General features: G+C 41.0%; 1 protein-coding gene across 3 annotated transcripts; it reads right to left on the bottom strand.

Annotated features, from left to right (window-relative positions):
• Positions 1–2,806: 2,806 nt before the first annotated feature.
• Positions 2,807–35,259, bottom strand: HMGN3 (high mobility group nucleosomal binding domain 3). Of its 3 annotated transcripts, none has more exons than XM_079939471.1 (6): positions 34,963–35,259; positions 15,198–15,248; positions 9,176–9,205; positions 6,008–6,058; positions 4,661–4,733; positions 2,807–4,078 (listed from the first exon to the last, which is right to left on the bottom strand). In XM_079939471.1, the coding sequence occupies exons 1-6, from the start codon at positions 35,188–35,190 to the stop codon at positions 4,065–4,067; spliced, it is 447 nt and encodes a 148-aa protein (XP_079795597.1). In that variant the 5' UTR covers positions 35,191–35,259; the 3' UTR covers positions 2,807–4,064. The 3 variants fall into 3 exon arrangements, with proteins under 3 accessions (XP_079795597.1, XP_079795596.1, XP_079795598.1); XM_079939470.1 differs by having other exon boundaries at positions 2,812–4,078; positions 4,620–4,733; XM_079939472.1 differs by lacking the exon at positions 2,807–4,078 and adding an exon at positions 4,089–4,499 and having other exon boundaries at positions 4,620–4,733.
• Between the last annotated feature and the right edge of the window lie 36,830 nt (positions 35,260–72,089).

Genomic DNA, 72,089 nt, shown 5'->3' on the forward strand with positions numbered 1-72,089 from the left:
GACTTTATTTCACGGTATCTTTTCACAGAACGTAAAAGTGAGAATTTCAGAATCACTTACTTCTCAAAGCCCACTCTTTTCTTTTTTTTAATCTTTATTTTATATTGGAGTAGAGTTGATTAACAATGATGTGTTAGTTACAGGTATACAGCAAAGTGATTCAGTATTGGATACCATACAAGTATCCATTCTTTTGCCAATTCTTTTCCCATTTAGGTTATTACAGAATATTGAGCCAAGCTCCCTGTGTTATACAGTAGGTCCTTGTTGGTCATCATTTTTTTTTTTTTATTATTTATTTTTTTGTTGAGATTTTTTTTTTTTAATTTATTTACTTTATATTTGGCTGCATTGGGTCTTCGTTGCTGCGTGCAGGCTTTCTTTACTTGTGGCGAGCGGGGGCTAACTCTTTGTTGAGGTGCGTGGGCTTCTCATTGCGGTGGCTTCTCTTATTGAGGAGCACAGGCTCTAGGCGTGTGGGCCTCAGTAGTTGTGGCATGTGGGCTCAGAAGTTGTGGCTCGCGGGCTCTAGAGCGCAGGCTCAGTAGTTGTAGTGCACGGGCTTAGTTGCTCCGCGGCATGTGGGATCTTCCTGGACTCGGGCTCGAACCGTGTCCCCTGCATTGGCAGGTGGATTCTTAACCATTGCACCACCAGGGAGCCCTGGTTATCTATTTTAAATAGTGTGTACATGTCAATCCCAAACTCCCAATCTATCCGTCCCCCACTCACCCCTTTCCCCCTGGTAACCCTAAGGTCGTCAAAGCCCACTCTTCTTCCACCACGATCCATGGGCCAGCCTCAGGGAGAATTTTAGGACTACCACTTATGACTGGACAAGCAGTGCATTGCTCAGCTACCGGGCATTTGACTCAAAGTCACTGTAGATTCATAGCAGGTTAGCAGACAGGTATTTTGGAGAACACATATTTTTCTAACTTGAATACATCCACCAAAGGGGTAGGCAGTGTGGCAGTGGATGGGATTCCCAGACCTTCTACGTATTTGCAGGCAGTGTATCTATACCCTTGGCAGTGTACCCTTCAGGTCTTCAAGTTCTCGGGAACCAATGTGGGCCTTCTGGCTATTTCGGTAGCTGTCTGCTCTATAGTATTCCCTTGCTCTGTCAATGTGGCAGTGATAATACCCATAAGCTTTAAGAGACATATACCAATGGCCTACTGATCTTTGTGTGTCTGAATTAAAAGTAATGGCATCAGCGGTCACTGTAAATAATAATGATTTAAAACACACTGATTCCCCAATAGAAAAATATCACAATTTACAGACGAAATTCAAATGACATTAAACTATGAAAAGCTCAATTTTACTAGTAATAAAATAAATTGAAAATTAAAACAGTAAGGCATTATTTTTCATTTATGAGACTGACCAAAATAAGGGTGCTGACAAAGGCAGGAAGAGTTGGCATCCATATGCTGTTGATGGAAGTGGAGGGGCATCACTTGTTTGGGCAATACTTAAAACATCAAATGTACGTTCCCTTTGATTCAGACATACCACTTTTAGGAAATTATTTAATTGAGTAGAAAGATGTAAGTAGACAAAGCTTTATGTATAAGAATGTTTACTGCAGTACCGTTGGCAGCATTGCAATATTAGAGATAATCTTTATTATCTCCAAATACAATTTATTGGTTGAATTAAATTCAAAATTGAATGTATAGTATTTAAAAATGATACGCGCATATATACACGTGTGCATACAAGTGCATGTGTATGCACATATACACGCATATATACATAGTAAAGTAGAGAAAATGGTGGGCAGTGATTACTTCTGGGAGATAGGAATGGGGGAAAGAAGGATTCTGACTTTCACTTTATATACCATTGTAATGTCTGATGTTTTAAAAAAAAAAATCACCTCGGGCTTCCCTGGTGGCGCAGTGGTTGAGAGTCCGCCTGCCGATGCAGGGGACACGGGTTCGTGCCCCTGTCCGGGAAGATCCCACATGCCGCGGAGCGGCTGGGCCCGTAAGCCATGGCCGCTGAGCCTGCGCGTCCGGAGCCTGTGCTCCGCAACGGGGGAGGCCACAGCAGTGAGAGGTCTGCGTACTGCAAAAAAAACAAACAAACAAAAAAAAACCAAGAATCACCTGTAGCACTTTTGTAACTTTTTAAAAAGTAAACCTATTAAGTTTATATTCCACTTCTGAACTGGAAGCTAGCCAGCAATGTACTTCAACTGTGTACTTACTGCACATTGAAAATATTTTTGTAAAGTGTTCACAGGATACCAGCTATTTTTCTTTGGGGCAAAAGTGGTTTTTGGCATATCTAACACCCGTGAGTTAAGGTACATTTCATAATCAGAAGCCAAAGAAACTATAAACGAGATTATTCTGTATATAACATGGTTGATATCTGCAGTAGATTAACGACAAACTTGGGACACTGACACAGGTTTCAGTTCTGAGCCCCAAAATATACACTGGAGGAGGGAACTTGTTTTTGTTGATAACAAGAGAAATGCATGGAAGCCCCGAGAAACAACAGCCTTTTTGCAAGAGTCCCTGAGCAGCACAGGCAGTTACTAGTCTCCATTTTAAAAGATTCAAATCTTCATCTAAGAGGAATCTGCAGATTTCAGCTTTTCTGGGGTGTTCATGCAGTTACCCAACTTCTTCAGGAATGCAAACAGACAAACAAAATTACATTTAAAAAACAGCTCCTATGCTCCACTGTCCTTCCAGAAACAGAAGGACACTGTGATGATGGTAGTAGGAGGTGAGGCCTCTGGGAAGAGCTTAAGTCATGAGGCTGGAACCTCATGAATGGCATTAGTGCTCTTATAAAAGACAGAGATCCCCAGCCCCTTCCCCGATATGAGGACACAGGGAGAAGTCTGAGACCTGAAGAGGGTCCTCACCTGACTATGTTGACGCCTGATCTCAAGACTCCCAGCCTCCAGAACCGTGAGCAAGAAATTTCTGCTGTTTATAAGATGCCCAGCCTGGTGTTATAGCAGCCCAAACAGACTTAAGGAACACTATTCACGAGACCAGGTTCAAGTCCCCATTTTTCTCTTTCCTGTGGGCCTGAAGTAAGTCACATACTCTCCTATTTCTTTCTGACAATACCTAGGCCAAGTCCTTTCCTATGTTGACACAAGGCTGAAATGTGGTCACATGGGTATAAAGTGCTTTCAAAACTGTGAAGTCCTCAACCAATGGGAAAATATTTTAATACGAATGTGTAACTTCGTATTATTTTGAAGGTGGGAACATCTTCAAGGATGAGTCCAAGTTTATGGTTTTTCACTGTTCCGGTTTAGCAGAATGCTATCCTATTGATAAGGACTTCAATAAAATAGTGTTGTATTAAGTTTTATTATATGGTGACCACTGCAGGTCCCTTCTGGTATAAAGGATATTAGACGTAATTCTTCTACGCTGGCACTCATAGATGATTTTATTAAAATAACATTTTTAAAGGGCAGAAAATTAAGAAACAGTCCTATTTGACTTATTCGAGAGACCATCACAGAACAGACTGTAGAAATTCTTTACATCTTCTGCAACAAAAAAATGAAACACTGCCTAAATTTAGCAAAGACACTACTAAGAGGCAGGTATTTTGCAGGCAGGAAAACCTTTTATTTTAAACCACAAATAGTCAGCAGGTGGCCACAACTATCCACGTTTCATTAAAATCACATAAAACCTAGGTACAAAAGCACCACTGATTATTGCTCTAGAAAAACTGCATGAAAAAATTCAAATACACACAGTAAAAACACCACAGTATGCACAGGACTAAATTTTTAAAGCAAGTGCATGGAATGCTGAATCAATTTTACAGACAGCTTCCAATATTCAACTGGTATTTATTTTACTCAAGGATGATGGAAATTTCCAAAAAGCATGACTACAAGAAGGTAAAATGTCCATCCTTATATATTTTTGTATGCCAACTAGTAGAGTCCTAAAAAATTAGCATTTACAAAATACTCGGTAAAAATAGCTTTTAAAAGTTGTCCCAAGAGGTACATAAAATCAACCCCAATTTTCATGACAATTCATTCTCCCTCGTTTACAGATTCAGTTTTCTGTGCCTGTGGAGAAAGAACGGAAGACAAAAAAGATAGAGTTACTATTAAAACAACTATAAGCCAAAGAAGATTCTACCCCACCGACACACACACTTCGGAACATCTGTTTTTTAGCAGCTCTACTGCAAAACCGACTTCAACTCTGGGTGTAATACAGACAAGGCAGGAAAATAAGGACACAAACGCTTGGCTGCCTTTATTGCTTTCTGCTTTGCAAACGACCACGGAAGCTTTACCTGTGAGCTCCCTCGGTTCACGATAAAAAGAACACCACACTACTATCTGATGCTAGTCACTGCAAACGTGCGGAATTTTCTACTGTACCCTTAACTCTCACTGTTTCAATCTGCCCCTTTACTGACAGTGTGCTGGGTGGGGTACCTCTGGAGGCTGAGACATTAACAGTTGAGCGAGAGATGTGGATCTGCAATAACATTACAGGCAATAAAGAGAGACGTTATGAACATGCGGTCGCCGGCTGAAGGATCGAGCAATTGCTTTCAAGACACTGATTCAATCAGCGGGAGGTATTTCGGGAAAGTACCTCTTCTGCTTTAGTGTCACCGTTTTCAGATGGTGCAGTACCTTCCTTTCCAGCTTCTTGCTTTTCCTCCTTCTCCCCTTTCGCACCTTTGTTAACCTTTGTTGCCAGTTCTTTCTAACAGGGGATCAAAGCACAGGGAAACAGAGTGTGTTAGACACGGTGTGAGCCTCCGTCCAAGCACAGGGGGAAACACGAGCAAGGCCAATGTGGCGGCTTTCAGGGGAAAATGGAAACCCGGTTCCCCTGAGCTTCGAGTGAGTTCCACTGAGGCTCCATGAACATGTAACAGGCAGCTTAGAAAATCCACTGGACTTTGATTTCCCCTCGTGTGTGTCTTTGGAGAGCACCGTCTCTTGCTAAAGTGAGAAGTGGCTCTGCCATGGGGAAGTAGCAGCAGGGGGACGTGGTGAAGCTGGGGCAGACCCAGCAAGAGGAACACTGCGCGTGGGGACCTGGGGCTTAAGTGACAAGAAAGCTGAGAAAGCGCTTAAAAGGAAGGCCCAGAGGAAGAAAAATTCCTGATTTTAAGACCAGGCTGGGACTTCCCTGGCGGTCCAGTGGTTAAGACTCTGCGCTTCCACTGCAGGGGGCACGGGTTCGATCCCTGGTCGGGGAACTAAGATCCCACAAGCTGTGCGGCGCGGCCAAAAAGTAAAAAAAATAAAAACAACCAAGCCACAGAAATGAGTTCCGCTTCCGAACTGCCTACTCATACCATGATACATACACATCGTTTCAAAAAATTCACAGCAAGGGACGACGCTCTGGAGGGCAGGGTACAGAAAAGCCATTTGGGGGTAAATTTCTTAACAGTCCTGTGCCGCAGTTTCCTCATCTGCCAAACGGGATACGTGTATCTACCTCAGTGGGGCTGATGGGAGGATCTATGCATAGGATAAGCACCACGTAACTGTTTGCCGGTATTAATTATCTGCTGGTATTGACTATTATAGGAATTATTATCAGTCCTCAGACTGACCTCCTCAGATCAGTTACGTGAAGTCAGAAGCCCCTCCCCACGCCTCCAGCTGTTGGCAGCAGTGTCGCCCGGGCCCGGGCTCACCCCTTCTGAGCCCCATCTGAACGGCGTGTTCTCGAGGCAGCTACCAAACCCCGCCTTGGACAACAACACGCTCTGACCTCCTTCACGCCAACACGCTCTGACCTCCTTCGCTTTACGGACCAAACGGAAAACACACTCCCAGTGAAACATAAAGTTGTGCTCTCTGCCTTCGGAGAAAGCCTGTCTGTAGCTGGCGGAAGTTTTCCAGTCTGTACGTTGAGCCTGGATCATAAAATGTCCTCGTGCCTCGGATGACTCTGGGATATGGGATTATAATTTATTCACTGCTGAAAAAGCCAAAGTGGGGCGGGGGACCACCTCTTACCTTAGCAGATGTTTTTCTTGGTTTAGGTTCAGGTTTTGGTGGAGCTGGTTTCTGCAAAGACAAATTAAGTTATACAAATACTGAAAAAAGACCACCCTCGGCACCAAAAGGAACAGCGACAAGACTGCTAAAGACAGTCCATCTTGACTATGATGTTCATTTCAAAAAAAATATGTCGTCCTATTTTCAGCATCAGGTAGCAGCAAAAAGACCTCTGCATTTCATAACTATTTTCATCCTGGGTTCTCAAGTGAATGGCAGGTGAGATCTGAAAGCCAACTCACTATTCCCCGGGCCAGAACAGCTCTCTGGGAACAGATTTAAGCTTCTGTGTCCCATGTCTCTGTACTTCCTTTTATCACAACACAGCAGCAAGAGGAACGACTCAGGCCCTTGGCCAAATGACTCGGTGAATTCAGGGACACCGGCCTCCCGAACAGTCTAGAAATCCTAGCACCATCACAGGCAAAAGCCCATTGGGAATAAGAGAGCTGCCCGTGAAGTGTTCCAAAGCCAGTTCCAAATCCTCCCACCTCCGATGCAGGTTTCAAGCGCTTGTTGAAGGTTGAGCTTCTTCCTACTTTCCTCTTCCAAGGCCAGCTCAAGGTGAGGAGACTCTCCTGCCCATCCAGACCCTGGGCTCATTTGTCCCTAGAGCTCGTTATTAAGAACACAATTACAACGATACAATGTCCACTGTTAGCTCCCGAAGTTCAAGATCTTTCACAGACCCTATTAGCCAACGAGCCCAGCGGGCAACTCTTTTTCTCTTGCCTCGTGTGGCTCTCCCCACTCCTGGGAGCAGTGCCCACCTGTCCCGTGGCCCCAGGCCCCTTCACGCAGGGCTTCAGCCCGGCTGCTTCCTAGGGGTCTGAGATGGGCACATGGGGATACCACGGAAGTGTAAACCTCTGGTTTTCTATAGCTACCTTAGGGCAAATATTTCTCTCGTTGAGTTAGGAAAAAATTACACTTCTTTCCTGGCACCAGGGAGAATGGTTTTTAAATAGAGAACACTGCCCAGAGTCCCTCTCTGCCCCCACGTGGAGAAAAAACACATGTTCCTCCCCAATACCTCCAGATGTTCAGGATCATACAGAACCTGGCCCTTTCCATCAAGGGCATAAACTGAAATTGTAGTCAGTTCAGTTCTGGAAGATTGACCATTGGACACGACCTCTCAAATAAAAAAAGAAAGTGGAGGGCTCCCCTGGTGGCGCAGTGGTTGAGAGTCCGCCTGCCGATGCAGAGGACACGGGTTCGTGTCCCGGTCCGGGAAGATCCCACATGCCGCAGAGCGGCTGGGCCCGTGAGCCATGGCCGCTGAGCCTGCGCATCTGCTCCGCAACGGGAGAGGCCACAACAGTGAGAGGCCCGCGTACCGCAAAAAAAAAAAAAGAAAGTGGAGCTTGAAAAGTAGGGACTATTTTCCTTAACATTCTGACCACTGTATATTTGTACCTTGCTCCCCACATCTATCAGCTTGCATGGCTCCTAAATTTTCAGGATTAAAAAAATTTTATTTTGGGCTTTGATATAGTGTATTAACATGCCCTTGTTTTCTCAATTTACAGCAAATGATGTCCTTTCATATTATTTTCTGTTAAGACAGACCTTTCCCCCAAACTCAGCATTCGTGTTTTGATGGGACAGGAAATGATGAGGTTTTGTAGTCTGTAATCCCACTGGCTTCCAAGGAGGCTCTGCGTCAGCACCATGGGCAACGATGTCAGTGGAAGGTATTATATTGCTGGTCCCTGGTGTTCAGGAAACGCCTTATTTTAAAATTTGGCTTTTGACTTCCATGATCTACCCCCTTGAAAGGCTAGATATCCATGGAATACAATGGCTTTCAGTATAATCTACAGTGAAATCTACGAAAGAGTTAAAACTTAACTTCTCAACCACAGTGAAAATTATACCACTGGACAAGCACACCACCTTTGAGGGGTTCTGGCAGAATCTGGATTAACTGGGTACACACACGACCACACCTCCCAGGTCTTAACCTTCCCGGTAACTCTGACATTGCTTCCTACGTTGGGACTCATGTGAAACACTGGCTCAGCCAACCCAAACCTGGCTATACTTCTGAACTTGTGAATGGTCCCAGTACCTGCTTCTTTTTTTTTTTTTATTTCAATGTGTGAAACAAGTTTAGCAAAAATATATTGAGAAGAAAAGCCAGTAACTGCTATATATACTTTTTAATTTGTGAAACAAGTTTAGCAAAAATATATTGAGAAGAAAAGCCAGAAACTAGTATTTTTTTTTAAATTCAGAAACAAGTTTCCAATATCCATTTCAGCTTGGATTCCCTACACTGTGCCAGGCACAGGTGTGGGCTGAGGAGGGAATCCATGCTTCCCGGAAGGTCACAGTAGCTTGCAGCTCCCGGGCTATCTAGTATCGGGATACGTGCCGTCAGCCAAGAGGTCAATGCCTTTCCCTCTGCGTGTCAGTGGGCAGTGCACATAAAGTAACCCAAGTCCTCCACCAGAGAGGCAGGCTGCCCTGTCTTGGCAGAAGGAGTACTGGTGCATGAGCAGGGCGGCAGGGATGAGTACGGGAGCCAGCCGGGAGCACAGCGTGGTGACAAGGGCTGAGGCACACTCCTGGCCAAGGCTCGCTCACACCAGCCGGTCCCAGCTTTAACGATCTTAACCCTTGTCCTTTCCCTGGGCCTGGCCCACAGAGGGAGACCCCAGGTGGCAGAGTGGAAATCGTTACTGTTTCAGATTCTCTAGTTCTGAAGTGAGGCTAGAGCCTATGGATTCAGACAACCTTCAGAACGTCCTGACTCAGGTATGAGTCACGGAGGGAGAACTGGAATTCTTGACTCCTTTAGCAGATCAGGTGTAGAATGGGAGGCTAGGACTTTGCTAACCTAATTCTCCATCTCAGGGATCCAGTGATATCAAACAGCTTCCTGGGCTTTGAATGCTTGCTAAACGGGCTGGCCACTGTTTTTCACCAACGTGTCTGATCAAGTGAGCTGCTGGCAACACCGGTCAAAGTTGCTAGAAATTCTGACCCAGGTTATTTCTAAAAAGGAAATAAAAAAAGCTCAAGGGAAACACCACCTTCATCTTCCTTTTGCTGCTTTGCTCTGGACCGAGGGAACGTGTATTCATAAGAGCTAACAACAACGGGGTCCAAAGTACTCACCGCTGACAACCTGGCAGACCGTCTGGTGGGCTACAAAGGAAATGGAAACAAAAAGAAACATATGTTTTGGTGATTATACACAACCAAGTTGAGTTTTAAAAATTCATTCTTACTGTCTTACTTTGTTGAAAGAATAGAATGCAGGAGTCCCATTACCCTCCCCAGGTAAGCACAGTGAAACATACCCCCAAGTGCCCTGGGCACTGGAATATTCCAGAGGACGTGTTCCTAAAGAGGTGTAGGCTCACGGTTCAAAGAAATGGCCTTTTGCAGTAGAGGGTGGGGTGGACAAGGAAAAGGCAAAGAAGACACATTTAGGCTCCGACCCAAACTTTTGTGATAAAACTGGCAACAGGAGCACGGAGGTGCTATTTAAGAACCAGTCCAGTCTGACTCTTGCTCCTTACAAATGGAACTAAAGCTTATAAATTAATACTAAACGAGACTTATATAATTGTGCAGGAACCGAAATAGCAGGAGTCCCCTCCCTGGTTACTACATTAGAAAAGAGAATGACTCCAAATCTTAGGCAGTTAACAAGCAAGACTTCCTTTTACCTGTAACAAAATAAACACATTTATTTATCTACGAAACGCACACGTTGAAAGATGTAAATAATCATTTTAATAATCTCATCTTTTCATTTAGAAGTTTACAAATTTAGAGAAACTGGGTTGAGGTTGGTATTTTTCAAGGAAATCTTTTCTTCAAGGATGGTGCAAGTTAACAGCAAACGACATGGCAAAGAAAATTTCTAGGAGCAGAACCGTTCTAGGCATTTCAGAAACACGCGTATAGAATTGATATTCTACTTCCCACCAGCAAAAGATGGCTCCCCGAGGGATTTCACTTTCTAAAAGTACAACTGCCTTTCTTTAAAAGTGTTCCGGAAGCAAATACTCCACACTTTCTGCCTGTTTTGTTCACTGCTCTATCTCCAGTAGAATAGTGTACCACCTAACATACAGTGGATATGCAAGAATACTGGCTGAAAAAAATAAACTCAAGCTTTTCCCTAATTTGCTGCCTTAGGCAGACTTCGCCTCATTACAAGAGCTGAAATGTCTCAAATAATCTTTTAAGGGGGTCAGCAGGAGCCTGGCTCAGGATTGCAAGGAATCATGGAATTCTCTTGTCAGTCTAGGTCAGCTGGTCAAGGCCAAAGTCAAAGAAATGTTTCTTGCCATCTCCACATCGAAGACCTTTCTCGCTGAAAATAGCTAGAGGAAGCTAAAGTCATCTTTCTTTAAACTACAGAAGGAAATGAAGGGCCAGAGCCTTCTGGAATAATTTTAACCTTGGGGTCGTGTGCAAAGCTGAGCTGGACTTCAGGCTGGTAGGCAGAACGTGCCGACTCGGGGAGACTGTGCAGGCTACGTGTCGGCTGTGACGCGTCACTGCAGGGGTAAGGGGTGCACAGTATGGGAGGCGGGGCCTGGACCAGATGCTCCATGGGAATCACCACGGCGTCTACTGGAATATCATGGGATAATTGGAAGCAATAACCATGCTGGGAACCAGAACCCGAATCCTGTAGTGCCTTTCCCAGGCTGGTTCACTGCAGGTGCTGGGTATCCCCGAAGAAGAGGCAGCATTATCACTTAAACCGGGCAGCAAGTGGGTAACCTGTGCTTCTTCAGTATGCTTTCTGGGCATGCTGGAGAGCATCCTCCGATTACCAACCAGAGCTCAGCTTAACGCTTCTGTGTGGCTTCAAGAACCGCCCACACCGCCTCAAGAGGAAAGTGTAGCCGGCAGAGGAGTGCTCAGAAAGACGCCCTCTGAGAGGAAAATCGGCGGCCTCTCTGCTAAAGGGGGTTGAACAGGTCTTGTCTGAATCCCCCCGCCCCCACTTGGTGTCGCCCTGCGTGTGCCCGGTTGGCCTTCCCTCCCCTGTCTCCTATCCGTACCCCATCTGCACAGGACCCCCTTCTCTTGCACTTCTGTAGCGGGAGCCCTCAGTAAAACGTGGAGGTGAATGGAGTGGTCAGACACGCCAGACATGCAAGTGTGAGCCTGCAGGGTGCAATGCCAAGGCCACTCCTCACTAACCATCCAGTTTGGAGCCTGAAAAGCGGCCAACAGGTTAACCGTTACTTACAAGGGCTTCCCTGTCCACCAACGAGCTGTCCTGAATAAGATCTCATTGAAGCGAAGCCAAATCCTCTGAAAAATCCCCCGCCCCCAACCCCGGTCCCCATTCCCCATCCGCCCCCCCCCCACATCCGCGGGATTTCCAGAGAGACTTCCAACCAAGCCCCGCTCTGCAGGGCCTGCAAGCTGTTCCGATCCAAAAGACTCGCTACCTTTTCATAATTCAGGTCGAGTACAAGAGTTCCAAAATAAAAAGCCTAGGAAATTAATGCAAAAACAGAGTTTGCCTTTCTAGGCTGTCTAAACCAAGCCGTCTCTAAAAACCACGTTTTACTGTAAAATGATTTTATGACTTCCTGCTAATATTTACCAGCTCTTCTTTCTATGCTAAAAAAAAAGAGACTTCTCTTAAACGTTCCTTTTCGGTAACCATCCTAAGAGATTTTCTTTTTCACTGCAGACACAGGAGGCTGAAATGATCCTCCACTCACAGTCAACAGTACTGATTATGCACCCAGTGTATACACCTTCCTGGAACGTTTCATCAGCTTTCACAAGCCTTCCAATCTATAAATGATTGGACCATATATGCCAGATATAAAATAGACCAGACTGCTCTCTTTCCCTCTTTCAAACACTAGAATTCAAAGTATTCATTTAAGACTCAGGCTGTGGGGCAGAACTACTATGAAAAAAAAGATAAGAATTTCTCCTGAGAAACAACAAGGATTTACTGTAGCGCACAGGGAACTATATTCAATATCCTGTAATAAACTACAATGGAAATGAATTTAAAGAAAAGAATACAGATATATACATATATGTGTATAACCGAATCACTTTGTATGCACCTGAAACTAACACAATACTGTAAATCAACTATACTTCAATTTAAAAAAAAAAAAGAGAGAATTTCTCTCCATCTGTTGACTGTGAGTCCTCAGGAAAAGTGGCCAAAAGAGCAGTTCTAAGGGAAAAGAGGAAGGTTTTTAGAATGACAGATCGCTAGAAGTTACAGAAACAATGTGAGGGTTTGTTACTGTGGTACACAGGTGCTGGGCACTATGGTATTATTCAGTAAGCATTTATTGATTACCTGGTAATTCCCCGGGCTGGAGAAAATTACAGTGAAGGCTACTATGAAAGACGTGAAGTCTTTCACTTTAATGTCCTGGTTGCAAAAGCAACACAGAAGTCTAATCTCAATATGACAAAATTCCCTGGGGGGGGCTAGATGCAAGTAGAATCACTGGACTTTGCTGAATACTGCTTGAAACATATGGGCCATTCCATTGGAATTCAGAAGCATATTTATTTTTATGAGATTTCTTAATGCTTCTGATCTGCACCATGTACCAAGCAAAGCCCACAAGTCAAGTTGCTTTTAACTTTCAAAACCAAATGAAGAGCTAATTAGAATTTCCCTTCTTTGCAAAACTGGGAAGTGGGGCAAGATGTGTATCAGGGCTTTGGCTGGAGAATGAAGACAGAGAAAAGGCACTGGGTGATCAGATTTTTTTTTTTTTTTTTTTGGCTGTGTCCTGCGGCACGCGGGATCTTACTTCCCTGACCAGGCATCGAACCCATGCCCCCTGCATCGGGAGTGCGGAGTCTTAACTACTGGAACGCCAGGGAAGTCCCATGACCAGATTTTTATGATGACCCCCAAAGGGGCTTGAGGATAGGGGATTTTGAGTCAGAAGACGCAGACGTCTTTCCTGATTCTGCAATTTACAAGTTGTGACACCTGGGGAAAATCACGTATTTCTCTGCGTACCTTGTTTGCTCTCTTCAGATGGGGATAATAACTCCCACGTGTTGACCAAAACAGCGCTTCTCTGACATAAATTACTCTCTCTCATTGCTTTCTTTTTCTTCATAGCAAATTTTCAGTCACTTTTTATTTACTGTCTCTTTCCCCCTACTACAATGGAAGCTCCATGAAGGCAGAGACTTTTGCTCCTTTTGCTCACTGTGGAATCTGTGCAGCCAGGTGCGTTCAAGCGCTCCCTACATTTTTTGTTTGCTTTGGTTGGAACGTCTCTCTGAAAATGCTGAAAGGCTCTCTGCCCTCATTCCAGGGTGATTTTAAGGATCAGATCAAACAATGGAGGTGAAAGGGCTTTGAAAGCTGCCCAGTGTAATGACTGTAGCATATTGTTTCGGTCATTTATCGTCCGGATACTATACTCTGCACTATGCCCTTCAAATATCATGGCGTGGAAGATGGTTTTCAAAAGGGGATCCCCCTTTGTAACTGATATCTATTGGCTGTAGCCTAGGCTGTGCACACTCATGACTAGAAAATTCAGTCAATTCACTGGGGGAAAAAAAATCAATCAATATACGGTCAGACAGTTCTTACCCCAAAGCACCACCAACTAACTGACCTTGTCCCTTTTCAAACAACTATGTTGGTGTCCTGAAGGCAAATCACAAGTTTTAATCTGGTGTTGGCTTAACGGACAGGAAAAGAGTCTTTTCTAGGAATGACTTTTGTTAGCAATAAGGTAATACATGCAATCAGATAACATATTAGAAGTAATAATGTAAAAATATAAGTAATAAAAATTCTGGGGTATAAAAGAATATGCATAAGACAGGTGTGTAAGCAAAAATCTTTTACATATATTCCAGCCAGCTTGATGGTTTTCAGTGTGGAAGGGAGGGAAAGGCTGTTTTCACTACCCAAGACCTGCTGTGTGTAATGGTTTCTAGGTTTTCTGACTGTCAAATCAACTTAAATAGCAGTCCCTGAGGAGAAACCCAAAGGCATTTTGTGCCCAAATCTAAAAACATTAAGGGGGTATTACATTTAGCCAACTGTCCTACAAATTGTATTTTGCCATTTTCAAGAAAATTCAAGCACTTGAACTTTGGTATGATAACATTTTTCGGTTGGTTCTAAGCATTTGTTTAGTGACCTGACTCTGGATCACCAACTTCACCTCCCAAACTCTATGTTAGACACTGAATACTGGGTAAATGGATGGTGGGGACTTGGCTATCGGCAGTTCTGTTTGTTTTGCTTTTAAATGATTTCTTTACAGATTCCGTTAAAGATTTTCCATTCAGCAGAACGAACTTCCTTGTACAAATCGTGTGTAGGGGTTTTGCTATCATGACAACCTCTGAATTATTAACACAGTATGAGTCACCCAATCAAAGAATCCGTAACTAGATATTGTTTTTGTCTCTCCCATGACCCCTTTTAGGTTGTAAGTTCAAGGATTCCACACACTGTAAAGCTCTGTGCACAAGGGAATGGCTGTCATCACAATTACCATCTCACTGGCTGCTTTTTTAGCTCATCTCCTTTTAGAAGTTCATGATAGGACCACGGAAGGTCAAATGCAAGCATCTCTTCCTAGCTTTCTGGAGATTTCTGTATTTTATACAGAGCTTCTTTGACTTATTGTCTAACTATCCCAAACCCTAAGAATTTTCCTGATTAAAAAAAAACTTTAATATTTTGACATTTTATGTATCCTTCATAGTTTTTGACTTTAGAGATGACTCCTTTTAGGCAAATATTCGGAACCCAAAAAGTAATCTATAGTTCACTCACCGGAGCAGAGAATTTATTAAATCAAGTCTTTCATTTCCTTGCTGTGAAAGGCCGACTTTGTTCTCCTTGATGAATTTACCTATTATCTCGCTCCTTGCCCAGAAGGAATTCTCAGTATCCCTTTTAACAGACAGCAGCACCAACAGGTAGAAACATAAACAACATAGCAAGTGGAAAATGCCTCATGAGTGCCCCTAACTGAAATCTATCCAGGCTAAGGGAGGCTACGCAGCCACACTTTTATCTCTGGTTTATGTCGTCTCAACAATCTGGTTTCGAAGAGTATTCATTCAGATGTAGACCATCATAATGATATTAAAAATTCCAGTTAATAATACAGGATTTCAAAGGTACACTTACCTCCTGTTTAGTTACTTTGGAGCCATCCTTGCCCTCTGGGTTTTCTGGAGACTAGAAAGAAAGAATTTCGGTGAATTGTATTTAAATTGGAAAATGCATATTAAAAGACCACATAAGCCAATGATATTCTGCAGGGAAAAGTAAGTTTGTAAGAGGATATGTTTCTCACACACACACACACACACACACACACACACACACACACACACTGCATTTATCTGCATAACTGCTCTAAGATTATACCAGGAAGTACTGCAAGAACTGATCTGAGCCCCTGTTCCCAATGCACATTCACTCAAGGAATTTTCATTGACCTCTTGCTGCCGGGTAAAGAACAGCGACCCAGCAGTCAGCAGCAGGGGTGCCTGAGACCCAACACACGTTCCAGTCACTTTGTTTCCCTAAGGTGAGAGCAGGGAAAACCTAAGCCCAGCGCAAAAGCGTTCTTTCACCCCATACTCGCCTAGCTTTGATTTCTAGCCCATTTCTTGATACGACTTGATACATTTATCGGGAGTTCCTATTTTTCCATCGTCAGCTCCAGGTTCTCTCCCACACTCCCAGCCTCGGTAGGATGGCCCAGCGCCCGGCCACGCCAGCCGATTTCTTTCCTGATTTTGATCCATCCCCCGCCCCCCGGGGGGGAGGCACCCTCCCACTCTCACGACAGCTCAAACCTGACTCCCAACGGGGGAAATACACTTACATTTATGAGACACATCAATTATCCCAATATGTTTTTATTGGCTAAAGACAATAAATAAGATAAAAACTATTCAACTAATTAGAAAATTAAAACTATTTAACACAAGATAGGAACGGAGTTCCCAGGGTGAAAACATACAAAGAGCAAATGACATTTGGCACAAATGTTTGGCTTGGGAAAATAAAGCAGCTATGCGGTAACACCTCATCTGATAAAATGAGAAAAACATTCAAACCCCACTGTTTGCTGGGGTTGGTGACACTGTAAATTAATATAATATTTTCAGAGAACATCCTGGCAATATGAAAAAGACACTTAGGACAAATCATATAATGACCCAGTAATTCCAATTTTGGCACGAACACTCAAAGAAAGAGACTTTGTAAAAATACGTTTTGTTTGTACTGTTTCTAATATGAAATAACTAGAAACAACTCACATGATCAGTAAATAACAGAGAAATAGTTAAATAAACGATATAATTACTAACGCAATGCGATTAAAAATAGTTAGGCTATGTGAATACATGGAAAGTCCACATGAAGTTAAGGCTAAATTTAAACACTTAGATTATAGGGAAATCCCTGGTGGTCCAGTGGTTAGGACTCTGTGCTTTCACTGCCAAGGGCCCGGGTTCGATCCCCGGTCAGGGAACTAAGATCCCACAAGTCGCACAGCACAGCCAAAGAAAATAAACACTTAGATTATAAAGTAATATGTAAAACATAGGTCAGAAGTAGATAAAGACTTTGAGAAAGACAAAAGCTTTTCTTCAAGACACAGTAAACCTTCTCTTCTTCCCTGGGGCTGCCTGTTACCCACTGTTACCCACCGTCTACCGATTCACCTCTCTTCAGAACCTCCCAGATCCATGGAGCTCTCTCCTGTTTCCCAAATCAACCAATTATTTTTCCCTCATCCATGGAATCTTCTCTATCATCAAGGAAAACAAAGCTTCTCTTTTCTTTCTTTTTTTTTTTTTAAATTGTGTTAATTTCTTGGTGCAAATTTCTATTTATTTATTTATTATTTTTTGGCCATGCTGCATGGCATGCAGGATCCTAGTTCCCTAACCAGAGATCAAACCCGTGCCCCCTGCAGTGGAAGCTCAGAGTCTTAACCACTGGACTGGTGGCGGGGGACGGGGTGGAGTCCCAGAACTTCTCTTTTCTGTCCCCACTCTCTTGCAAAGAATGTCTGGCTCACAGATCTCATGCTATATCAGCCAGCTGAGTTAGAGACAGAAAAATCTTAGAAAATCGAATCCCTAGGTGAGCCATTTGGCTTTGCTCATTTCCACGGTTACAAACTTGACCCTTCTGGCCACAAACCAGATCCTCTGTTGTCTAAAGTGCTGGGCTCTCATTCTCACTTATCAGGCCACTCAGTAGATCCAATCTGGGGTACCCTCCAGCTGTAACTGATAGGCTTTGAAAGAAGCACCACACAGCTACTACTGATGTTACCTGACATTAAAAGATTTGCTTAAACTGATGCTAGTGACATTACGTTCAATATTCTTCTAGGCAGTGGATTTGTGACAGCACTATGACGGAAAGATCACTCTCTAAACACTGACCTAACAATGTTTGTATTGGATGCAAATTATTGAAAAAGAGAAACTTGGAAAGACCCCACCAAAAAAGCAGGTGTAACTGAAAATGTTAATACTTTCAGATGCATGAACGAATGAACCTAAGACTGGAGAGGGGGAGAGATACAACTCCAGCAAAGCTCAACCTCTCCATAAGAGCATTCTATGAACAAGCACATAGAAAACTGCAAGTCAGGAACGACCCAAGTGACCTTCACCCTGGGATCAGTGGGGTACGGTGGCACACATGCAGGTCAAGACACTGGCTTCAGTCGTGGCTCTCTACCTAGGAGACGTGTGATCTGGGGCAGTGAGTTCATCACTGTGGTCAGTCTCTTCATCTGATAGATGATAATGACATCTAACTCAGAGGGTCATGTTTGTGTTCAAGCCAGATGTTGGGGAGAGTATTTCAGACTGAATCGCTATACAGATGTTGTACAACAAAATATATAAGTCTCCTGAATTATCAAATATGATATATCATATTGAACAGGGCCTTGAGGTTGAGCACATTTCCTTATAACCAGAGTCCCTGCAACCTTGTCATCTGTTTTTGTTACACAGAGTAACAGGTACACGATTTCGGAAAGACCTACCGTTTCCGGCTGTCTTATCACACACTCTGTCCACCGTTAACACTTAGCCATGAGGCTGGAGAGAGCAGGAGATCATGGTATGAAGGGATTAAAAGAGAAGCCCGAAGATTTTGTCCCCAGGGATCTTGAGGAATAAAAACAAAGAAAAGGGAGAAATGAGGCTTGGGGGTGTACATAGATGATCTCAGATGTACTTCAACCACCTTGTGGGCTGACGGGAAGGTAAGTGAGTTAGACGGGATGTGGGGAATTCCAAGGCAGAGGGGTCTTGCCCCACTCCCCCAGACAGGGCAGGCTTATGCTAATCCAGTTGGAACCCACAATGGTCAAAAGGGCAGAGAACCATGGTCTAACCAAAAGATCTCATTCACATATCTGAGGCTCCTTCAGCACCCAAGTAGATGGGGACCGAGCTGAGAGCCAGCAAGGGGTGGGGGACACACGTGGTGGCCTGATGGAAGGCAGAGCAGGGATTCTGGGGGAGTCAGAAGCACCACTGAGAGATGATCTGAGGGCAAGTTGGCAGGCAGATGGATCACTGAACACCTGGTGACCCAATGGAGACCCAAAGTCAGCCAAGAGCATGAAATTTGGCAAAAATCAACAGGTAGTTGACCTTTTTGAAATTACAAGTTCTGAAAATTAAAGTAGGCTCATTGAAATAAAAAACCTCAAAACATAAACTCTAGACCAGGGACAGTAGAAGAAATAATGAATTGTCACGGACTGCTGAGGAATTAGCCCAGAATGTAGGAAAGAGCGATAAAGAGATAATATGAAAGAGAGGTTAGGAGACATGGTGGCTAACTGCGAGGTTCCACCTGTATCTCATAGACATTCAGAAGCAGAGAACAGAGATACTAACAAAGGCATAATGGGTGAGAACTTTCCTAAACTGAAGTCATGAATCTCCAGATGGAAAACTCACACCAAGGAACAAACTGGAAACAAAACAAAGCAAACAAATACAATGAGACATAATAAAACTCCAGAAGGTCAAGGAAAATGAGAAAAATCTTTAAAAGTTATGAGAATTAAAAGATGAATAATTTTCAAAGAATTACTTCTCAAGCATCTATAAATTATAAGAAACTACAAAGCAATGTTCAAGGAGTTGAGGAAAACTGTCAGCCTAGAATCCTGTACCCAGCTATCATTCTAGAGTGAAGGCAAAATCAAGACATGTCAGAATACAAATACTAAGAGAGTTTACTACCAACACAGCCTTTCTTTCAACAAGGATCCAGTACTAAATAATCAAATTCAGCGATAAGAAAAGTGAATTAAGATGGAAGGAAAATATGTAAGAAAGAATGTATAAACTATATTGGCAAATCTAATTATTACCTGTAGATACTAATATGTATTTTTTGTGTGTTTAAAAATATTTCAGTAGAAATCCTAGATTAGTGCTGCCCTATAGAATTATAACACGTAATTTTAGATTTTCTAACAGCCACATGAAGAAAGTGAAATTAATTGTAATAACAGATTTTATTTAACTGAACATATCTAAAGTTTTATCATTTCAACATGTTATCAATATCCAAATTATTAATGAGATATTTCACAAATTTTCTTGGTACTAAATCTTCAAAACCTGGCGTGTATTTTACACTTACAGCACACCTCCATTCAAATGTTAAGTTTTCACCAGGAGTACCTGACCCTCTAAATATGTTAGAGATCATAAAGTTTATAGTAGTTTCACATATCCAGGTTGTTGCAAACATATTTAAAATTTTCCATAATGGAATCTAATACCAGTTCTTAAATTGATTAAAACTAAAATTTTAAAAATTCAGCTCATTCTTTCTCGTTGGCTAATAGACTCATGCAGTTAATGGCTGCCATATTGGATGGCACAATTCTAGACAATAACAACCGCAAAAGATGAGAGGAGGGGGAACAGATCATCCTCACCCCCAGCATGGGAGGGTCCTGGTTTTGTTCTGGAGAATGATACTGACACAGAGTCATTTTAGACTCTGTTAAAACAAAATTTAAAGACAGGCATTAAAAATTTTAAGAAAATAAGTAAGATCTATAAACTTAAAAATCAGGAGAAATGGAATAAGGCAAATTTTACAATCAAAGGCAGGGGAGAAAAAAGCAAACCAAAGGGAAACACATAATAAATAGAAACCACAAAATAAGTCATTAAAAAAGTCCAAATATATTAGTTATCATAATATACCTAAAGAAATTATATTAATTCATTATAATGTCAAGTAACAGAAGACATAGAACAATACAGGTATATGATTCCACTTTTACGAATTTTAAAACAAATCAATATTATGGATTTATATGTGACATATACATCATAAACATATAAAATCACGGACTGGAAGGATACACACCAAATTCATGATCATGCTTCTCTCCAGGGAGGCTGACAAGGGAAGGGAACCAAGGGGGCGTTCCGAAGTTGAACTTTATCTGTAACATTTTATTTTTAGAAAGATCTGAAGCAAATAGGATAAAAAAAGTTCAAATGTGTGAATTCTGAGTGATGGGTGAATAGGTATGTTATATTATTTCCTGAATTTTTCTGTACTTGAAACCCCCTAAAAAGATTACCAATATTAAGGGGGTAGGGGAGTGGAAGCAAAGCCCATTTGGCAGTGCCACATCTACTCCCAACACAAATTCCATGACTATTAGTGCTTTCTGTACTCCTTTTTTTAAAAGAGTTATTTTCTTTATTTATTTTTATTTTTATTATTTTTTTTGGCTAAGCCATGCGGCGTGCAGGATCTTAGTTCCCCAACCAGGGATCAAATCCATGCCCTCTGCAATGGAAGTGTGGAGTCTTAACCACTGGACCGCCAGGGAAGTCCCAGTGTTTTCTGTATTTCTTAAATGGCTTATAAGTCTGGCCCACACACTGCCTCTTCCTTTTCTGTTCAAGACATACAATTCATAGTCATTTCATTGTGCTGATATGAAGGAATCTGGAGCTGGGTAAAACAGGAAGCCAAGAGCATTACAAACGTGAATTCAGAACTGTCCCTCTTGGGTGAGTGTAGGATGAGAGACGGGCAGAGGGAGCCCGGCTTCCTTCAGCAGCCGACCAACTGCACTGTCTCCATTCTCCCATCTCACAAAGATGCCTGGGTCCTGCCTCTGAAGACACGGAAATGCACTGAAGGGGACACAACAGTGTTTCCTTAAGATAACTGTAGCAGCAGCCCTTCTCAGGGAACCAAGAAAAGAAAATTGGAATTTTCATTCTGTAGACCATCCACAGGAATCAACAGGACAAATTACCAACTGTTGAGCTTCTCCTGCTTCTCCTTCCCCTGGTAACAGTGGTTACCACCTTACACAGGGGCTCTTGTGGGGGTCGTGAACCCAGTTTTCTCGCTCCAAACTCAGGAAGGTATCAGAGAAGATGAGAAAATCCTTATAGCCTTCAACAGTTGCTTGGGAACAGCAAGCACTACATGGCCTTAGCCTCCAAGTTTGTCACTACAGAGAAAAACATTGAGGGTGTGGCAGGAAGCTAGGAACAAAAGGCTAGTACCTCCTGGTGCCATATTTCTCAGCCACAGGAGAAAGAGCAGGGCTCAGGGTTCTCAGCAAAGAGTTCTGGACCTTGTATTAAAGTTCCAAATAGTCTTTACTGAAGTGTAGGCTCTCAGAGTTTTCCTTCTAAGATTTTAAGTGACAAGGGCTACTGCTTATAACTTAAGTGAATTTGTTGAGAGCCTAGAGTACCTATGAAATTCAAGTAACCATCTACCAGCAGCTATAGAACAAATCCAGTCTCAGCTCCTGGGTTATCCGTGCTGATGCACGAAAGCTGGGAGCAGACGTAACCCTGCAAACAAACCAACAACCACTTCTTTTCACCTGGGGAATGTATTACTTTGAGGGGACTTTTCTCTAACTTGCTGGTCAATATGTTTAAATTATGATTATTTTTCTTTACATTTTCTTTTAAAATCAATTTACATTTTCTGTTATAAACCTAAGGCTGGAGAAAAGAAGGCAGTCCACTAGTAAGCTGGTTAGAGGAGGAGAAACCATTCTAGGACAAAAATCCAAACAACCTACCCCGAGAAAGACTGAAATGTGTCCATAACTAACTGTTTACTTTTCTGCTAAAGTTAACACATAAACACAACTACTTGATTAATTCCCCTCCACAAATGGAGGCACTGTCCAGGAAATTCTTATGAAGTTTTCCAAATACCAGGTACTTCCCTTAAACTCAAATATTCACATATTTGAATTTGACATATGAAACAGACACTGAAAATTTTATTCAAAGCCACAAGGACCATTGTTTAACATCAGCATGGCTGCTTTTCATTCGTGCTGTAAGTATATGTTTGGGATCCTCCAATACTGCCTTGCTTTCTTTAAAATAACCCTTAAAAATCCAGCATTTAGGATTGAGAGATCACATGCAAAGGATTAATAATCAAACTGATATCAAATTTCATTCTTACCTCCTTCCTTGCTTGTGCCTATTAATTTCATCAACTTCTATAAACCTAAAGAGCTTATTAAGGCCATGAGGCTAGTATGTCTTCCCCACATAAAATTCTGTTGTTCAAGATAAAAGTAATTGAGTAAGAACTCTGCTTTAGAAGGCTTTGGCTGAAACGATGTAAACAGCAACTCTTCTTTTCTGAGAGATACTTTTAGGGAAACTATCTCACACTGTACTCCATTACAAAAGATAACTGGAGGCAAAGAAAAAGCCCTCTTCAAGTATGTTCAGTGAACTTTTCTTATATAAATACACATAATTTAATACACATAAATACACATAATTTAATACACATAATTTAATAATGGAAGTATATCATTAATAGGAAATAATTTAAAATATTTCACACATCTCTTTGGTCTGAGCTGCCTCTTTCATGACAGCTATCTCTTCCTCCCTGTTGTGTGAATGGGATCGTGGGCGAAGGTCCCAGCTGAGGTCCGAAGCCTGACCCCAGTCTGGCTTGTATCTTATGTCCCTGGGCCTGAGTTTCTTCATGAGGAAAACGAAGAGGATGGACCCGAAGCTCTCACTTGCCTGACTTTGTGAGATGCTCGTGTACATACTAACCACATTATGTAAGTGTCTAGGACAGAGATGCCAGGTATGGGAGTCCTAGAAAAGGACACGAGAACAGACCCAAAGGAACGACCATAATCTCAGTAAACATGGATTCTGTACTGCATTCATGTGCAAGACAATGATCTGAATGAGTTCATCTCCTCATTACAATCCTGTGAGGTTGGTAAACAGTATCATGTCTATTGTCTAAATGCGGAATTGAAGCCAGAGAGGTTAGGTAATCTTGCATCTTGCAAGATAACCTAGCATCTTGCCCAAGATGACCCAGCTGGTAATCTTGCTGGTCAGTGGAAGAGCTGTGATTCAGAGCCAGGGAGGCTGGCTCAGGTTCACGACTCATCCACTACACCACTCTAAGTCGTTTCTGCTGGCTTTCCCAATTTCAAAACTGTGTGCAGATCTGGGATGCTAGGAGAGCAAAGCGCTTCCAGGGTGGGAAACATCTTAACCTGTAGACCCAGGCAAGCAACACATAATATGTAATGGAGTGTTTCCTACTCCCCCTCATTTGTGAGCCTCTTGGAATAGCAAGACACAATTTCCCATTACAAATATTACATGTTGATTGCTTCCATGTCCTGGCTATTGTAAATAGCGCTGCAATGAACAGTGGGGTGCATGTATCTTTTCGAATTATGATTTTCTCTGGGTATATGCCCAGGAGTGGGACTGCTGGATCATATGGTAGGTCTACTTTTAGTTTTTTAAGGAACTAAATGTCCATCGACAGATGAATGGATAAAGAAGATGTGGTACATATGTACAATGGAATATTACTCAGCTATAAAAAAGAATGAAATAATGCTACTTGCAGCAACATGGATGGACCTAGAGATTATCATACTAAGTGAAGTAAGTCAGAGAAAGACAAATATCATGTGATATCACTTATAATGTGGAATCTAAAAAAATGATACAAATGAACTTATTTACAAAACAGAAACAGACTCATAAACTTAGAAAACAAACTTACGGTTACCAAAGGGGGAAGGTGAGGGGGTAGATAAATTAGGAGCTTGGGATTACCATACACACATTACTATGTATAAAATATATAATCCACAAGGACCTACTGTACAGCATAGGGAACTCTACTCAATATTCTGTAATAACCTATATGGGAAAAGAATCTGAAACAGAACAGATATATGTATAACTGAATCACCTTGCTGTACACACCTGAAACTAACACACATTGTAAATCAGCTATACTCCAATATAAAATAAAAATAAAAAAAGATTAAACTTACAAAAATAAATTTTTGTCAGATAATTCTAAAAAAAGTTAAAAATTAAAATTAAAATAAATAATATTGCATGTTGACAAAAAAGGAAAAAAATTACATGTTGAGATGCACATAAATGTACTATTCTGGGTTTTTAAATGGTCACACACACAGACACAAGTATTTTTATCTCACTATTAAAAGTAAAGGCAGGGGCTTCCCTGGTGGCGCAGTGGTGGAGAGTCCACCTGCTGATGCGGGGGACACGGGTTCGTGCCCCGGTCCGGGAAGATCCCACATGCCGCGGAGCGGCGCAATGGGAGAGGCTGCAACAGTGAGAGGCCCGCGTACCACAGAAAAAAAAAAAAGTAAAGGCAACACACCAAATCAGTTCTATCATTTTTAACAGTACTTTACATTTCTCTGTATACTTTCACCTTGTTGCTGTATTTGATCCTCTCAGTAGCACTGAGATACACAGGGACTGTCTTAATATTCCCATTTTACAGATGAAGAATAGAGACTCGAAGAGGTCAAGTGACTTTCCCCCAATAAAGAGTTGTGGAGACCACACTAGACCCCAGTCTTCCAACTTTTACACCAGGGATTTTAAAGGGACGTTATCAGATAGTGACTTTATTTTCCTATTTGCTCAGACATGAGTTTATTTCTACTAAATGATAAACACAGTTATGATGTTTCTTATATTTTTGCAAAATGATTCAGCTAGCTCTGATGTGATGGACATGTGACCACTCAAAGGGGGAACAGTAAAATTAAAAATTTTAATTAAGAGAAGCGATAAAGGAAAGCAATGAGAAGTGGATAGAAAAGATACAGTTAAAAACTGTATTATGTGGCATATATATGAAACTTCAGAAGAAGTCTTCAAAGCTTCACACGTTGATCACCTCAAGCCTTTGGTATGTTTACCTCCTACATACACCAGGCCCAAGACTCACAACTTCCTGCGAAGTAGGATTTAACAAATTCTGTCCAGTACTGTACTGTAAAAAGCCACAGCTTGTACCCAATAAAGAAAAAACAAAGAGAGAGAAAGAAAGAAAAAAAAAAAATCTCTTGGGGTAAACTTTGTATTTACCTTTGTATGGGGTCAGAATAATAAAGATATAATTTTAAAATAATATCCCTTTACATCTTTTAAAAATAACTTTTGTAATTAAACATGAATCATTTGGTAATCCAGGACTGTGAAATGAAACTCCATCCAGTTCTAGGTCCAACAGCTTTGCTAAACTATGAGGTTTTTAGCACCTGCTAAAACAAAACACCTGCTCATTTTTAAAATCCAATGTGTAAGCAATGGTGGCTTAACATTTACATTATAACCTCTCAATATATTGTATAATATGCAAGTGTGTTTACATGTTTCTGGTCACAGGGGAATATCCCTATTATTTGAAATATAACAAATTAACGAAGACAATACACCTTAGAAATAGTAAATCCAGCAGTTTCATGGTGGAATTTGAGAAAATATGAAGTTTTAGACCCTCAATACTCAGATACCAAGGCTTGGATGAGGAAACGTCATATATATACCTTGTATATGACCCTACAGTCCATTAGATCCTGAAACACCCAGAAGGCTTCATGAGAACGTACATCTTTCAGAAGCCAGAGGCCTGGACCCTGAGGGCAGCCTTAGGGCATGATCACAGATAATAATGACTTGTGGGGTACCTTCCTATGACTGGTACCTAGAAACAACGACATCAGCCTATATCTTAATAAAGACAACATTTTAAACAGATGGACACGCACACATTTACATAACTCCTGAATCTTCCCTGTTTCATTTGTTGGGCACCTCGATTTAAATAAAAATACACGAGGCCAATAGAAATAAATATTTACGGGAAGTACTGTGGTGTCATGGTTAGGAGAAAAAGCTTGAGTAAAAGAGGGCTGGGGTAGAATTCCTGGCTCTGTCCCTTCCCAGCTGTGTGACCCAGGGGAAATGCCTTCATTGCACTAAATCCCAGTCTTCTCACTGTGGATGTGGATGGGACCGGCCGCAGGGCGCGGTGGTTCAGAGCACAGGCTCTGAAGCCAGACAGCCAGGACTGCACTCCCGGCTCGGCCACACGCTACCTCTGAAGATGTCAGTGTGGAGAGCACACACCTGACCGGGTGGTTGGACGATTCAGCTCATTAACGCAAAGTGCTGGGAACAGTGACTGAGTCACAGAAAGCCACCTACATGTTATTTACTGTGAGATGAGGACAGCCTCGCAGGACGGCGGGGAGAATAAAATGAAATAATATGAAATTGCACCGTAATACTTGCCACACAGGTTTATTTCTAACAACTTCACATATTTTTATTTAATTTTTATTTTATTCTAACGACTATAAAGCACAAAGCTCAGGTCCGGTACAGCCAGGTATTCAATAAGTGGTAGCTATTTAAATTTTAATGGGAATAAATATGTGTATATATTGTTACAGATATAAGTTCTTCTTAAAATATTAAATTTTGGAACCAATTTTGAGATTTAAAACCTTTTTCTGTATCTCCCTACTTCTGATTATGCATATCATTTACTTTCTGGGACTGAACATGCATTTGCCTTGGGCGTATATAAATGGCCCTGTTTCTGGACATGCTCACAAGATGTAAAAAGACTGGACTCAATAAATACCTTGACCAGGAACCCACACATGATTCCGCTGAACTCTTCCAAGAACGCAGTTAAATGTACAATAAATAAGCAGCCAGTGGGAGAAAATATTCAACATTTTGATTCGGTTCGTTATCTTCAACACTGATTTTTAAATTACTCAGGAGACTAACATCGTATTTCAACATACCAGGTACTGTGAAAGCGGACAGATTAAACGGTGTTTACTTCAGTCGCCATTTCCAAATTGTACCCCGCAGGAAAGTGGAATCTATTTAACTTTGGTGTAAACAAAGGCAGTGCTTTAGGGGAAAAAATATAGGAAAAGAGGATCACTTGGTAACTGACTTGCCAAGGGAATTCTAATGTTATGTGGCAATATTTTTAAGCATAATTTTTTCTCTGAGAAAAATCAACCATGTAAAAATGCACCAGATGAAAGCTTATGTTCTTTCAAAAACACTACCTACTCCTATAACTGCAGTTAACTGGCCGTACAGGGTGAGATCTGTGCACCATTGGTCCTACAAAATGGAAGCTTGGCTTATCAGAAGCCTGTTATTTCACTGTAGTTCTCTTAATAATTAAAAATATCAGCACTACAATAATGAGTATCCATTGACCGTCTCACACACGCCAGGCCCTGTGCTAAGAACTGTGCGTTCACCATCTCATTTAATGCCTCCAACGACCCAACGAGGTAGAACATATTTTCAGCCCAGTTTTGCAGATGAGGAAACCGAGTCTCAGAGAATTAGGAACTCAGAAGCTTAGGGAGGAGTTAAGTAACCTGCCCTAAATTACACAGCTAGTAAACAGTAAAGCCAGGCTATATTGGACTATCTCCCCAACGAGGATATGAAATAATTAAAGTTACTACCTTCTTCCCTTGAAAACAATTCATTCATGCACTCGTTCAGCAAACAGTTACAGTACCTGTGCGAGGAGAGGTAGGGGGATTAAAAAAAGACCAGAGCCACCCAAGACTTCATGGTCAAGTGGAATTAGAAGGATTACAAAGTTAATTCAAAATTAGGTAATCAATCAAATAACATGTGTCAACTTAGAAACATGGTCCCAGACAACCACCTTTTAAACACAAGAGGGTGGTTACAGAAAAGCATAGGGGCCAAGAAATCACTGAATCTTTACTAATGAGTGAGGGTAGCTACCATACACAATCTAACCCCAAATGTTGGAACCGGCCTTGAATTTAACTTCCTTCTACTTCAAAGAAAGCAAGACTTCAGAGATCACCTTTATTAACAAACTAGCACTGATCCTCTTGTGATTTAAAAAAAAGAAACTATAATCCCCAACCCTTTTTTTTGCGGTACACGGGCCTCTCACTGTTGTGGCCTCTCCCGTTGCGGAGCACAGACTCCGGACGCGCAGGCTCAGCGGCCATGGCTCACGGGCCCAGCCGCTCTGCGGCATATGGAATCTTCCCGGACCGGGGCATGAACCCGTGTCCCCTGCATCGACAGGCGGACTCTCAACCACTGCGCCGCCAGGGAAGCCCTCCCCAACCCTTTTAACCAAACAACCTTCTGCCAGTGTTTTTTCTTTGGACACAGAGTCTGACCAAACTTGAATGCTCAGAGCTCATAGTTTTTCTTGTGGCTCATTATCACTTCTTGCCGTGAATTATGAACACTGACTGTATATTACGTACCCCGTCAGACTGAAAGATCCTTAAAAATAAGGGCCTTTACTCATTCACTTCAAAAAGGGTTGGAAAAAACAATAATGCGCTTACTTTCCCAAGGTGATGGTACTTTGCATAAAGGTGATGCTTGATAAATGTTTATTTAACATGAAGTGAGTGAAGGAATGAATAAAATGTATAACCCTGGCATTTTGGAGCCTTTACTCAAATACAGGTTTCATATCAATATTGGCGCAATTAAATTCAGCAAGTATTTATGGATGGCATACTACATAGCAGGCCCTTTCACATTCAGACTGGGTAACTCAATACGGCTAAGAAGGCAGTTCTCTCCAAACTGACTTACAGATTCAATTCGATCCCTATCAAAATCATGGCAGGCATATTGTAGAAATTTACAAGTTGATTTGAAAATTTATATGGAAGTGCAAAGGATGTAATAGCCAAAACAATTTTGAAAAGGAAGAACAAAGTGAGGAACTGACATTACCAGTACCAAATCTTACTATAAAACCACAGTAATCAAGATAATGTGGTATTGACGTATGGACAAACCTATAGATAATGCAACACAACTCAGAGGATAGAAATCGAACCTTTACATTATGATGAATGATTTTCAACGAAGGTCCCTAGGCAATTCAGTGGAAAAAAGATGGTCTTTTTAACAGGTGGTGCTGAGACAGGTAGGTATCCACATTGCGCACGTGCGCGCACACACACACACAAAAGAATTGAAACCCTTATCTCATACTATACACAAATGTAATTCAAAATGGATCATAAGCCTAAACATAAGAGCTAAAATTATAAAACTTCTAGAAGTAAATATCTGTGGCCTTAGATTAGGCAAAGATGTATTAGACAGGACACCAAATGGATTCCATCAAAATTAAAAGGCTTCTGTTCTTTGCAAGACATCAAGACAAAATTTCTTTAAAAGCCATAGACTGAAGGAAAAGATCTATAAATCGTATATCTGATAAAGGACTTGTGTCCAGAATATATAAAGAACACTTACAACTCAATAATAAGATGAACAATCCAATTTCAAAATGGGCAAAATATTTGAATAGATGTTTCACCTAGGATATCCATTATGCTAGTAAACACATGAAAAGGTGCTCATCATCATTAATTATTGTGGTAAATTAGACTAATTAGAAGGCTATAAGCAAAAAACCCTGACAATACCAGCTATGAGCACAGATGTGGAAAAACTGGAACCCTCATTCACTGATGATACAATTACTTTGGAAAACAGTTTGGAAGTTTCTTAAAGATAGACTTTCATACCACCCACCAGTTCCACCCTTAGGAAACTTCCCAAGAGGAATGAAAATATGTCCGTGCAAAGACTTACATACAAATATTCACAACAGCGTTATTTATAATAACCCCAAATTGAAACAATCCAAATGTCCACCAACTTGTGAAAGGATAAACAAAAAGTCGAATACCCACACAGTAGACTATTATTGGGCACTAAAAAGGAATGAGGTTACAGATACATGCTAACCCATGGGTGGACCTCAAAAACACTACGCTGAGTGAAAGAAACCAGACGTAACGGACTACATACTGTGTGATTCCTTTTATATAAAATTTCCAGAAAAAGCAAATCTATGGAGACAGTAGGTTAGTGGTTGTCTAGGACTGGGGTGGGAGTAGGGACTGTCTGCCAACAATGGGAGAGACCTTTCTGGAGTGATAGAAGTAGTTTAAAACTGGATTATAGTAATGATACACAACTCTATAAATTTATTAAAAATCACTGATTTGTATACTTTGAATAGATGAACAGATTTTATGGTAAGTACATCATACCTCAATAAAGCTTTTTTTTTTTTTAAACGAAATTATACCCCCATCCACATTGCTTGAGAGTTGCTGAAGTGTCAGTGTCACTAAGCACTGGGCAGTAACACTTCCAATCTTTTCTTTAAACCAGACGGGTTTTAAAAACTCACATCTCATTATTCTTAATAATATACTATTCTCTGACTTTTAGTAAAATTAAACATTTTCATCTATTGAGTCTGTTATTTTCTTACAAGGATGTACATCTTTTCCATAAGGACATGTGAGCCTCCTTATCTTTCTAAAATAGCACACTATTTTCAGTGATACGTGGTACAAATTACTTTTTCCCCAGTTGTTCATAAATTTTAAAATTTTGTTAACAGAGTTTTCTTTTCTTTGCCATACTGACATATTCATTTTTATGTAGTCAAAGTTATCTCTATTTTCATTTACAGAATCTGTCTCTGGTGTTATAATATGTGATACTCCTTTGAAAGATTGATCAGAAACCTTGAGTATTGTTAGTTAAGCATCCCACGTGCCAAGCCCAGGGCCTTTCTACTTTATGAAAAGAGATAAAACGTAATTTCAAATCTCAAAGCTAGAGGCAGACAGACTTTTCTTCCTTAAACCTTTAACTGTAAAAAGAGACTAGGGTTTACATCGCAAATTCCTGGAAAACTGCCTCATTAGAGAAAATTTCTGATGTGATCCACTAGACATTTCCAATAGTTCCAGTGATGAAGAACTGGAAAAATAAAAAGAAGGATGTGAAAATGTGTTTGCTACTCATGCCAGGACCATGGCTCTAGGACTTGCTGGCTGAGGTCTCTGTGTAGACCATCAGGTCATCACATAACAGCGTGATCTCTGTAAGCATTCGTGGATGTCTGACCAGAACAGTCTAGAACTCAGTCATTCACTGTCCCACCACCACCTGAGTCTAGGAATTAGTGGGTGGTGACCCACCACCCATTAGGTAATGAATAGAGGAAACTCAACTTTATTTAAATCTCACCAACTTGGGAAGGGATGGAACGCTAACTGAAGAACTCGTCACCACTGAGGGCTATACTGCTTCAAAAAATACTCCCGCAGTTATAAAAACCATTTGGTTTCGTGTAGTTATGACTATCACACACGAAGATATAGATAAAACTCACAAAGGTAAGACAGACTCAAGGATGTATTGTACAACACGGAGAATATAGCCAATTTTTTTGGTAATAACTGTAAACGGAAAGTAACCTTTAAAAATTGTATAGGGCTTCCCTGGTGGCGCAGCGGTTGAGAGTCTGCCTGCCTATGCAAGGGACACGGGTTCGTGCCCTGGTCCGGGAAGATTCCACGTGCCACGGAGCGGCTGGGTCCGTGAGCCATGGCCACTGAGACTGCGTGTCTGGAGCCTGTGCTCCGCAACGGGGGAGGCCACAACAGTGAGAGGTCTGCGTACCGCAAAAATAAATAAATAAATAAATAAATAAATATATTTAAAGAAAAGAAATGTCATAAGACTGTTTTCTATTAATGTGGATACTGTGGCCTTCGAGGTACAGTATATACCTGAGGCCTAGTCATGTTGAGATACAATCAGAAGAGGCAGCCAAATGCCTGAAAACAGAAAATGCCTGCTTTTCTCTTTGTATATTTGAAACCACCCCCCGCCAACACACACTTTCAAGACTGGCCCCAGTTCAACCTTCTTTCTTTATCTATCCTACAGCTTTTAGAATCTATACTATGTATTCTGGGACATATATACAGGCTTAATATCATTCAATTGTTTTGCGGCCACTACCCTTACCACCTCATTGAATTAAACAGAAGCTCCATGAGGGTAAACTTCATATCCCTATGGCATGCAAGCAGTGCTAGGATTCCAGATGTTTCTACTGACTTTATTAGTGCTGTTTCTTACTCTGCAGCCTCAACAGTGCTCATTAAATAACCTTTCTTGATTTCTGGGAGAAGTTGAAAAAAAAGGGGCCAAGATGGTTAAAAAAAGAAAAAAACATTGTGGGGACACTTTCAAAACTTATAATGTACAACAGGCAGTGCTACAGCCAAGAAAAAGATCGTGGAGCAATATGTACATGATACCCCAGCTTCACAGATCCTGCAGAGCAACAAACAGACTGGCTCCAGTTCTCTTCTTTGCGTCTAGGCAGCCTTTACCTAATGACTATTGGTTCCTATGTAAGTTTCCGTGACCTCCAGGGTTCCATGAGGCAGCTCCACGGTTTGCCTTGTACATGGGATGGCCATGGAAGCCATGTTTAATTTGTGGCTGCTCCTGGCCAGGTACCCGTCCAGGTCTTTTGGCCAGGTATAAATGAAGAGCATTTCTATTCATCAAGGAGAGCTTTCCCACCTCTGAAAACACTCTGATGTCCCTAGGATGCCACACAGGTGCCTGCATACAGGTCTTCCCCTAGTCCCAGGATGCCTGGCTAGCTTCTTTATGGCTAGCTTCTTCCCTGCCTTCTAGGGAAATAAAACAATAGTTAAACGCCAGTTCCTCTACTGCTCTTCTTTTCTTCCCTTCTATTTCCCTAAGAGAGGTGGGCAATGAGGAAGAGTAAGAGTAATGGTTTCACCAACTCTGACCCTTGGACAACAAGGATTCCGGCACATCAGGGTCCATTATAATAAAGAATTTGTGCACCTCTAACCTACTATTTGTCTAAATTTGTTATAATTCCCAAGAAAGGAGATGGCATCAACGCACTCAGCAACCCATTTCTTGGTGGCTCTACTAGAATTCCCAGCTTCGTCATTAAACCAAAGATAAAATGCTGAAAATTGTGGTCTCATTCTAATATCCTCGTTCTAGTAATGCAAAAACAATACTTTCATAAAAATTAAGTTTCAATAATGAACCTAAATTATTAGTACTCAATATGCCATCCATCTTCTTAGGCTGGGAGTCTCTTTGCATTTCAAACTCCTCTTGACACACCCACCACTAAATGAAGAGAATGAGTAAATAATGTCTGAAAATAAAGCCTCTAGACCTGCAGCATCTCATTAAATCTCTGGTACTAGCCATTGGTTGTTGAGACCCTTGGGTAATTCCTGTCTCTAAGCCCCAGTTCCATGGAATATCCCTGTCAAGGTTAAACGAGAGGATTAAACTAGATGTTAAATCAAACTCTGCCCACACTATGAGGCACATAGTATGCGCACAATAAACTCTAAGATTTTTTTTAAACTTTTAATAATAATGTTTTTTTAAAAATGGAGGCGACAAGTTTCCACCAAATTCTTAGTAAAGACAGATAAAATGGCAAAAGCTTCTGTATTTTTAAAGCTTCAATATTTAAAAAATAATTCAGTCATTTACACACACACAAATCATTCCACCATCTTTAACGGATAAAGCAGAATATTATTTGCCCTTTTGCTTCAGATTTAACACCCTCACTGGTTAACAGCGTTGGAAACACGAGGGCAAGGCATTTTCTTAGACACAGCCGCTACACAGCGGTTTTGCCTCGGGGTGGGAGGAAAGCCTTCCCTTCCTCCCTGGGACAATGACAAGTCGCAGCCGGACTCCGAGGGAAACGTGCGTCCCCATGCGAGTTACTTCGTGTCCGGGGCCTGTGCGGAAGGGGACATAATAGTCCGCCAGGAGTGACCCCAGTGCCCCCTACACACCCAGGGGCGCGGGAGCACGCAGACCCCGCCTTCCGGGACCGAGTGTGAGTTTGGGTCCCCGCATCGTACCCGGTGGCCCCTGCCCTTTGCAGCCACGGAGCGCGCGCCCCCGGCGGCGTCCCGTCCTGCGTGTGGCCAACTCCGCGGCTGCCGCCGCCAACTGCGGGCAAGTCCAGCCACCCCGGCCCCGCCTGCGCCGTCCCCAGCCCTGCCTGACACTGGAGTTGGTACATACGGGTCTGCAGCGCAGGCGAGCAGGGGAGTGAGCGCTATTTTAAACATGGCTTTCCCTCTCCTGTAGCCTCAGAGCCATCGCTGCGCACCGGCGTGGGCACGGCCCACATGGGAATAACCCCGACATCTGCCCGACTTATTGGATTCATTTTCGATCTCCCTATGCGTGGACTTGTTCCCCACCCCGCGCTGCTTTTCCTCCACACTAACCGCAACCTAGCAGTTTGTAAAGAGGAAACTCCCCTCCTGGAAGCGGGGGTGAAAAGCGCTTTTGCTTCTTGTTCGAGGTGGAAACCATTCCGGCTAGAATGAGTTCAAAAAGAAGGGAAGCCGGGTCGCCGGAAAGAAAGTAACATTCAGAGATCGATGGGGACAGAGGGAGGGCGCAATGTCTGCAACAGGCAACTGAAAACAAGCACTGAAGAAGCAAAGAGACTCGCAACCCCCGAGTTACTACCGAGTGCACTGCACGCCATCCATTGCAATGACAAGATTTGCTGTTAGCGCAATTTGAAGGCCTTTGAAATGTTTTTTGGTAAGACTTACCTTTCTCTTCGGCATAATGACGTTGGTGAAGCTAAAAAGTAAAGCAACGGGCTGGAACTGCTGCCACCGCCGCTGGAGGCTGCCCCCGCCGCAGTTGTTCACGCGCAAGGCTCGGCGTAGCCCGGCCTCCGGGACCTGAACCTCCGCGGCTCCCTCCAGGGGCCCTCTACTCGCTTGCCTCCCCGCTCCTCCAATGAGGAGCCCCGGCAGCCGGCCGCGAGGCCCCATTGGCTGCGGCAACGTTCTAAACTCCACGAGGGCACGCCCACCTCCGTGCGCACGGTACGCTCTGTTGTAGTTTCCACTTCACCGAAAAAAAAAAAAAAAAAAAATCTGCCTGGCGACTGAGCATGCCCAGTTCAACTAGTAACCCCCAAGCCACAGGATCCTGTAGTTTCGTTGTTTTGCCGCTCCCTTTTTGGATTGTGTCAGTTGGAAGTGTAGGCCTTCATAAGGAAGAAAAAGAGTAAGGATGGACACATTAATTTTATAAGGTAAATGTATACACAGCAGGCACTTTATATAGTTTCCTGTAAAAGCTTGTAATGAATGCTGTGTGATGGAGCGCTGTGAAAGTGGGAAGGTACTCTTATCTGGAAGAGTCTGGCAACCTTTAAGGGTCTCGGTTTCCCCTTCTAGGTTTCTAGTGACAATAATCCCTAAAATTGCTTAGGAATAGTTTCCTGAAATCTGATTACAAATCACTCACTAATTCAGCCACCTTCAAACCAGGCTTGAAGGTGAACAGAGTTCACCTTCCATATTTGTTATGGAAATTAGAGAAGACTGAAGAAGGTCAGAACAGATTATTTTATTTTTGAAACATATTTAAATGACAATTTAAATATGCATAATTTAATGTTTCTCAAAGTTCTGCAAGGCATTTAACAGGCATTGCAAACACTTCTGAATTTATGAAATCATGCTTACCCTGATGCCAAAACCAGTGAAAAACCACAAAAGTAAAGAGAGCTACAGACCAATATCCCTCATAAAATAGACACAAAAACCTTGAACAAAATTTTAGTAAATCAAGTAGCTATAAATGAAATATAACTTTTAAAAATTGTGAATCACCTCTATGTTGTATACCTGGAATCTATATAATATTGTACATCAGGTATACGTCAATTAAAAAAGTTCTTTTTAGTAAATCAAATCCAACAACATTTAAGAGAATGACCAGTTAAGTTTATCCTGGGAATGCAAAATTGGTTTAACCTGAAAATCTGTCAATGTAACTCACCGTATTGCTGGAATAAAGGGGAAAAAAACCCCATCAGTTCAATAGATACAGGAAAAGCACTAGTGAATGGTTAAGCAAATTATGGTAACTACATACAGTAGAATACTACTCAGCTTCATAAAGAGGAATAAAATATTCCTGAATGGATGAATGTCAAAAACAAAATGCTATGTGAAAGAAGGCAAATACCAAAGACCATACTGAATAATTCCACTCATATGAAATTATTTTTTTAAAAAAGCAAAATTAGGCATGGTTAGTTTTATAATCATATTAGAAGGCAAAAGTTCACATTATAGGAAAACACTAATGAAACCTTATGCTACAAATATGGCCAAATCCACTTTGGTCACGCAGAGGCTACAAATAGGTATTAAATAACATGATCAGGTAATTAATTTTAATGCTTGACATTTTTCTTTATTAATTTTCAAAGTAATGAATTAGTATCCTAGAAAACTCCAGAAGTGGTCAATGACTTTCTTTTTTGTAATATCTTTAGGAACTCACGGATTTTTATATATTTGGCATGCTTCAATCTATTGCCATTATTACTTTTTTTTGATACTCATATTGCCCCAAAAGACTTCTTTGTTTATCAGTAAATTCCGAGGAGTGTTTCTCTTGTTTTGATGTATCAACCTCTAAAACTGTAAAGTCTTCTCTGCAGGATGTGGATGCTGTCTTAGCCAATTTAGACAATGGATAAATGAAGAGAGTTACTTCCTGAAGAAGGAAGAAGGAAAAAGTGAGTAAACAAACCTCTTTTCCAATTCCAACTCCTCTCCCCTTCTTTCCTACTCAGAACAGTTGGAATCTTACACTGACCCCAGCACTTTTCAAACAGCAAGATGAAACCATTTTATGGTACCATGACTATCATTAAGGAAGATTGGGGAGGGAGAAGGGAAAAGAAAAAAGGGCAGAGCATAGAAAATATAAGTGCATTTCACACAGTAAAGGCAAGTCGTGTTTTATAAAGCGTTTCCATTTTCCATACGTTTCCACGTAAACACATACCACACATAGGTACATGTATGTGGAGTGTGTGTGTGTGTCGTAGGTTGTGTCTTGAAATGTATTTTTAGGATGGGTCTTGGTGAAAAAACCTTAAAGCTACTGCACAGTCCTAATGAATCTTGTGGATCTCTGGGGCTCCCAGCACTTTCTTCCTCTGGAAGAAAGGTGTTTAGTCTTCAGATCTCGAAAGGAAATCTTGAAAGGAAGGGATCACCTCCTTCTTGATCTGTCCCTCCTTCCCTCTTTCAGGCAGGCAAAGACAGGCTTTTGCTCTAAGTAATGGCAGTTGTGGAGAAATCGATACTAGAATTATATTTTGTTGCCTCTGATAGTTCTGTAATTCCTGGGTAAGTTACTATTCTTCAGTGAATAGGCCAAAGAACTCCAAAGGTGAATGAACGAGAAGTGGCAAAAGAATAGTCTTTTTTTTTGTATTTTTATCAGTCAAGTCTCTACTTGGATTGAGTGCTAACTTTTGAAGAGACCACATTTAGTTTTTGCAAAGTAACTGGGACAGAGAGCCACTGGTCCCAAATCATAGACACTGCCTGTGATTCCCAGACCCTAACCCCAACTTACTGAATCAGAATTTCTTATGGCTGGCCTTGGGAATCTGCGTTTCAAACAAGCTTCTCATGTGATTTTTATACTAGAATTTGCTTGGGCTCCTTCCTTCCCCAATTCCAGTTTTGCCAGGTACTACCCACCTTCTTCGCTAGTTGCAAGATTAAAAACGTCCCGCCCCAAGATCCTTAGAAGAGCACCTCCTCCCAGCTTCCCAGGCAGCGCTAGGCAGCTCCTCAGCCCTTGGCAAGATTAAATTCCCTGGCCCCCCCATCCTCAAAGGGAACCCAAGCTGAGCAAAACCCCACAAGCCACATCCTTTGAAGGCTCTATTATTTCAGTGATTGGACAAGCACACCTGGTAACTTCATTAGCAAGGAGGGCCAGGGCGTTCTGTGATCTTCCAACAGGAACCCCCTTTTTGTTTTTCCCAGCCTTCAATCACATTTAATCTGTGTGCAGATTCTTTACCCCAAGTGTGTTTTACACAGTTTTCCCACCCCTGGTCCTTTTCAGATCCAATCTCTGTGTTATTTACTTCACCTTCTTCTTGTTGCTGCCGCTTAAACTCACAGGAGTGTAATTAATTTGCTCTTTGTAGTTGCCAAATGACTATTTGGGCAGGAATTAGCCATGCTCAGTAGCTAGAACCAGGGATTGGGCTACATTTGTTCGGCCATCCTTTTTGGCCAGATTGTCCGCATGTCCAGCGCCAAGAGCCAACCAGGTTCAAGGTGGTGAAAGCTAAGGGAGGGGAATCCCCAAGGTTCAAGGCAAGGACACAGCAAAGTAAGGACACACCCCATCCCCTTAAGTGAAAAGCCACAGGCTGTCAGGTTCCCAAGACCAGTTGGGGTTGTACGTTCTTGCACACTACGGCCAGGGCGATGCACTGTCAAGCAGGCCCACCCCTCCCCTCTCAGCTGGGATCTCGGCACCCATTTCTGATGTCTTCTGCATTTCCTTCAAACCTCAGAATCCCTGGGAGCTGGTCGGAAATATCCAATAGCCCCATCCCTGTCACTATTCACAGGGGACCTGCCTTTCAGGGCAGATCAAACCATTTCCTTTTCTCAATGATAGCAAAAAAACACCAAACAACAACAACAGCAAAACTAGCCAGGTTTTGGGAAATGAGAATCAAATGAATCATTCTGGAAAACACCATAGAGCAATTGGAGATGATTTTCAGGTTAGGTTTGTTAAGAGCTGCTTTAATTCTCAAGCACTAGGTAAGAGTTAATAGAAGCAATAAAATGACTTTGCCAGGTCAGAATGAATTCTAACCACAAGGCGATGAATTTTTACCCAGCAGTGGGAAACTAGCCTGAAAATGTTCCATAATCTTTAAGGCTGCTTTCAAGCTTGGAGGGTTTTTGTTGTCATTGTTTAAGCATGAGATTGTGCTGTTCCCACAGAAAATCTCATCCTTTCCCCCCTTCTAATTCCTACTCCCACTTCTGCTGTCCAGAATCTTTAGCAAATGGCTTCTTTCTGTTTGTTTGTTTTTTGAATAAAGGTAAGAGGTCAAAATTTTTTGTTGTTTTAACTAGTTTAAAAATAAATTCTTTCACAGACACAGAAAACAAACTTATGGTTACAAAAGGGGAGATGGGGGAGGGGAGAGATAAGTCAGGAGTTTGGTATTAATAGATACATACTATTATATATAGAATAGAAAACCAACAAGGACCTACTGAATAGCACAGGGAACTATACTCAATATCTTGTAATAACCTATAATGGAAAAGAACCTGAAAAAGTGTGTGTGTACATATATATATATATATGTGTGTGTGTGTGTGTGTGTGTATAACTGAATCACTTTGCTGTACACTTGAAACTAACACAATATTGTAAATCAACTGTGCTCTCATAAAAAATTCCTGCCCCCAATAAATAAATTCTTATCAAAAAGCCCTGATTTTGCAATCATAAGGCCTGAATTCAAATCCCAAGCTATGATCACATTACTCAGCCTCTTTGAACCCTGGTTTCCTTGTTGTACAACGAAGAGAATAATGTTTATCTGAGGCAGACGCTGCTAGTTACCTGCCCTAATATTCACTCTGGTTTTCTTCCTTATTAACAGAATTCTGATTTTGGTAATAGTTCTGGCCAAAACAAAACAGAACCTTTCATCCTCCAGTTCCCTGGCAGAGGGAGAGGTAGCCACGTGACACTGTTTTGGAAACGAGATGTGTGCGGGAGTCATGAGGTTGTAGTGTAAACATCACCTATAACAGGGCGGACCCAGCCCCGCAGCTGCCTTCTGCCCTTGTTCCTCCCCTTTCCATTCTGGAAGTTGCTGGTAATGTCTGGAAGTAAGACAGCTGTCTTATGTCTGTGAGGTTGAAGGCCACAAGTTTAGGACAGAAGAGCAGAGAGACAGACATCCGGGTCCCTGTCCTGGCCCTGGATTGCTCCCTCCCAGACTGCCTATTACATATGGAAAATAAGCACCTTGCTTGTTCAAGCCACTGGAGCTGGGTGTCTGTGACATGAAGCTGAATACAGTCCCTCACCGGTACACGACCTGAAAGAATTGGTGTGAGAACTGGAGACGATAAACTATGGGGATGCACAAAATCCTGAAGCACAGTCCTTAACATATTTTGTTTGACGAAAGTATATATCTTCCCCCATGGATTGTAGGGGAGAGCACAGAAAAAAATTAACTTTTCCTGAATCCCTAGGGGCCTGACTTTGGATGTTTAGTGTAAACCTCTTAACATAACTTTAAAGTAGGCAGGGGTAAAAATTATAAACAAGTTTTATTGTTGGTGTGGCATGTGCCACCCTACACTGTGGCTTGCTGCCGTGTGTTAAGGGATGGATGTGTTGTCTTGTTGCTCAACTTCGTCTTTGCTGTGGTGTGCCTCCCTGGACGGAAGATGCTAGAGTCTAAAAACCATACCTAGAGCCCACTGCGGCCGGGGTTCCGGGTGGGACTTGGATTTGGCCAATCAGATGCACTAGCAAGAGATTTAGAAAGTGGAGACTAGGAGAAGGCCACACTTAGCTCTGTCTGTCATGTCTGCTGCTTTTCGTTTTCCTGTGACAATATCAGCAGAGATGCCAGGCACCAGCTTTGTGGGTTTTGAGGGGCAGGCTTCCCTGCATCCATCCTGTGGACACAGACTGTGGCAGGTGTAGCCTGGTCTGGAACTGGTGGCAATGGTGGCTTCCTGATTGAGAGACAGTTTTCATTCTCCAGGGGTCCTAACGCTAGTGGATTCCTGATTGCAGGAGAAGCACAGCTCCTTTGATGAGCCGGTTCTGGGGTGAGACTTTGGGAGGGTTTTCTGGAAGTTCAACCTACAGTCTAGTTCTTTAGTCCTCCCAACGATCCATGAGCCATTGAATCTTTGAATCTCTCTCTTTCTCCTTAAATTAGATACAGTGGGTTCTGTGCCTTGCATTTGAACTCAGAGCTATAGAGCTTCTATTCTTGCTTCTAGCCAAATATTTCCAGCTCTGAGAGGCGCCTTCTCTTCCCCCTGGATCTCTGCTTATGGCAACAGATGTTGAGACAGAGACTGGCCATGTGTGTCCCTGAGTTAGCACTGTGAACAAAGTCATCTGAAGACCCTTCCAATGGACACGGGGTACAAGAGAAAAGAAACCTCTTATTCAAGCTGTTGATATTTGGGGGAAATTTTGTCACCACAAGATTATCTATCTTATCCTGAAATGACACAGAACTTGGACCCTAAGCGTGAGCCGCTGCTTTAATAATAAAATAAACCCCAAAATATGTGGCACTGGCTTACAGCTGGTCAGAGGGAGTCAAGGAAACTATTCCTGAAATAGGAGGACTGGAAATCCATGTTTTCTAGTGGGGAAACATTTGAAAGTGTTGCCGACAGTAAGCGGGAAGGTAAGAGGCACACCTAACTTTAGGGAAGAGATTGAAAACAAATTATTATTGTTACTGTTTACTTGGGTGCTATTTGGCAAGATATTACAAGAAAGAGATATGTTGGGAGAAGATTGCTCAGTTGGTAAGGATGAGTAAAAGAGATGAGAAAGTTTACAAATTCAGGGACTTACAAGGTTGGAAAGGCAATTGCTTCTCAACCCAAACAATAAAAGATAAAACTGATACTTTGGGGACTTCCCTGGTGGCGCAGTGGTTAAGAATCCGCCTGCCAGTGCAGGGGACATGGGTTTGAGCCCTGGTCCAGGAAGATCCCACATGCCGTGGAGCAGCTAAGCACATGTGCCACAACTACTGAGCCTGGCAGCTCTAGAGTCCGTGAGCCACAACTACTGACGCCTGTGTGCCTAGAGCCTGTGCTCCACAATGAAGAGTAGCCCCCGCCCGCCACAACTAGAGAAAGCCTGCGCACAGCAACGAAGACCCAATGCAGCCAAAAATTTAAAAAATAAAAAAAAGATAAAATCGATACCTTGAGCAACGAAGCCTATTAAAACCCAGCTTTGCAGTGAAGATCAGATCACTGCACATGGATTAGGGTGTGGTGGCCTGAAATTCCCTTCAATTGGACCAAATGGCTCAAAATGACTTAAACACCGTTCAGGTGAAGAGACGTTGCTCTCACTGCTAGGACCAAGGAAACTACAATTAGGGAGGGGTGCAGGGAAAGAGAGAGAGAGAGAGACAGGCACTGGGGCAACAGAGCAGAGAAATATGGCAGAGAAATATGTCTAGAAAGGAAACATGGGTGTAGGTAAGAAGTCAAACAAGTTTAAGTTCAAAAACTGTTTTACGGTTCAAAGAGGCACCAACTTGGATTAAATGTGATCCTGGCTATTTGAGACTTAAAATGACCCTTGGATTCCCTACCAGAGATGAGCAAGAAATAAGCTGAGAAGGTGGCTCAACCTCTAAGGCAGGTAAGGTCTTTCCTGGGTATCCACTGGGTGATTGGTTCCAGGACGTCCACAGGTATCGAACTCCACTGCTCCACTCCACTGCTCAAGTCCCTTGTATTAAATGGTGTGGACCTATGGCTGTCCATATCCACGGATGTGGAACCCGCAGATACGGAGGGCTGACTCTGTATTTTTCAGTGCCTACTTCAGACAAGGCCAAGAAGGATAATAATGGAAAAGGAGGAGTCTCCTAAAGGGAAAATCCAAGGCCCATGGAGACCCCGCTCCTAGGAAACCCAGATGGAGCCTCTTCAGGGAAAATTCCTCACCCTTCGGGTCAGGGGACCTAAACCTTCAGCCTAGGCTAATAACAGAATTGTAATAGGCCAGTGACTACCTTGTGTTTCCCATTCTTCTTATTTTTAATGTGAGCATTTATTTAATTTATCCTGATGCTGTTCTACCACTGGAGAGTGTGCGTGCGTGCGTGCGTGCGTGTGTGTGTGTGTGTGTGTGTGTGTTGGAGGAGGGGTGGGTCTCTGGATCAAGAGGAAGTGCACTTGGACCTGTGGGAGAGGCCGCTTGCACGTTCCCTCCTGATAGAAAGACTACCGTGCAGCCCCCAGGGATCCTGGGCTTTGAGCTTGATGCTATCACTGGGACTTCTGAGTTGTCTTTCCTGGAACGGGAATGAATGAATGCATTTTATATGCAGGAAGGAGGGTGATAGAAATATTTCATGGCCAGGGGGAAGAGATTGTGATAATACTTAATACTGTTCACCAAACAGATTTGCTTTACTGCTAATGGGCCCATGCAAGGATTATACCTCCCCTCCCCACACTTTTAAAGTCAGGCTGAGCTACTGTAACTTACTTTGCTAATTAAATGTGAACAGAAGTGACATTTATCTTTCCTAAGCACCATTGTTTTAATTGTGGTAAAACCCACATAGCATACAATTTACCACTGTAGCCTTTTTTTTTTTTTTTTTTTTTTGCTGTACGCGGCCCTCTCACCGTTATGGCCTCTCCCGTTGCGGAGCACAGGCTCCGGACGCGCAGGCTCAGTGGCCATGGTTCATGGGCCCAGCCGCTCCGCGGCCTGTGGGATCTTCCTGGGCCGGGACACGAACCCGCGTCCCCTGCATCGGCAGGCGGACTCTCAACCACTGCGCCACCAGGGAAGCCCCATTGTAGCCATTTTTAAGTGTACAATTAATTCTGTAGCGTTAAGCATATTCACATGAATGTGTCTGTGAAACAGATCTCCAGAACTTTTTCATCTTGCAGAACTGAAACTCTACACATTAAACAGCAACCCCTCATCCTCCCCTCCCCCCAGCCCCTGGCAACCACCATTCTACTTTCTGTCTCTATAAATTTGACTTCTCTAGCTAACTCATGTAAGTGGAATCAACCCTACAGTATCTGTCTTTTGTGACTGCCTCTTTTACTTAGCATAATGTCCTCAAGGTTCATCCACGTTGTAGCATGTGATAGGATAGCCTTCCTTTAAAAGGCTGAAGAGTATTCCACCATCTGAGCATCCTACATTTTGTTTATTCATTCATCCATCAATGGACATTCAGGTTGCTTCCACCTCCTGGCTACTGTGAATAGTGCTGCTTTGCTGAGCACCATTTTTAAGAACCAGTATATGGTTCACCATACTCCCTTTTTCCTGCTGCCACAAGCAAAGAGGCACATGTTAAGATGAGTCTCTCTCAGCCTGAGTCCCTGAATTATTAAAATGAGTGGTGCTTCCTGCTGTCCCACACTGAACATGTACAGTGAGTGAGAAATAAGCCTTTGTTGTTTTAAACCATTGGGATTTGGGGGTCCTTTTATCCCCCAGTGAAAACTGGTAAGGTTTTAACTTTTAAAGCTAAAATTTAACTCTTTCAAAGTTTGCAGAGAAAGACACTGATCAGAGGCTCCCACAGTGTAGCTGCATTTGAGCCCTGTACTTCTGTTGTGTTCCTTTAGTTACACTTTTTTCTTGAGGTTTTGTTTTGCTTTGTTTTTGTCATACTCATGACTTCTTCTTTAGCTGGCCAGAACCTGGAGAACTTTCAAATCCCTTCTTCTCATTTCCTATCCGTTTATCTTGTTTTCTATACTTTGGATTGGCAATGTCTTTACACACTGTTTATTTGATAGGAGCAGGCTTGACCCAGCATCCAAACCCCCTGATAACAGAAGCTAAGAAGATAGAAGTTAATTTCCCCCTTGCATTAATAACACAGGGTTGATATGGTAGCTCATGACCCCTGGGGACCCAGTCTCCTACCCCATGACTCTGTCATCCTCATTATGCAGCTTCTCTGTCACATTTCAAGATACCTGATCCAGCTTCACTCCTCATGTGTGTATTTTGTCCAGCAAGAAGGAAAAAGAGAAAGGGAAATACATGCCCTCTTTCTTTAAGGCAACTTCAGGAAGCAGCATATACCACTTCTGCCTCCATCCCATGGTAGATTCAGTGACATCCAACATATCAGAGGAAACTGGGCAGCGTGGTCTTCATTCTGGGCAGTGATGTCCCCTGCTTTCAATAAATAACATGGAGGTCCTACTTCTGAAGAAGTGGAAAGCAGATATTGAGGGGTATGCCTATGGCAGGCAGAATAACTGTCCCCCAGACATATCCACATCCTAATTCTCAGAGTATTCCTGTGCATATGTTATTTTTCATGGAAAAAAGACTTTGCAGTAAGAACCTTGAGTTGGGGAGATTCTCCTGGAGTATCCAAGTGGGCCCAATCTAATCACATTGACTCTTAAAAGCAGAGGACTTTTCCTGGCTGTGGTCAGAAGGCAGGTCAGAGAGATTCCATATAAAAAAAGAGTCCACCCACCACTTCTGGCTTTGAAGAAGAAGGGTACCATGAACCAAGGAATGCAGTTGGCTTCTAGAAACTGGAAAAGGCGAGGGAACAGATTCTCCCCCAGAGCCTCCAGAAGGGAACACCTTAGCCCAGTAGCAAGACATGTTCAACTTCTGACCTGTAGAAATATAAGATCGTAATTTCCTGTTGTCTTAAGCCACTGAATTTATGGTAATTTGTTACAGCAGCCATAAAAAGGAACGAAATAGTACCATTTGTAGAGATGCAGATGGACCTAGAGATTGTCATACAGAGTGAAGTAAGTCAGAAAGAGAAAAACAAATATCATATAATACTGTTTATACATGGAATCTAGAAAAATGGTACAGATGAACTTATCTGCAAACTAGAAATTGAGTCACAGATGTAGAAAACAAACGTATGGTTACCAAGGGCAGAATGGGGGGGAGGGGGGCAGGGTGGGACAAATTGGTAGATTGGGATTGACATATATACACTACTATGTATAAAATAAATAATAAATAATAATAAATGATAAATAATGAGAAACTACTGTATAACACAGAGAACTCTACTCAATGATCTGTGGTGACCCAAATGGGAAGGAAATCTAAAAAGAGTAGATATATGTATACATGTAACTGATTCACTTTGCTGTACAGCAGAAACTAACACAATATTGTAAAGCAACTATATTCCAATAAAAATTAATAAAAAAAGGAAACGAATACACTGGCTTCTCAGCCACAGTGCCCTCCTTCGGCCACCCAAATATCCGTGCCCAATCTTTTTTTTCATACATAGAACAGATTCACCTTCTGGCCAAGGGAGAAACTTCTCAAATCCCATCCATCTCTTCCATTTACATTGTCCAGCTGAAAGTCCAGGACCTCCAGGAGCTATTCAGTCCTCTCCATCAGGTCCTGATGTAGCCAAGTTACCTGCTCCCCGAACACCTGATACACTGAGATTGTGTAGACAAGACTCATTCTCTAGCACTCAGTCCCTTGATGGGCTCATCTGGCAGCCTGGATGGCAGGGTCTCCTCCAGGACGATCTCCCATGCCCACTTTCCCGAGCTACTCCCCTACTCTGCCCTCTGGAAAGGTCTTCCTTGTGCTACGTCCTCCAGGGCCAGTATGAAGTGGCACTGAAGAGTTCATACTGTTTGGAAGCTGCTAAACTTTGGTATCCCGCTTCTTCCTGGTATGGGTTGGAGGGCCCAAGGCTTGCTTTGGGGATTAAACAGTTTGCAGTTTCTTTGACAACATACTTCTCCCAAATGCTTGGTAGGCTTCCCATTTATTTACTTTCAGTTAATTCCATTGGCAATTAACAATAGCCAGATGTTGTCTAGATATAATTATTAAGGCTTAAGATTATTCGTTAAGCCTTGAGATTATTAATTAATGGGGAAATTGAAACATAGAGGTGTTGGGCTATGCCTGGAAGCTTCCCAGAGACCCCAATGGGTTTTGCTTTAACTGTCTACCTCATGAAAACTGAATAGTGTGCATCCTAATTTACAAAGTTCTGCAAAACTGAGGTACCAGAGCCAGAGTGACCTTCACCATGGCCAGCTGTCACACACAATACATCACTCTGGCTGTCAGGGGGACAAGATGCCAGGACAGTTCCTTAATCTCAGGTCCAACCATATAATACTAGATACAGTAAAACAAGCTTTTAGGCTTCTCTTAATGATGGGGAAAGCCTTGAACATTTTGGTTAAGCTCAGAAACACTTTTTGTATTTCAGACCCTGAACAAATTGTGTTTCATTTGGCTTCTGTTTCCCAAAAGACAAGGGAAAGGAGCTTAGAGAGATTTACTTATGCTTTTGTACTTGAAGGGAAGCTTTGAGCAATGATCAGTGGTTTCCAAAGAAGTATTTTAAAGAGTTAGGATGAATGAGGTTATAAATAAATCAAATCTATTTATATGGCAAAATTATTATATATTTTTTTCTATTCAGATTTTTTTTAACTCAGTTTTTGGCTAACTTGTCACTTTCTTTACCTGTTGTACAAGAACTCCTCACTTCAGGTAAATGATCACATATCAGAACCCACAACTTCAGAAAGATACCTCCTCTAAGTCTGGGCCTTTATTACCTGTGCTCCACACGGGGCCTCCCTACAAGGACATTAGAAACCCCTTTCTAGATCTTTAATCTAGTGTGGCATTTTATACTATTTTGATTAACATCTCTTGCTAGACCAAAGAGAAAAGGCTCTAAAGAGGCTTCACATCTGCTTTTGACCCTTAAAGGAAACCATGAGAAATTTTAGTTAGAAGGTGAGGATCAAGTGACTTTACATAAGAAGGATTTGAAGAGCTTTTGGTCCACAGTCTGAGCACTAGCATTGTCCCCAGTGTTGTGACCCATTTCTAAGTATTTCTTTTGGCTACTTCCCTGTCCTGAGACCCCCTTCAGAGTAACCTGACTAGTGTGTCTCCATCTTTAGGCTGGAGAAGTCATCCTCATGTCAGATGCTGGCATGCCCCTCCTGCCTTAAATGTTTAAAGCGAACATAAAATCCCTGGATACTATTGGTTTTTTCCCTTTATCAAAATGGCAAAATTAAAATAAACGACATTCTGCTCCAGATAGGATGTAGAAAGTTGTGTCAATCACTTCCATCTTTAAATAGAAAAAAATTAGATAAGCCAAGAAAATCATTTTAAAAAGACAAATGGTTGCTGAGTGCAAAGAAGTCTAAAGGAACTAAATTCCAGAGAGGGGGCAAATCCTACATATATATATAAATAGATAAATAAATATAAAATATAAAAATTTTACTTAAGTATATAAATAAATATATATACATAATATATTATATATATAATAATAACAATGTAGCTGAATATTTTAAAAAATCACTCAAAAGTGTTATTTTCCAGCAGAAGTAAAACTATTGAAAAAATTAATTTCTTATCTAATAAACTTTATATTTTTTATATTTAAGATTTTTTTAATTGAAGTATAGTTAATTTACAATATTGTATTAATTTCAGGTGTACAACATAGTGATCCAACATTTTTATAGATTATACTCCATTCAAAGTTATTATAAAATAATGGCTATCTTTCTCTGTGCTGTGTAAAATTAACTTCAGACTCTTGATTGATAAGAGAATATAACTTTTAATTTTAGCTGTTAGATATTCATCCAATATTGTTCATATTTTTCTTTCTAGCACTTGACATAACTAAAAGTGTATCATATAATTTTTGTCAAGGTAAATAATAAAAGAGAGACTATTTTTATTTAATTCTCAAAGTCCAACTCGCATACAAAACCATGAGGAACAAACATAAATGACATTCACCATGCCATCAGCAGCCCATGGTCATGCAGAGACCACCTCTCATAATGTGAGACTGAACAGTGGAACAAGAGAATGTCCTCAGTTCACAGCCTTCCGTTAGCCATAGTTTTGTAGCACTGATCCATCATACATTTTGTATACCTTCCATGAGTTCAATGTCAATGCTGCTTATGTGATTCTCCTAAAAACCAAAAACGCAACAAGAGGAATTAAATACTAAGAATAAGGTTTTGTTAGGTAGGGCTGAGCTTTGGAGGGCCACATCCATTTTAATATTAAGATTTTTTTTTTTAATATTCCCCAAGGAACGAGTTTTGTCCTGTTTGGTGCAATAGTGCTCCCACTGAGAATGCATAATGTAATCGAATTTACACCACTGATAGAAAATATTTATAAAATGAATATTTGCAAGAAAGACATATTTCCCCTTGAACTGTATAATTTAAAATATTTTGACTTCTTACATGTAATAGTATATGTACAAGGGATAAATGTCCCCCTCTAAAAAAAATTTCCCTAAGTTGATTACAGAAGTCAGCAATCCCAAATCTCATTTAGTAAAAATTCATTTTGGAGCACACTTTTCCTAGGGACTTCAGAGATCACCCTGTGCAGTGAGGTCCAGCCTGGGATTTTTAAATAATTAGAAAAGTAGTTATGGGTGTCATGAGCTATTTTCAAGATTTCAAACTACCTGGACGAAATCATACTCTTGCTGGGCTTTTTTCCTGCTAATGTACACAGTATAGGTCTTTGTTCCATGAAAACAGGGCATCAAATTGTCGCTTAACTGCCTGATGAAATTGACGTGTCCTTCTAGCCCAATCACCTACCTTGCCCTCTGCCTTCCACTCCTTCACGCATTTGTGTTACCACAGTTTTTAATCCCCTTTAGAGGTTAGTCGGAATGTTTAAAAAAACAAAACAATGAAATGCTTAATTATTGCTCACTAAGTGATTTTTCTAGACAGAATATTTTGGAGCACAAGGTCCATGGTTAAAAATTATTAGCAGGAGAGCTTAGTAGTGAAAATTGTTCAACTACTTGTCTCGTTTAACATTCTACAGAGGTCTAAAGAGGTCAAATTCATTTTCCAAGGTCATGCAACTGGTTAATGACAGAGACACGATGAAGTCTCAAACTTCTGACTAAAACCTGTCATGCTTTTCATGACATTAGTGCTGACCTCAGAGTGGACAGCGTTAAACGCTTGTGGTGTAAGTGCCGCGAAGGCCGTTTTATGTGGGTGGAGGTTAGTGGCTGCCTTCACCCCCTAAGGCTTGTGAGAGCTACTTCTGCATGCCTGCTTGTACGACAGGGCTCTGTCGTCAGCCCAGACACAGCAGAAGGCTGGGAGGCAAAATACTGCTGCAACATTTTTCACAGATCCCTGAAAGCAAGCTCATGTTGTCCGTGACCGCTGAGTTGTGCTGTGATTTGTGGTTCGCAATGATGTCCCCAAGGCACTGCAGGTCCCTAGGATGCGATGCGTAGTACCGAAGAGTTATTATAGTTGGAACAGTTGTAGCACTTACTACACGTGATAGCACTCTAAAGCCACAATATGGCAACTCTGAAGCAAACACAGTTGTTTAATTGGACTTTATAATAAGATCACTGGAATACAATTTAATAGAAAACTCAAGTTCTTGAGTCATAATGCTTGTTTTTATAGTTTATACTTGTTATAGGAGTCTTCTAATTTTGCCTCATCAAGGCTTTGCCCACTATTATGGTATGGCTCTCACTGATTTTTTTTTTTTTTTACTTCTTTGAACTACTCTATCTTTTGAGTTCTTTAAAATAATTAATTCATCAATTATGCATTCATTTAATATGTTCATTGAGCACTTACTATGGGCCAGATTTACACTAGATACTTGGGAGACACTGGTGAAAAAAATAGACATAAAACTTAGAGACTATAGAACTTATAGCACAAATAAATATAAAATTACCACTGTGATGAGTGCCATTGAAGGGAGGGTATGGTGAGATCACAGTTTATGAAAGGCAGATGTGATGAAATTGGGGATAACAGAAAAGGATTCTTTGAGGAAGGAATGACTAAACAAAAGTCTGAAGAAATAGCATTTAAACAAGCAAAGAGGCAGAGAAGAGGCTTCCAGGCAGAACGGCATGTGCAAAGTCCCTGTGGTGAGAGGGTGGTTCAGTGACATGAAGGCCAGTATTGCTGAAGTGCAGACAGAGTTGAAAGTTGTTATGTGAGGTGATGGCAACTAGGACCAGGTCATGAATGATTTGTAGACAGTGTTAGGCATTTGGGCTTTATTCTGAGGGCTGTTGAAAGCATTGAACGAGGTGGGGTGATCAAGATTTATGTTTTAGAAAATCATTCTGACAGCATTGTGAGGAACAGATCAGAGAGGCAAGAAGGAGGTAGACACCCCCCCCTTATGAATGGGGACTACCTTCCAAGACCCCCAGTGGATGCCTGAAATCTCAGATAGTACTGAGCCCTATATATACTAAGTTTTTCCCTATACATACATACCTATGATAAAGTTTAATTTATAAATTAGGCACAGTAAGAGATGATCAATAACTAATATTAAAATAGAACAATTATAACAATATACTGTAATAAAAGTTATGTGAATGTGGTCTGTCTCTCTCAAAATGTCTTACTGTACAAATTTGATGCCTTTTCTATCTTAGCTAAGCACTTACCACACACTGTGGCTATAACTTTTGCAGTTGGAGGTACCACAGCAAAACTAGCACGAATTTCTTTTTCTTCACAATTGCATGGGTAGAAGATTCATTCTTATTATGGTAGATCTTAGCAACCTCAGCATACAATTTTTTTCTTAATACGTTGAGAACTTTCACCTTTTCACTTAGAGGAAGCAGTTTATTGCTTCTCTTTGGTGTATCTGAATTGTCAGCATCACTACTCTTGTGCTTTGGTATTAAGTAAAATAAGTTTGACTTGAACACAAGCACTGCCATACCAGGGACAGCCAATACCCGAGAGGATTACTAAGGGACTAATGGGAGAGATACGGTGGGATGATTCATGGCCTGGACTGGACAGAGCAGGATGGCGTGAGATTTCATCATGCTACTCAGAACGATGAGCAATTTAAAACTTACGAATTGTTTATTTCTGGAATTTTCCATTTAAAATTTTCAGACTGTGGGTAACTAAAAACACGGAAAGTGAAATCCCAGATAAGGGACTACTGAATTGAGGTCTACAGGAGATTATTTTAGGAATACAAATATTGTGTGATGATTGTTTAGACCAGGACAGGACAAAATTGGTACATTGGGAGCACAAATTCTTAGCTATTACAATGGTTTGTTACCTTCCAAAGCCCAAGCCTAGCAGATAAAATCTTATTCCTTAGTATTTAATTTCTCTTATTGAGTTTTGGTGTTAGGTTGAGGTATCGCATGAGCAGCACTGACGTTGAATTCATGGAAGATACACAAAATGTACACGAGATCAGTGCTCCACAACTATGAGAAATCTGTAGCTGTGACAAAGGACATTCTCTTGCATGATTATTCAATCTTCAATTCATATTGCAAGAGATGGCCTGAGCATGGATATGGGCTGCTATTGGCCACCTTGTAGATGTTGTCTATGTTTGATCTTCATGCTTTTGTGTGTGAGTTGAGCTTTGAGAATTAAATGAATATAGTTTATATTTACTGATATTTAATTTGACAAGTTAATGGACTGATCATTCATTTATCAAATGCTAAAGAGAAAAAATGGCAGCAATATCTGAATGGCTATCTAGCAGCTAATTAAGTTAAAATTTATTTTCTCGGGCTTCCCTGGTGGCACAGTGGTTGAGAGTCCACCTGCCGATGCAGGGGACACGGGTTCGTGCCCCGGTCCGGGAGGATCCCACATGCCGCAGAGCAGCTGGGCCCGTGAGCCGTGGCCGCTGGGCCTGCGTGTCTGGAGCCTGTGCTCCACAATGGGAGAGGCCATGACAGTGAGAGGCCCGCGTACTGCAAAAAAAAAAAAAATTATTTTCTCGTATCAAGCAAAAGTCAAAAGTTAAGTTCACTAAAAATAATTTTTAAGAAATTAATTCAATTTTTTAATAATTTTACTTTTGCTGGAAATTACAATTTAATGACTTTAAGAACTTGATTCCATGGCTATTATTATGTATTTATATAAATTGTTCATTTGCTTATATGCATATTTTTGATGCATTACAATTTATATAAGCCCATAAATTACATTAAAAGTTATTCAGCATACAGAGTTTGATAGCCTTCTAACTTAGCGTTTTAAAAATCTTTTTTGTTTTTTATTTTATTGAAGTATAGTTGATTTACAATGTTTCAAGTGTACAGCCAAGTGATTCTGTTTTATATATATATATATATATATATAGTTTATTACATTATAGGTTATTACAAGATATTGACTATAGTTCCCTGTGCTATGCAATAGGTCCTGTTGTTTACCTGTTTTATATATAGTAGTGTGTATCTGTTAATCCAAAATTCCCAATTTATCCCTTTCCCCTTTGGCAACCATAAGTTTGTTTTCTGTGTCTGTGAGTTTATTTCTGTTTTGTAAATAAGTTCATTTTGTCTCACTTTTTTAGATTCCACATATAAGTGATATCATAGGATATTTTGTCTTTCTCTGTCTGACTTCACGTAGTATGATAATCTCTAGGTCTGTCCATGTTGCTGCAAATGGCATTATTTCATTCTTTTTTATGGCTGAGTAATATTCCATTGTGTATATACATATACCACATCTTCTTTATCCATTCATCTGTTGATGGATGTTTAGGTTGCTTCCATGTCTTGGCTATTGTAAATAGTGCTGCTATGAACACTGGGGTGCATGTATCTTTTCAAATTAAAGTTTTCATCTTTTCCAGATATATGCCCAAGAGTGGGGTTGCAGGATCATATGGTAACCCTATTTTTAGTTTTTTAAGGAACCTTATACTTTTCTCCATAATAGCTGTACTAGTTTACATTCCCACCAGTAGCATAGGAGGGTTCCCTTTTCTTCACACTCTCTTCAGCATTTATTATTTGTAGATTTTTGATTTATTGACTTTTTGATGGTTGCCATTCTGACCTTTTAACTTGGAAATTTTACTTAGCCATTCTTTTTTTTTTTTTTTTTCAGCTGCTCTGCGGCATGTGGGATCTTCCCAGACCGGGGCACGAACCCGCGTCCCCTGCATCGGCAGGCGGACTCTCAACCACTGTGCCACCAGGGAAGCCCTACTTAGCCATTCTTAATCCTCTATTGAACAAAAAGAGTAAGCTTTAGAATTACTCTTTTTATATGTAAATCACAGCTCTCCAGTATATTTGTGGTATTTATATTTCATGGGGGGGGCAATTAGGAAAAAAATGTCTAAAAGGTCTTCCTGGGGCATAATAATGAAAAAAAAAGGTTAATAAAAGTGGTTTAGATTAGGGTGATGGAAGTAGAAATACAGAAATTTGGGGGGAGGTAAATCACTAGCATTTAATGATAAATGGGATTTGGAGAGAGAGAGGGGGAGAAGGTTTTAGAGATTACTCCTAGGTCTAGTATACACAACAGCATAGATGATTCAGCTAGCTGCTGAGACTGGGAAGCACTGGCAGAGCACCAGGAATTTGTCATCTGCTTGTTTATTTTGTGGAGTCTATTAATGTGTGTGTTTGTGGGCACACATTTAATGAAAAGGTCTTGGACATACTGACTTTTAGGTACTTGTGGTAGACAGAATAATGGTCCTCTCAAAATTTCCACATCCAAATCTCTGGAACCTGTGAGTAAATTATATTACATGGCAAAGAGGAATTAAGGTTACAGATAGAATTAAGGTTGTTAATTAGTTGACCTTGAGATATTAATGGTAATCCCCAGGGAAACCACTAAGCAAATAACTCAGAAATGTATAGTAAAAGATAAATACTACAAGGGAGTTGAAATGCTACACTAGGAAATATCTATTTAATACAAAAGAAGGCAGTAATGGAGGAACTGAGGAACACAAAAGACATAAGACATATAGAAAACAAATAGCAAAATAGCAGAAGAGAATAGATTTTACTATGTATAGAATAATAGATATCTACAGATAAATTCTATCTTATCAATAATTACATTAATATAAATGAATTAAATACTTTAGTTAAAAGACAGAGGTTGGCAGATAAATTTTTAAAAGACATGATGCAACAATGTTTAGATCCAAAGACTCAAATAGGTCGAAAGTAAAAGGGTAGACAAGAGATACCTGCAAACAGTAACCAACAGAGACTAATACTAGACAAAATAGACTCAAAGACAAAAATTGTTACTAGATACAAAGATGGATATCTTACAGTGATAAGAAGTCAATCAACCAGGAAGATACAGTAAATATAGACATATATGTACCTAACAGAAACCCAGTACCTATGAAGCAAAAGCTGACAAGATTTAACAGAGAAATAGTCAACACAGTAATACGTTCATAATTTAATATCACTTTAATAATAAGACTTTAGTGTCCTACTTGCTGTAATGAATAGGTAAGTAGGCAGAAGGTCAGCAAGGAAATAGATTTGAATGACACTATAAAACAATTAGACCTAAGAGACAATTGTGGAGCACTCCACCCAAAAACAGCAGAATACACATTCTTCTCAAGTACTCATGAAATGTTCACCAGGATAGACCATATGTTAAGCCATTAGACAAGTCTCAATAAATTTAAAAGGACTGAAGTCATATAAAATATGTCCTTTCCACCACAATGGAAGGAAATAAAAAACAAAAGGAAATTTTGAAAATTCACACATATCAGGGAATTAAACAACACACATCTGAAGAACCAATGATTCAAAGAAGAAAGCACAAAGGAAATTAGAAAATACTTTGAGATGAATGAAAGTGAAAACACAGCATACCAAAACTTACGGGATACAGAAAAACGTAGTGATCAGAGGGAAATTTATAGCTGTAAGTATCTACATTTACAAAAGAAGGAATATCTCAAATCAATAACCTAAACTTCTACTTTAAGATATAAAAGAAAATTTAAAAAAGAGCAAACTAAACCCAAAGCAATCAGAAGGGTGGAAGTAATAAAGCTTACAGCTGAAATAAACAAAATAGAGAATAGAAAAATAATACAGGAAATGAAACAGACCAAAAATTGGTTCTTTGAAGAGATCAACAAAATTGACAGAATTTTTGAGAGAGTGGCATGGACTTATAGATACTACCGAATGTAAAATAGATAGCTAGTGGGATGGCAAGCAGCGGCATATCACAGGGAGATTCAGCTCGGTGCTTTGTGACCACCTAGGGAGGATGGGAGGGAGACGCAAGAGGGAGGAGATATGGGGATATATGTATATGTATAGCTGACTCACTTTGTTATAAAGCAGAAACTAACACACCATTGTAAAGCAATTACACTCCAATAAAGACGTTAAAAAAAAATTGACAGACTTTTAAGTATAGATTGACCATGATAAAAAGAAAGAAGATTCAATTACTAACATCAGGAATGAAAAAGGGGACATTACTACCAACCTTATATTACTACCAACCTTATAGAGATAAAAAGACTTATGATGAAATACTATAAATAACAATATGCCACAAATTTGATTACCTAGATGAAATGGATACATTTCATTGTGTGAAATGAAGACACAAATGAAGACACAAATTACCAAAAATGACTCAATAAGAAATAGAAAATATGTATTGATTTATAACAAGTAAGGAGATTGAATCAGTAAAGCTTCCATCAAAGAAAAACCCAGGACCAGATGGCTTCACTAGTGAATTCTACCAAGTATTTAAGAATAATTAGCACCAATCCTTCACAAATCTTTCCCAAAAACAGAAGAGAGAGGAACACTTTCTAACTCATTCTATGAGACCAATATTACCTTGATACCAAAGCCAAATAAGAACATCATAAGAAAATTACAGACCAATATCCCTTATGAATCTTCAACAAAATACTAGTAAACCAAGCCAACAACATATACAAAGGAATATATACCATGACCAAGGGGGATTTATTCCAGGAAGCCAAGGTTGTTTCAATGTACAAAAATGAATCAATGAAATGTACATAGAAGAAAAGAACAAAACTTCCACATTATCATTTCAATAGAAGCCAAAAAGAACCCCATTTGACCAAAATACTTTTTCATGGAAAAAATACAAAACAAACTAGGGGCAGAAAGGAATTTCCTCAAACTAGTAAAAGGCATCTATGAAAAAGCCACAGCTAATATTATACTTAATCGTAAAAGACTTAAAGATTTTCCCCTAAGATCAAGAACAAGCAAATGATGTCAGTTTTTACCACTTCTATTCAACGGCGGGGGCGGGGGGGGGGGGGATCCAGATTGAAGAGGAAAAAGTAAAACTATCTCTATTTCCAGATGACATGATCTTATATAGAGAAACCCCTAAAAAGTCCATGAAAAAGCTATTATGATTAATTAGTTCAGCAAATTTGCAGGATACAAGATTAATATGCAAAATAGGAATAAATTTAACCAAGGAGGCATATAACTTATACACTGAAAAATACAAGACATTGCTGAAAGAAATTAAAGAATGCCTGCATAAATGGAGAGACATTCTGTGTTCTTGAATTGGAAGACTTACTAAGACTTACTATTAAGATGTCAATAACACCCAAATTAATCTACAGATACAATGTAATCCCTATCGAAATTCCAAATGCCTTTTTAACAGAAATGGACAAGCTGATCCTAAAATTCATTTAGAATTACAAGGAACCCCAAATAGTCAAAACAATCTGGAAAAAGAACAAAGTTAGAGGACTCACACTTTCTGTTCTTAAATTACCCTACTTCAAAGAAACAGTAATCAAAGATATGTGGCACTGGCATAAGCATAAATATATAAATTAGTGGAATCCAAATCGGAGTCCAGAAATTAACTCATATATTTATGGTCAGTCGATTTTTGAAAGCGTGCCAAGACCATTCAATGGGGGGGAAAATAGTCTTTTCAACATACAGTGCCAGGACAATTTGATATACACATGCAAAAGAAAGAATTTGGATCTTTTCCTCACACGATATACAAAAATTAACAAAATGGATCAAAGACCTAAATGTAAGAGCTAAAACTGTAAAACAGAAGAAAACATAGGTGTAAATCTTCATTACATTTGACTAGGCGATGGCTTCTTAGATATAATACCAAAAGCTCACGCAACCAAAGAAAAAATAAATATATTGGACTTCATCAAAATTAAAAACTTCCGTGCATCAGAGCACAGTATCAAAAAAGTGAGGAGACAACCCACAGCATGGGAGAAAGTTGTTTCATATCATATATCTGAGAAGAAGAGTCTGCTATCCAGATTATAGAAAGAACTTTTACAACTCAACGATAGAAAGATGAAAACTCAGTTAGAAAGAGGCAAAAGATTTCATTAGACATTTCTCCAAAGAAGATACCTAAATGGCCAATAAGCATATACAAAGATACTCAACATCATTAGTCATTAGGAAAATGCAAATCAAAACCACAATGAGATACCATTTCATAGTCAATAGGATGGCTATAGACATTTTTTTATAAAAAAAGAAAAGGAAAAAAAATAACAAGCGTTAGTGAGGATTTGGAGAAATCGGACTCCTTGTACACTGCTGATGGGAATGTGAAGTGGCTCGGCCACTTTGGAAAATGGTTTGGCAGTTCCCGTAAAGGTTAAATATAGTGTTACAATATGATTCTACTCCTAGATCTATACCCAAGACAATTGAAAACACATGTTCACACAAAAACTTGTACATGCGTGTTCATAACAGCATTATTCATGAAGCCAAAAGGTAGAAACGACCCAAATATCCATCAGCGAATGAATGGGTAAACAATATGTGGTATACCTCTACAATGGAGTATTTTCAGCCATAAAAAGATAAAGTACTGATAACGTGCCACCGCATGGATGAACTAAGACAAGGAAGCCAGAAACAAAAAGCCATGGATTGTATCGATACGTTTCCATGCATACAAAGCATTTATAATAGGCAACCCATAGAGACACAAAGTAGATTTGTGGTTGTCAGCGGTTGGGGAGGAGAGGAATGTGGAGTCACTGCTAAGAGGTGTAGGATGTCTTTTTGGGGTGATGGAGAAATTCTGGAATTAGTGGTGATACTTATACAACTTTGTAAATATACTAACAACCACTGAATTTTATACTTTAAAATAGTGAATTTTATGGTATGTGAGTAACATCTCAATTTTTTTTTAAAGTGAAGAGGGCGGCAGAAGAGAGTCAGAGAAAGAGATGCAATGTTGCTGGCTTTGCAGATGGAGAGGCGACCATGACCCGAGAAATGCAGGTGGCCTCTAGAAGCTGGAAAAGACAGGGAGACAGAATCCCCTCTTGAGCTTCCAGAAAGGAAGCCCTACCTTCACCTTGATTTTAGCCTATAGAGACCCATGTCAAACTTCTAACCTTCAGAATTATAGGATAATAAATTTGTTTTAAACCACTGTTTGTGGTACTTTATTACAGCAAAAATAGAAGACTGATGTAGTACCTTTGAGACATCCAAGTGGAAATGTCCAGGATGCAGTTCAATATGTGAGTCCAGGGTTCAGAAGAAAGATGATTGCTAGGCTCTAATCTGACTAGTTTATATATGTGTGTGAGAGAATGCATTTAATTCCTACGGGCCTTTGAGTTTAGTTATTACTTAGCTACATTTTTTATATGAGGAAATCATGGCATCAAGAGGTTCAGTAACTTCTCTGAGGTATAGAAGCATTAAAAGGCAGAGCTATGATTTGGCCTCAGGGTTGGGGTCACCTCTCACAGAGAGATCTATGAATTAGTATCGTGTAAGTGATCATTGAAGCTCTCTGAAAACACCCATCGAATTTATCAACACGGAGCACATTGGTCACATTAGCAAGAGCTCTTCTGGAGGAATGATGGAGCAGAAGCCAAATTGGGTTGATGAGTGAATGAGAGTCGAGGAGGTAGAGACTGCAGGTGTAGACTACTCTTTTACAAAACGTGCCGGTGAAGGGGGTGAGGACAGCACGGTCTCTGCGGGGGGGCAGTGGGAGTTGAGAGAAGTAGTTTTTCAAAAACATTTATTTTATTGAAGTATAGTTGATTTACAATGTTGTGTTAGTTTCTGCTATACAGTACAGTGATTCAGTTATACATATACATATGTTCTTTTTCATATTCTTTTCCATTATAGTTTATCAAGGGACATTGAATCCTCCCTGTGCTGTACAGTAGGACCTTGCTGTTTATCCATTCTGTACATAATAGTTTGCACCTGCTAACCCCAAACTTCCACTTCATCCCTCCCCCACCCCCCTCCCCCTTGGCAACCACAAGTCTGTTCTGTATGTCTGTGAGTCTGTTCCTGTTTTGTAGGTTCCACATATAAGTGATACCATATGGTATTCATCTTTCTCTTTCTGACTTACTTCACTTAGAATGATAATCTCTAGGTCCATCCATGTTTCTGCAGATGGCATTATTTCATTCTATTTTATGGCTGAATAATATTCCATTGAAATACATACCACATCTTCTCTATCCATTCATCTGTCGACGGACACGTAGGCTGCTTCCATGTCTTGCCTATTGTATATAGTGCTGCTAGGAACATAGGGGTACATGAATCTTTTTGAATTATAGTTTTGTCTGGATATATGCCCAGGAGTGGGATTGCAGGATCGTATGGCAAGTCTATTTTTAGTTTGTTAAGGAACCTCCATGCTGTTCTCCATAGTGGCTGCACCAGTTTGCATTCCCACCAGCAGTGCAGGAGGGTTCCCTTTTCTCCACACCCTTTCCAGCACTTGTAATTTGTAGACGTTCTATGATCATTCTGACTGGTGTGTGGTGATACCTCATTGTAGTTTTGATTTGCATTGAGAGAAGTTTTTAAATGTTTAAAACTTCTTTTTTTTTTCGGTACGCAGGCCTCTCACTGTTGTGGCCTCTCCCGTTGCGGAGCACAGGCTCCGGACGCGCAGGCTCAGCGGCCATGGCTCACGGGCTCAGCCGCTCCGCGGCATGTGGGATCTTCCCGGACTGGGGCACAAACCCACGTCCCCCGCATCGGCAGGCGGACTCCCAACCAATGCGCCACCAGGGAAGCCCGTTTAAAACTTTGAATTGTTTAAAAACATCTTCTCTTTTTATTCTGATGGGAGATTCTGAATGGGGAGTGATGAAAAGGTGAAAGAAGTGACAAAGAATAAGCATCTCTATTTAAGAATTCTGAGAAGGAAGGGTGTGGGAGGAGCCCATCACACCATGGAAGGATTGGTCTTACATAGGAGAAGGGGTAGATCTTTTATTATATCAGAGTGGAGTGAAAGGGATGGGGGTGGGTTAATACATTCGGCATCAGGAGGATGAGGAAGTTCCTGAGGGCTTCTATGTGTTCTTCTGTCTTATGAGGTAGGAGTCAAGGTCACACAGAGTGGGAGAGGTGCCAGGAGTATACCTGAAGTCAGTGGTTGTGGCCGTGGCAGCCACCATATTGAATCAGAAGCTTGAGGAGAGTGGAGAAGGCTTGACTACTCATTTTGGAGGATGGGAGAATAAATTGACCAGAGGGCTATAGGAGGATTTTTGTCAGTTTCAGGGGCCTATTTAAGGATTTATCCGGTTTGCTACTATGGTCTTAAGTTGTTCATACATTTTTGCATGTGTCTTAAACTTCTCCTTACCCTCAGTTGTACAGTAAAATTATTCTGATTTCTTCTCAATGTCAAGGACAGTGTTCAGAAAGCATTTAAGAAATATTTTTGGATTGATTAACTAGAATGTTCAATTAATCAGAATGTCTCAGTTCCCAACATTTCTAGGTAAAGGAAGTTTATTATAACGTGGTTGTAAAAGGCAAATAATTTGTATTTCTCTCCCAAATCCTGATTTTTAGTAGAAGTCTTCCATTAATAAAAAACAGTTATAGAGTATCTGGAATTTTTTTTAGTATTTATAATTTATTTTCTTATTTTATATTTTTACTTTTTAATTTTTATTTGGTCATTCTACATTTAGGCAGACACAGACATGGAATAAAGAAAAGAAAGGCCAAATTTTGACCTAATAACATAGCATGGGAATTGCAAATACATTATCATTCTCTTACTGCATTTAGAGTATCTGTTTTAAAGTTTGAAAGGAAAACAATAACAAAAAGACATCCCACAAGAGCTAAAAGAAAAAAAATCTTCAACCCTAACATTTTTATTTCAAGGGTAATAAACCCCCTCATTTTTAAGGTTTGTAGATCCATTACCAATAGAATAAACATTCAAACTGGAGTGTGGAATAGTGAGAAAGCGAGGTCCTTTTGGAGGAAGCAGACGATGAATAAGACACGAGGGATGACTCTGGGAAGAGATAAGGAGACTCCTGCCAAATTCCTTCCCTGCCTGCTACAGTCCACAAATATGAATGTGGTTGCAATTGAACTTCTCCGAGACCCTGTTCCATTCCAGAGGCTGATAAAAATGTGACCATTTAACTACAAATGGAAATCTCAGAGTCTTTGAAGCATAGCAAGCAGGAGAGAGTTGCAAGGGAATCACCCAGTAACAATCAGAAAGTTGAAAACAAAGCAACCCAGTAACCAAAACATAACCCAGACATAGTAAGGGAAGAAGGAAACCCTTAGGCAGAGCAGAGATGCTCTGTGTCATATTCAAGTCAGCAGCGTCACAAGACTTGTACTTACTTTCTCACGCATATTTAGTGGATGCCTACTGTGTGCCAGTGCTTTGCCAGAATTGTCCAATTCTAAGTTGAATAGGAAACAATCCCTGTCTTCAAAAAAAAAGATAATATATTTTTAAACCCCCAGCTGTATAGTGTGATAAATGCTAGTATAAATCATCAGCAAAAAAACATGAGAGATCAGAGGCTTGGGGAGTTTAGAGTTGTGTTTAATCTGAGATGTTCTGGGGACAGTCAAGTGGATCTATGCATTTGGTAGTTGGATTTACAGTCCAGAGACTGGAGCAGACAATGTGAATGGTGATACAGGTATAGGAGCCTATATAGGTGGTAGAGGAAGTCGTGGGTTTGGAGAAAGTCGTGGAGAAACACTTGAAAATGAGTGAAGAGCTGTATAGAGCACTGACACTTAAAAAGGGAACCAGAGAAGAATAGATGCAAGGAAGTAGAGGTAAACCAGGAAAGAGAAGCCATAGGCAGGGAGGGAAGAGAAAGCATCAATAAGTATCCAGTGCAGCACGGCACTCAGAGTCTGTGTTGAACTGGAACCAAGGGGGTCATTGTTGGCATTCATCAAATCAGCTTAGAGCAGTGCCCGAGGAAGCCAAGTTGCCATCGCTGAGAAGCCATTCAGGCTGAGGAAGGAGGGAGAGCAAACATAAGTGTTTTCCTGGTATTGTAAAGAAAAATGTAGCAACCTTTGCGTTGACATAGCGCCATCTGACACACACTCGCCAGCGGCTATTCGGGTAATCATTCTAGGCTCTATTTCAAGACTTGCTCCTCATTAGCAAGATCTGTGATCAAACCCTGAGAAGCCAGGAGAGAGGCCAAGTGAACTGACACTCTCCAGCAGTTTTCAGGTGCAAGTCCTTTATACACACGATTTCATTTAATTCCTACAAAAATCCTTTAATAAATTATTATTTGGGCTTAAGATTTGAAGTAATGACAAAAGGGAGGTGTAAGTTAAGTAGCAATTTTACTAATCTCAACTGTTATCACTTTGCTTTGATTTTGTAGCCTTAGGAAGACCTTTCATTTCTCTTGCTTATAATTTTGAAAAGCTTTTGACCATTGGCCGTCATGATTTACCTGAACACTGCTTTTAGGGTCTATCCCTCCTTCTCCTGAAAACTGTATCCTAGGATTACTGTCCACATCAGAGTGGCCAGCTGTCCCGGCTCAGCTCTCATCACTTAGCTGATCCTTCTTCTGCCCATCCCAGGGCATCCTCAAACCATCATTTCTTTCAAACTCTATTTTTTTTCCCTTTTGGTCATAAACTGAAAAACTCATGCATCTAGAAGCTGTGTTCAACCCTATGATGATTCTCTTCCAACTGGAAAAATGTACTCTGAGCAGCTCGTTGAAATCATTCACCTGCTGCTCATATTTCCATTTTGTATCAGGTTGGACCATGTGAAACTGCCATGTTTGGAGGTCGGAAAAATTAACTGTCAAAAATTCCACATAGGCTTTTGGTGATCCTTGTGCTTCATGGAGGAATTGATGGGAATATTGACTCTTGGTGCTTTAATTTAATGTTTGTACAGTTTTGTATATTTTAGTTCTATTTCAAATTTTATGTTATTTACATATTAGGAAGGTCAGTCTACTATTTTAATGTCTAGGAGACACACTAATTTTAATGGTATAGATTAACTGAGTAACCTGTTTAAAGCTTTTTTTTTTATCATTTAGAGGGGACATATCTAAGAAGCTGAGATTTTATAGCACAGTTTTTATTTTTATTTTATTTAATATTAATTTAATTTAATTTTATTTTTACAGCGCAGTTTTTTTTTTTTGCGGTACGCGGGCCTCTCACTGTTGTGGCCTCTCCCATTGCGGAGCACAGGCTCTGGACGCGCAGGCTCAGTGGCCATGGCTCACAGGCCCAGCCGCTCCGCGGCATGTGGGATCTTCCCGGACCGGGGCACGAACCCGTGTCCATTGCATCGGCAGGTGGACTCTCAACCACTGCGCCACCAGGGAAGCCCTACAGCGTAGTTTTTAAAATAAGAAACTATCATGAATTGTGAACTGCCCAAGGCACTTTAATCAGACCTCTGGTGATGAGCACTGTTAGTTAAAGTATGTCATGGAGATGACATACTTTGAGATGAAAAAGAAGAGATTCCAAAGTCATAAAAGGAAAAACAGGGAGGGCTAGCCCTGGCTTCCACACCTGTGATCTTGTCATAGCATGGTGTAGTCAGAGTGTTAGAGCTAGAAGTGGCCTTGAAAACCTCTGCTCTACTGCCTCGTTTTCAGATGACAAAACTGAGCCTCAGAGAAAAGCTATATGGTGGCAGAAGTGGGGTTTGAATTGGGAAATCTTGTTCCCAGTCTTGGGAAAAAACTTTATATTATTTAACATCACTTAGTATGTTCTCATTAGTTATTGCTAAGGTGCAATTATAATAAAAGGGATGCCATGGATGCAAATAAATGCATAAAAATGAGCAACAGCAACATTATTATTTTTACTGAGCATTTGGAAAGGAAACTCTGGTATCCACCGTAGATGAATGATGAAAGGACCAGATTCTAGATCAAACCTCTAAATTGACTTGAATCCTCATCAAGTTTCTGGCCTTTAGCTTTCTTGGTGGGAAGTTCCTGCTTACTCTCAGTCTCCAACTTGTTGCCTTCATATTTCTGAGAAGCCATTGAATTACTGCGAGAATGTGTGACTCAATATCTACATCAAGTATGTCTGTAAGCTGAATAAATAATATTAATTGTTATTGTGCTATATATCTTGCAGTGTGCCCATTGCATACAGTATCTCATTTAATTCTCACAAAAATGCTATGAGGTAGGTTTAATGATCACCCCCATGTTACAGGTGAGGAAACTCAGCCTCAGAGAGAGGAAAAAAATTGCTCAAGATCACAAAGCTAGCAAGTGGATAAATATACTCAAATCCAGGCCATTTAATCTCAAAGTTTATGTATGGTCTTAATCATGATGTAAGTATGTCTCTTACATATGTGTAATTACTTTTTTACAAATATCTATATGTGTTTTTATTGAAAAGTTAGACTTCAAAGTATTTTATAATTTATAGTAGATTTGTGTTATTTTTGTCTTTTCATTATTTTTCTACACTGAAACTGCCTCAAGTATCATGTGCTTGGTACATGATACAGTATTTTTTAAGAGCTTTTTTCAAGAATCTTGCTCAAAGCCTTTAAAAAATAAATAGAGAAAAATGCCTTTGTAAGTTGGTAGTGCATCACACTTCTACCTGCTCTTTTAACACATCCTGCTGTGCCTTGGGCAGGGAGCCCTAATTTATGTCCCCTTGACTCGAATGAGCACTGAGACACTTCTCAATGAAGACCGGAATTACATCAAAATTGTCAATCCTGACACAAATACATTGAAATAAACAAAATAAGGTGAAATGATTTTAATCAGTTGCCTATTTTCATTCCTTTATTCACATATTCGTTTATTCAACAAATTTTTATTGGCTCCCAGCAGACATTGAGTTAGGAACTAGAGACATAGCCTAGACACGGTCCTGGACAATTGCAAAAAAAAAAAAAAAAACAAAAAAATGACACCTGCCTAGTTATTTTACCTGTAAAACTCCGTCTTTGTTTTTTATATTTATATTTTATACATCCTCACTTAAAAGAAATTCAGTTAGCAAATGTAAAACTTAAGAAATATAAATAAGTTAGAATTTCACTCTCAAGAATCATCAAGTCCCACCTTGCCTGCTCCCCAAGTTTCTAAAATATCACTGGCTGTGGGTCACTCCACAGGGATAGATACCATAGCTGCTAGTTCCATCTCTGAATCCAGTTTGGCACCCTACATTATGGGTGCTCTCTTTGGGTGCCAGGGGGATTACAGGGCACATTCTCAAAGAGCCTTTACTTCTGCTTTTGATTCTAAAGAAAATATCTGACTAATAGATTTTTAGGAGATCCTATTTCAAATTTTTATGTTAGAATCAGGAGCTAGGTTAGACAGGGGGAATTTAAGGAGCCCTAACTGGAAATCAGCATCAAGACAGCTTTGCTGCTATTCCCAGTGATGTGGCTCATATATAAAACTTAAGTTTGCCACTGCCCATGGGCCTGAAGCCCATGGTGAATAAAATGCCGGGTGCAGTGTGCTTGTTAGACAAGAGCCCTCCCTTACTTTGTAGGATGTTTCTTTCCCAGTCTGCGTTTCTCTTCCTAATGCCTTGGCAGTGCTGAAGCTCTGCTACCGGCCAGCAGACTTGCCTGGTGCTTTTTGCTCAAGTCACCTGTCCTGGATCATCTGTGATCAGGGTCTGCCTACCGATTAGGATCCCTGGTTGTATGGTTCTGAATACTCTGCTTGGCCGATCTTTCACCTGAATGCTGCTCTGTCCATTGATAACCATGTTCATCCATTCAACAAATATTTATTGAGTGCCAGGCACTGTTCTAAGACCTGGAAATATAATAGTGAACAAAGTAGAAAACAAAACAAAACAACAAACCCTGTCTTCATGGAGTATTCTAATAGATATCAAAGCCTGCTCAACTGGGTTCCTGCCTCATCTGCCGCAGCTGAATACTTTCCCTATACCTGAACATCCTTTTCCAGCCCCCAGTTCTCTACAGTCTGCTGTCCCACTGCAGTGAACCCTCCTCTTATAAGATAAAACAGTGTTATACGAAGAAAGGGCACCTGTCCACGAGCAAGTACATAGAAGCAGCATAAATCCGGAGGTCAAAAGGAGTTAGGTTGGCCAATACACAGGGGACAATAAACACAACTTCTAAAGTGTGACTTAAAAAGAGGAACAAAGAAGCAGCAGGCCCATTGGGTAGAGTCGAGTTGGCTGTGATCTAGTTAGGAAAGAGGATGCGATTGAAGCTCAAGTTTACTTCTGTCTTATTCCGGAGGAGAGTAAGGAGGGGAGGGGAGGAGAGGCACGCCAGCAAGAGAAAGAGAAGCCCAAGGTGGGAGGACCCAGTTACTGTAAACAGTCTCCCAGCTCTAATAAATGGCATCCCAACGTGCTACGTAAAAGGTGCAACTCATATGGCGGATCCAGTTTATAAAGAAGTAGAATTATACAGAATGGCGGACGTGCCAGTTTGCCAGAGATGGGTAAGTACTGCCCCTAGTTTCACAAAGTGTAAGAAGGGAAATTTTACATAATAAAGACCAGTGGCTTGAGGTTAGATTCGTTTCAGGTGTATAAACTATTTAGATGTATAAACAGGCCTGTAGACCTGTTTCTTCTTGGTCACACCCACGGTGTAGCCACTGCCCCAGTGATTTTGGGGTGCTGGCCTTGGAATAAAGGCACCAGAAGTAGCCCCTGAATCCTTCTTGGGTTTTCCTCCTCTTTATGGAGCTTGTCGTCCAGATCACTGGCCAGAACCTGGATGTGATTCCCACCCTCACGTCCTTCTGTCTGTTCCAGAACCAGTCTGTGTTCTTGTGTTGGCTTGGATTTTGCGTGATGGTGATCACAAGTTCCACTTCATCCTCAGGGACCTCTCTTTGGGAGTCAATGTTTATTTTCCTCAGCACCAAGTGAGTATATTGTGGCCCCACCCCCTTCCCGGCAGTGATGGCAAAGGCTGTTTTCTGCAGCCTAAGAGTGTTGGTGTTGAGAACTCACAGAGCGAGCTGGAACTTCTCAGGGATCACTAGAGATATGGTGGTGGTATGTAGGCCTCCTCTGGAAGACAGATGTTGTATTTTTAAAGAGTTCGTTTGGAAGCCTCTAGGTCAGGAGCAGACAAGCTGTGATCCATGGGTCAAAGCTGGCCTGTTGCTTATTTTTGTAAATAAAGTTTTATTGCAATGAAGCCAGGCCCATTTGTTTATGACTGCTTTTGTGATATGGCAGCATTTTGGAGAAGTTGCAACAGAGACCATATGGCCTGCAAAAGCCTACTTTTACTAAGTGTAAAATTTACCGTATTTACTATGCTGACCCCTGTTCTAAGGAAGAAGCATTGGGAACTAGGACTTGAGTTTGCTAAGAACAGTTACGTCCAATGAAACAATACACACACACACACATACACACACACACACACACACACACATACACCTATGTATATAGATACATATATATATTATATAGATACATATATTTTATGTATGTATATGTCAGGTTTAATAGATACATAGGTCAGGGAAATGTTATTCACACTGAGCCCATGGTCTTCACTAAAAATTTGACCATCATTTCTAAAGTATTTACTATATGCCAACCAATCACTAGGAATGTGAAGATGAATAATTGTCTGGTAGAGGAGACACGTACAGAAAGGGACAATTTCAAATACAGTAGTACCTGCTATGAGAGGAATATGTCCAGAATGGTGAGAGAGCTCTGAGGGGGAGTTTACCCACCTGAAGAAGATAAGGTGAAAGTTGAGTATGGAAGAATGAGCTGGAATTGGGCCCTTGATGAAGCAGGGTATTCCAAACAGATATCTGCTTCAGCAGTTGTGCAGGGCATGGGGTAGCATGTTTAGTGGGAGAATAAAACTCGGTGTGATATTGTTAGAAAGTGCAAAGTGGCAAATGGCAGGAGATGCAGGATGAGGCCAGGTTCAGAGAAGAAATGTTTTGCCAAGTTGACGAACTTCAACTTTATTATAGCAGCAAACAAAACACGACTGAAGTGTTTTCATTGCTGGAGGAAAACTGTCGGATTTGCAAATTACATGAGCCCCTTTGGCAATGATGTGAGTCAAAGCAGGAATCCCGGAGCCTGGCTTAGGTGTTATTGGTAGAAACAAATCAAGAAGAGGTTAGTGACTGGACTAGGGTAGTGATGGTGTGGGTTGAAAGGAGGAACAGATCTGAGAAATATAGGATGTAAGGCAGGCATAATGTAGTGGCATTTGATTTGGTAAAGGAAGAGTATGATAAATCTATATCTATAAATCTATAACTATCTATAAATTTGGTAAAGGAAGAGTATGCTAAATCTATAACTATCTATAAATCTATAATTATCTATAAATTTGGTAAAGGAAGAGTATGATAAATCTATAACTATCTATAAATCTATAACAGATTTGAGAAATATAGGATGTAAGACAGGCATAATGTAGTGGCATTTGATTTGGTAAAGGAAGAGTGTGATAAATCAGGACTAACGCATAGATTTCCAGCATGGTGCCTAGATAAATGATGCTAGCTGATATGGGGAATCAGATGGAGAATCAGGTCTGGGCATGTGAGAGATGATGAGTTTGGCTCTGAACACATTGATATGATGAACTTGAAAGTTATCTATTTGGAGATTTGCAGCAAGCAGTTGTATATGTGATCCTAAAACTTAGAGGGAAGATGGGGCCAGCAGCCATCAGTGTTCACGTAGTGGCTTAAGATATAGTAGAAGAGCAGGTAGATTAGAAAAGCATGGATCCAAGTGGAATCATCAAGAAATCTGTTTCTGAGTGACGAGCAGAGCAGGAGTAACCTATACAAGAGACCAAGAAGGAACTGTTGAAAGTCAGGAAGGGGGCTCATTTTCCATGAATAACTTACGAAAAATGGATAAATATGCTCTGTATAACAGTAAAATCGGGCAAATTGAAACTATGTCTCAATGCACTGATTCATGCCCAATGTCAGCCTAGATAGAGGACCCTAGTACAGAGAAGCGAGACTACTATAGTCAGCATATCAATCAACGTCTTAGACAGAAGACACCTCCTTAAATGTCTAGACTATGGTAAGCCGAGAGGAATAAAAAATATATTCGATAAAAGCATTAGGATGTGAGAAAATCTTGACTGACTAGAGCCACAGGCCCCATCTAATAAAATAAAATTTAAGAAGGATTAAAGGTTCAGTAGCAAAGTACAGGATGGGAAAATGTGACTTACCAATTGATTGTAGAAAGAAAAAACTTACAGGAACTAGTTGATAATTAACTCAGTATGAATCAAGAGCATGAAGTAACTGTCAAGAAGAGGTAAGATGAGTCCGACCAATGGAACTGGAGCATAGCATCTAAAACAGTGGTTCTCAAACTTTAGTACCCATGAGAGTCAGCTGGGGAACCTTTACAAAGCCTTGAGCTCAAGCTACACTACGTACCAATTAAATCAGAATCTCTGGGAGGGGGCGGGGTGTAGGCGGCAGTATTTTTTTTTTAAACTCCCCAGGGGATTCCAAAGGCAAGCCAAATTTGAGAACAAGTGGATAGACTTGAGAACAGAAAATAGAATAATGGTTTTTACCTGGGAGCAGGAGACATTAGAATCACCTGGGGATGGTGTTTTTCAAAATACATGTAACAGACCCTCTTCTTCCTAAGGTTCTGATAAGCCTTTGGGGTTGGAGTTCTAATGTACCACCCAGCTCCACCTGGGTTGAGAACATGGGTCTAGACTAACTCTACTCTGTCCTGCTCGGACCACACCTAATGTCCTGAGTTTGTTCTGGCTGCCTCTCTTTAAAAACGCCATAGATTGGGCTTCCCTGGTGGCGCAGTGGTTGTGAGTCCACCTGCCGATACAGGGGACACGCGTTCGTGCCCCGATCTGGGAAGATCCCACATGCCGCGGAGCGGCTGGGCCCGTGAGCCGTGGCCGCTGAGCCTGCGCGTTCGGAGCCTGTGCTCCGCAGTGGGAGAGGCCACAACAGTGAGAGGCCCGCGTACCGCAAAAAAAAAAAAAAAAAAAAAACAACAAAAACTTATGCACGGAAATTTTTAGATCACTGCCTCCAACAAAAGCAGAATATATATTGTTTTTAAGTTACACACAGAACATTTACCATGGTAGACCATATTCTGGGTAATAAAAATGTCTCAAATTTTGAAGTATTCAGGTCACAGAAAGCAGCGGGGACCGGTTTCATGGAAGACAGTTTTTCCATGGACTGGGGAGTGGGGGGAGGGCAGATGGCTCAGGCGGTGACGCGAGCGATGGGCAGCGGCAGGTGAAGCTTCGCTCGCTCGCCCGCAGCTCACCGCCTGCTGTGCGGCCCGGTTCCTAACAGGCCGCGGTCCGGTACAGGCCGTTGGGAACCCCTGACATAAAGTATGCTGTCTGACCACAATGGAATTAAGTTAGAAATCAACAGGAAGATGTGTGAAATATCTGTAGACATTTGCCTGACGTCAATCATCCATCGGTTGAAGAAATCAAAAGGGACAGGAGAAACTATTTTGAACTGATTGAAAATGAAAACACAACACGTCAAAATCTGTGGGATGCCTTTAAAGCAATATGTAAGGGGGAAATTTATAGAACTAAACATCTATGTTAAAAAGAAGAAAGGTCTCGGGCTTCCCTGGTGGCGCAATGGTTGAGAGTCTGCCTGCCGATGTAGGGGACACGGGTTCGTGCCCCGGTCCGGGAAGATCCCACATACCGTGGAGCGGCTGTGCCCGTGAGCCATGGCCGCTGAGCCTGCGCGTCCGGAGCCTGTGCTCCGCAACGGGAAAGGCCACAACAGTGAGAGGCCCGAGTACAGCAAAAAAAAAAAAAGAAGAAAGGTCTCAAATCAATGTTAAGGATCTAGAATTGCCAAACCAGTTTTTTTTTTTAAAAAGAACAAA

Source organism: Stenella coeruleoalba (assembly GCF_951394435.1).
Source record: "Stenella coeruleoalba genome assembly, chromosome: 12".
Classification (NCBI taxonomy): Eukaryota; Metazoa; Chordata; class Mammalia; order Artiodactyla; family Delphinidae; genus Stenella; species Stenella coeruleoalba.

Excerpts from the sequence above, each read along its gene's own strand:
- HMGN3 (XM_079939472.1), bottom strand. The coding sequence starts at position 35,190 with ATGGGGCCTCGCGGCCGGCTGCCGGGGCTCCTCATTGGAGGAGCGGGG. Across the intron at positions 6,059-9,175 it reads GGTCTGCCAGGTTGTCAGCG|AAACCAGCTCCACCAAAACC; the intron begins GTGAGTACTTTG and ends TTGTCTTTGCAG. Across the intron at positions 4,500-4,619 it reads GTGACACTAAAGCAGAAGAG|ATCCACATCTCTCGCTCAAC; the intron begins GTACTTTCCCGA and ends ATGTTATTGCAG.